The sequence below is a fragment of the Pinus tabuliformis genome, chromosome 2_1, assembly GCF_031772625.1.
Source record: "Pinus tabuliformis cultivar Carrire ecotype Pingquan chromosome 2_1, CPIR1, whole genome shotgun sequence".
In the NCBI taxonomy this organism is placed as follows: Eukaryota; Viridiplantae; Streptophyta; class Pinopsida; order Pinales; family Pinaceae; genus Pinus; species Pinus tabuliformis.
Genome location: NC_142299.1, coordinates 624,123,967 through 624,196,055, shown reverse-complemented (window position 1 = coordinate 624,196,055; position 72,089 = coordinate 624,123,967).

Sequence of the window (72,089 nt, the reverse complement as noted above, 5' to 3'; positions counted from 1 at the left end):
TTGGATCAAAAAGAAAAGAGAACAATACAGTTGTGTTTCTCAGATTCAATATTGTATGTATCATGGGAAGATACGATGAATGCTTCGTGGGATAAGTTAGGGACTTTGTACCAATCTAAGTCTCTAGTGAACAAATTGTTCCTACAGAAAAAATTGTATAACCTAAGGAAGAAGGATGGAGACTTGGTGACAAAGCATATGAACGCTTTTAATACTATGGTAAGCCATTTGTTGTCTATTGATATTAAAATTTTAGATGAAGATAGGTGCATCAGTTTGTTGTGTTCTCTACCAGATTCGTTGGATAGTCTGGTTGTTGCAATAGGTAGCAATACAACTACCTTGAAGTTTGATGAAATAGCCTCATCCTTGTTGTTGGAGTATATGAGAGGAAGAAATATGGAAGGCCAAAATGGAGATGCATTGTTTGTATGAGTACAGTCCTAGAAAAGAAACAAAAATAAGTCCTCAAGTGGAGATCTAAATCTAGAACGAGATCTAAATTTCCAAGAAAACCTATAAAGGTGTGTTGTAAATGTGGAAAGGAAGGGCACTTTAGAAAGGACTGTAGATCTAAATCTCCTGAGAAAGTAAAGGGATCTGATGATGCTCCTTATTCAGAGGCTAAAACCAACTCAGATGAAGGTCGGGATGTGTACTTGGCTTCTTATTCAAGTACACATGTAGATCATGAGGCATGGTTGATTAACTCAGGTGCATCCCTTCACTTCACTCCTCATAGGGAGTGGTTCTATGACTATGAGAAATATGATGGTGGTGATGTCTTCTTAGGAGATGACAATAAGGGTAGAATCATTAGATAGAGAAAATTCAAGCTAAAGTTGCAAGGTGGAAGGATTAGAACACTTCCGAGTGTTCTACATATTCTTACATTAGCCATAAATTTGATATATGTAAGCAAGATGGATGATGCAGGTGTAAAAATAGTGTTCGAGAAAGATACCTACAAGATGGTTCGGGGATCACTCGTATTGAGGAAGGGAGTTTAGATTGGAACATTGTACAAGATTCTTGGTAGAATTGTTATTGATGGGTGCAACAGTTCTTTGGTTCTTGAAAGTGGAGCGGAAAATCCAGTGGTCTCTGGAGAAAAGACCATGCTATGGCATCAAGGGCTTAGACATATTAGAGAGAAGGGCCTTCAAATACTTCATGGTAATTGTATGGTAGAAGATATGTCTATTTTCTTTTTGGATTTCAATTTCTGTGAAAATTTTGTATATGGGAAGCATAATCGGGTGAGTTTACCCTTTAGTGCTAAGAGGACAAAAAGGATATTAGAGATTTTGCGCAGTGATGTGTTTGTACATGTGTTGGTTGCATCACTGGGTAAGTCTATGTACTAAGTATCTTTTATATATGACTTTTCAAGGAATACATGGATATATTTCCTTAGGGATAAATCTGAAGTCTTTCATAGGTTTAAAGAATTTAAGGCTCTAGTGGAAAACTAGATAGAGAAGAAGATAAAGGTGATGACGACAAATAATGGTGGAGAGTTCTGCAAGAAGGAATTTGAAGAGTTCTGTAAGAAGTCTAGTATAGCATGGAAAAAGAGTACTCCATACACACCTAAGAAAAATGGAGTTATAGAGAGAATGAACAGGATGTTTATGGAAAATGTGAGAAGCATGTGCAGTGGTGTCAGGTTAGGACAAGAATTCTAGGCATAGGCGGTGGAGATTGCATGTTACCTAGTCAACAAATCTTCTTCATCAACGTTGGAGGATAAGACTCCACATGAGGTACGGACTAGGAAGAAAAATTCTCTTTCACATATGAGGGTATTTGGTTGCGATGCATATGTACATGTTCTAAAGGAGAAAATAACCAAGTTGGATATTAAATCTAAAAGTTTCATCTTTATTGGGTATAAGGATTGATGGGCACTAGTATTACAGCAAAGATGTTGCAGCTCCTCAGCTACCAGCTTTACTTATCAACCCGGGGTTCGTACAAACTTGGAGGTGACAGTGTTGTAAGCACAAGTAAAAGTGATGATCACGCCTGTTGTCATTGTTTAGTTGGAAAGAGACGACTAGGGTTCCAAGCCAGACTTCTATGGAGTTAGAAGAAGCTTGATTCTCTGATGGAAGAAAAGGAAATCTACTCTAAGAGAGTTACCCTACTACAGTAATGGCGAAGGTCAACATGTAATGCTAAACCACACCATACCCTAATTAACCATTTAAGAAGCTATGCTAAGAAGAAATGCTAAATCAACATAAGACAAATGCCACTATCTAAGCTGCAGAAGTAAGAAGCATCAAACATTACTAATGAGCAAGTAAAGAAACTAAACTAAATCTATTTTCACTTTTTTTTGGTCTTTTTATGCAAAATCAAGTATGCCAACTAATTGTTCTTGTGGATGTGATAGGTGGATTACGGGTGTTTGAGGATGGCTAGAAGGTTTATAAAGTGGTTGGATGGTGTGAAGGGTCCCTAGGAGGCGTTTTGTGACTTCCTAGAGGTTTTCCATCAATTCGGCCTCAAAACACGCCGTTTTGGAAAACCTACAGGATGTACTAGAAACCTACATGATGTTCCTGTAGGAATTACATGAAACCTACAGGATACAACTGAGAGCTAAATGTGAGGTGTTGGAGGTGATGGGAGGCTTAGGAAAGGTGTGTGATGGCTGGAATGGAGTGTTAGAAGGTCTAGGAGCACTCAGGAGTCAATATCCAAGATAAGAGATGGCTAGATTCGCTCAATGTGTTTGGGAGAATTTCAATGAAAATTTATGAGAGGGTGATGGTGAAAACAAGGGATGGCTAAGGTGGATGAATTGGAAGATGGCTGCTAGCTGTGAAGTCTTAGTCTCCTCCTGAAGCACTTGCCCTACATAAAACATGTGTGTCTTCCAAAAAACTATGCAACACAATACATTTTCATAAACTAGAAAAGCAGAACTAATGAATCAACTGCCTACATTGTAACTTAGTAATCGGAGAACCCACAGTAAAAACCATTTTTCGTCAACGTTTCAAATCCCAACAAGGATCCATCATCAGGACTATTTTGAATGTTGATAGAAGAAGAGTTCAATGTGAGATTTAAATAGTTACGAGGTGAGTTGTTTTGTTTTAAGTAAAAATGAAGGTCGACTGCTTAATAATTACTTTTATCCAAATATTTAGGTCTTTTGGTAAATTAATATTAATAATAAATAGTAAAGTTGAAATTTCTTTATAGTAATAAATAATATTTCATAATAATTAATAATTTTAATTTTAATAATTTTTTTTTAAATAATTTATAATAATGATAATTATTTTATGATAGTTTATAAAAATAATAAAAATACTAGTAATAACTAATAAGTATTATAATAAATATTTACTACTATATTATTAATATTTATAGTTATAAAGAATAAAAATATTAGTAATAATTAATGTTATAATACATATTATTATTATAATAATAGTAAACCGTGTTTATTAAATTGATTATTAATGAGATTATTTATTAATTTGAATATCAATGGGATTAATTAGATTTATTTTTAAGAATTAATAATAGTACTAATAGTTTTATAATAATTTAAGATAATATTGATTAGTGATAGTTTATAATAATTTTTATAGTAATAATAAATAATAAGTCATAGTTATAATAATTAATAATTAATGATAAATAAATATTATAAATAATATAATATTTACTAATTCTTATTAATAGTTAGTTATAAATAAAATTGTTGAAGGGAATGAAAGCATGAGTGAGATATACTGCAGAAATGGAGATGGAAAATATGACAATGAAATCTACCTTGCAACATTAACCAAATACTAAATTAAAGACAACAAACTCCAAAGTTCATAAAATAACTAGAAATTTGTGTTTTGGGGGCTGCTTAAGGGTCCCTTCCTCAAGTCATGGTCCCAAAGGGAGGAAGTGAGGCCGAGACACCTGCTAACAACCTTGTGGTTATCCTTTGTCTCCTTTCTAACCTGCTACTCGAAATAAGGCACAAAGGGAAGCAAACTATCACAAAACCAATCTAATCTACTCTACTTGTAATGGAAATGCATCTAATAAGAAAATTAACAGTTAAGCTATGAATCTACACTAAACATACATGTACAATCAAGAGGAGCCTTGGCTGCTAGGGTTGGGCCCTAACCCAAGAGATTCGACCCTCTGAGTTAACTCAGTGTTGGCTCAAAACAAAACTCATTCTTATTACCAAAACAACAAATTACATCAAAAAAATTGTCACAAGTCTTGCAGCTTGAAAATAAAGTAGAGTTTTACAATAAAAAAAATTGAATCCTACTGAGGTCCAACCCTCTCCACTCATTCATCTGAAATACCCAATGACATCTTTAAAATTAGGGAGGCTCGCCTCCCAAACTTGAGATAAACTAGTGCTTTGTCTCTCACTTGCTCAGCTGCCTTCTAGTCCCCATGATTTGGTTGTTTGCACGTCGAGCTGATGGAGGAATATTCAAATGGAGGGATAGTAAATGAGGAGGATTTACCTCCTATAATCCCTCTCCCTTGTCCGATTTGAGTTTTGACCTTGGTCTTCGCCAAAATTACTTGATTTTCTCCTTTAATCCTACATTAACTGCATATTAGACCACAAAGCATACTATCCGACTCTAACTCACCTCATAAACAAAATATAATAAAAAACATGTAATAAGTTATGAGAAAAGTTGGTTTGACTAAGCTAGGAGGTGAATTAAGTCCCATATAATTACCCAATTATGAGGCTCATCATCAACCCCCTACTGAAAGTGTTACTCGTCCTTTGAGCAACTTAGTCAATATCCATATCCTTCATGGCTCTCGTGGCCTCTCTGACATCCCCTGCCTATGTTGTGGTCTCCTCTTCTTGTTCATAGAAGCCTGCTTTCTTTTCTACCTCTTCCCACTGCCTCTTTTCTTCTTCTTTTCTCCCTTCTAGCATCCCTAAGAGTATTGGTGGACTAAGTTTTAGGCCTGTCCAATTGACCTTCAACCTTCGCATACATTGCTTATACATAGGTGTCCTGTTGAGTGTCTCTCTCAACCTTTCAGGAGAGTGATATTCAATTATCTTTAAGCTGTATGGCAAGGTGTTCCATCTCCTCAGGAAAGCATGTATACTATCATCTCCTAGCAACCTGAACATGTCCTCAAACTGTGAAATTTCTTTCTCTTGGGCAGCAAGATATCTAGGTGCCAGCTGAAGATTATTTGCAATAAAAATATGGGTACTGATGAGGACCATGGGATTTGATTGTTTAGCTCTGATCAAAAGAGGTTCATTTTTCTCTCTTGCCAATATCCTTTTCATCTCTGCATCTCTTGACTCCTCATGGTTCATCCATGATGCAAAAGCCATTAATTGTAGATCCCCTAGCTTGGCATTAGGGTGCCATACATTCTTGTCTATGAGGACCATGTTGTGCAAATAAAACTCAGCCATTTTGGCCCTATCCTCTCGTGTACTTTGATCACAAAGATCAATAAACTACTTGTATTCCTGAAATGGCATGGTTCCTGTCTGTGCTAGGGTCTTAATATGAAACTGCAACAATTGTTCTTTGAGGTAGAGAGAATAGGATTTAGCTAGCATCCTACACTGGATTTCTTCCAAAGAAAGACTGGCCATACATGCCAATTGATTCTCTCTTTCCTGTAGTTATCCCCTCAACCATGCATTTTCTATCTCTAGTTCATTTCTCATTATAGCTTCTCTGTCCATCAAGCCACTTAGCTCTTTGCCCATTTCCTTGAGTTTCTTTTCCACGTATCCAATGTCTTCCACCCCCTTTGATTTGGTGATCTGCATTCATCAGTGAGTTTTTGCCCTCTCCTTCTCAAGTTCGAAGAACAGTGGGATGGAAAACTTTTGAGGTATGACCCTGCTTCCTTCAATAAACCAGTAATAGGAGTCGAATTTAGGTTGGGGGCTGGGTTCTTTAGTTTTTGTGTCCTCCTCTTTAGTTTCCTACTGCTCCCCTATCTTCCTTTCCAATTTCAGTGCCTCTTGTAGATTCAACAAAGTATCTTATAGGATTGTTTGTGCTTCCTATAGATTTTGTTGTGTGTCCTATAGGATTGCCTTTCCCTTGGAGGAAGTTGATCTAGTAGCAGGCCTCCTCACATAGGTGATAGGGGACTTAGGGGAAGGCATTTTGTCTTTTTGTGAAGGGGATTCTTCAATCAAAATAGGAATTTTGGTTGATGTTTGGGGCTTCCCCTGTCTTATTCTTGTGCTCTTTCTTGTCCTGAAATATAATGGGGTCTGCCTCAGCCTCTTTCCTTTTTTTTTGATTGGGGTGCTGGGAGTAGTGAGGGCAGATGCTACCTCTCTCTCAGTGGCTTCTGGAGACCCCCTCGGTTACTCCTCCTTGTTTCCCATTCCCTCGGTTCCATTGCCTTCTTCCTCTATGTCCTTCCTATCTTCTTCTTCTTGTAGATCTTCTTCATCTCTATCAGTTTCCTCATCAATTTCCTCCTATATTTCTTCATCATCCTCCCTCTCTTCTCCCTCTTCTTCTTCATCTTCATAATGTTCCGCTATGTCATCTCCTTCTTCATCTGTCTCATCCTTTTCTTATTATGCATCTTCCTCTTCCTGTTTTACTTCCTCTTCACTGACAATAGGATTGACATCATAAGTGAGAGATTTGATGTCATCCTCTGCTGGCATGTCTCTGAAAATTAATCATGTTATAAGAGTTATGAGGTTTTGGAGGGAATCCTCTATGAGGATCCTAATCAACCCATGATGAGTTAACTGTTGGGAATTTCCCTCCTTCACTTTGATGCTTGAGTCTATGAGAGATTGGAGCAGGAAGTATGGTATGTTGAGCCTTTGGTGAGGGGGTGATTTTGCTCCAAATATTAATTCTTCAAGGATCCTGAAATGATAGCCATAGACAACCCTATACCTACCCTCACATGAGATGAATTTGATCAGTTGGTAGCCTATGTCATTCCATGGATATGGTAGACTTTCCCTCCTTACTCCATTTTTTTCCTCAGTGTGTTCCTCACCTTATAAAAAGAATTTTCTTTTGGCAACCTGACTATCTCCTTTTTCCTTTTTCCTCCATGGTATTCCTAGGAGGAGTGTGGTGACTCTTCTGATGAGCTCAGGGGTGATATTTATAGTGAGGCCCCTTATTACCACAGTGGCATGGATTCTGGTGAGTGGAGTGAGGGAGAGAGAAAATTCTTGAGCCACCTCATCATCATACCCTCAAATTTTTTTGAAAACCCCATCCAATATTGTCTTATGAAGATTTCAAGCACTTGGGGGTGTTGTTGGATTCTCATAGTGTTGGTGGGATCTCTCATATTAAACCAACCTGTCATCTTGCTGGTGAAGTTTGAGGAGAAAAATGAGAGGGTTGAAATAGTTGTTCAATTGTAGAACCAAAATAGAGATGACTGTGTATGTAATTCCCTTTACACAGTTCCTAAATTCATTCAAATTTAGAGGATTCTTGGTTCATTTAATTACAAAGAAGGATGTAATTACATAGCCTACTCTTTAGATTGTTTACAATGGCCAACTCCCATGATATCCCTCATGAGCTCTTCTATGCCAATCCTGTAGACAGTCTCTGTGTATCATGTAGGAATTCATGTGCATGCTCCTGTAGGAATTCCTGTGTTGTCCTATAGGAATTCCTGTGCAGTGAAATGATGGAGTATTTCTTATGGTGGGTTTCCTGGGTATGAGAGAGACTTGAGTGAGGGAGTTTCGAGGAGGTGAAATGCATGAATGCATGGGAACAATTTTTTATTTCCTCTTATGGTGATTCAAGGTGAGGTGGTGTGATGGCAGAAAAGGGTACATTTCCATTTTTGGACTGTTGGTCCCACTACCACCTCATCATTTCCCACTCCTCGTAATCAGCTCCCGCCTTATGGATCCATAGTTTTAACCACTTTTTGTCCTACTCCTTCTCTTTCTTTCATTTGATTGCAGCCACGTGTAAGAGGACACCCGATTGTGCATGTGTGACTAAATGAAGGTGGCTAAGTTAACTGGCCACTTTTTCACTTATAAACAAACTATCTCATAACCCTTACATTTTTTTTTACTACATGATTCATCTGAGAGAGCGAGATGGATACTCACTTGTGGTTCCAATGCTATACTACAGTTGTCGAAGACCAGAGGTGCTGCTCTGTATATTTACTACATGCCATCCTTCTTCCTTCTCTTGTTGTATGCTAATGGCTTCTTTGTTTTTATAGGTACCTATGGTTGAAGATATGATGTTGCTACTTTGGAGCTCCTGGATCATCATGGTGAAGACTTGTTACTGGTGTGATTAATATTTTGTGGGATAGGCTACTACAAGACTTCCTACATGATGTCCTATAACTGCTTCTCCCTCAGAACTATTTAATCATTTTTCTTGCTGGGGATGTGAGGATGGTGACATGGATGGAAAGGAGTGAGAGTGTGGAGAGAAAAGAATATTTAGGTGATGCTCTTTATTCCTCTCAATTTCCTTTTTTCGAAGACTGGAAAAAATCTCTTGAAACTTTTTTTTTTTGAATGGTGAGTGTAGGGATGATGATGGTGGATGAGGTGTGGTGATAGATCATGAAGAGGGTGAATTTTACGGCCCTAACAAGTCCATCATTTTCCTTTGGATTGCTTCCTATTGGATTGCTGGGTCACTGTAATTCCTATAGGATCATCTTGTAGGTTTTCAGGGGATCCTATAGGAATACAGGGGATCCTGTAGACAGACAATCTTCTCATAAAATGAAGCAATGGGGTGAAAAATCAATAGAAATGATGGAGGGATGCATGGTAATGGGTGAAAAAATAAATATGTGAGCGGCAGTGGTCTCCTTGGCATCCTCTTTCTCTCCTTGACCGCCCTTGTTGCCCATTTGCAAATGGAAATTTCATGATTAATATATATATATATATATATATATATATATATTGAAAAATAACTAGGCTGCCTCTAAGAGGTTTTCACCCAGGGATCTTCTTATTCTCTTTTTCTTTTTTTTCTTTTTTGGTCACCACTAAGCCGTCTCAAGAGGTTTTCAACCCAATGATGGGACTCAAGCGCCTCATGGAGGTTTTCACCCGAGTCCTTATTCTTTTTTTATTTTTCTTAGTGATTTGATGAGGGAGGAGCTGGAACTTGCTCCATTATCATCATTGTTTTACTAATATCATCAATGAACTCTAGTTTTGATAAAGGTCTCTTGTAAATTTTCAGTTGTTGTCCATTAACAAGCAAAGGAATGGCTTCTTCATCTCTGGTTCAGATTTGCACTAAACCATTATCATGGCATCTTTCCACAACATAAGGTCCGAGCCATCTTTGTTGAAAATGGCAACAAGAAATGCTAAAAATAGAAGTGCTAACAATAGCACTGCTATAAATAGCAGTTCAGGTACCAGTGTTGGACATAGTATCAAGGAATGAAAAATGGAAGTGCTATAAATAACATTGCTAAAAATAGCAGTTCGGGATAGATTCCTATTTTAGTCAGTCCCTAAACTAAAATAGAGAAGTAAAATTCGAATTTGATCTTAGCAGTTGTTTGTAAAATAATTAATTAATTCATCTTGAGTTCATTAGTTAAGGAAAATCAAACATGAAGTCTATATGGGGACATGTAAGAGTTTCTCCATTAATTGAGGAATTTATCCATCAGTTAAAGAGATAAGGATGAGTTGTAATATTGAGTTGTAATTAGTTGACTTAGTTAACTGAGTCAAGTCCAGTTAGATTAATTCAAACAATTTGTTGAATTAATTGTGAATTGAGTTAGTTAATGTTTGCATGCATGTAACTGATGCACTTCAGATAACAGAATATTCTCTCATAAATAACTCACGCATGTCAGTTCATACAGAGACCTAGTTGAGATCGGAGGAGGGGAAATGTACTATCAGTTGGATGGATTTTTCCTATAAAGGAAACTCATCTATGCAGAAGGATTTATCTCCTTCAGGATAGCGCAGTTAGTATTGGGCGAAGTGAGCAATGTGAGGTGGGAATTCACATGTGTAGAAGCACCGACCTCAAGAAAAACTGCCCAAGGAAATAGGAGGATTAGAGGGAATAGGAGAAGGTTTGTGAGAGGCCTTTGACTGTCTATAAGCAGCAAAGGGATTATATTGAGATATGGTTGGCTTCCAAGCTAAGGCTTTGTGTAATTTTGTGACCACTTGTATAATAATACAGAGTTGGGGTTTTAGGCTGAGGCTTTCCCCGGGTTATTTCTTCTGTGTTTTCTTGATATTGCTCAATTTGATTAAGCATCTGCAAAGTGTTGTAGAAGTAGATCTTGTATTGTGTTTTAGTATATTGCATAATCTGTTGATCTACAGTGGGAATTTCTATAATGTTGTCCTTAACTTTCCCGTGAAGTCTTTATACCTAGAATCATATAACAACGCCCAATCACCTTCCTAAAATTGCTTCTCCTTGATATTTTTATCATGCCAGATCTTCCTCTGAAGTTGAACTACCTCTGTATGTAGGAGGGTGTAAATTTTGAATTCATCCAAACCATTTAATTAGAACAATCTATCTTTCTGTGCACTGCTGAGATCTAGATCTAGTTGGGCTGCCATCCTTAATGTGTTATATTCAAATTCAATGGACAACAAGGCCTTTTTCCCATAGACTAGCTCATAGGGTGTGAATCTAGTGGTGGTCTTCCATGTGGTATTATAGACCCAGGTGGCCTCAACTAGTCTTTCTACCCAATCATTCCTGTTGTTGCTCACCACTTTGGTCAAGATGCCCTGCAATGCTCTGTTGGTCACCTCCACTTGTCCGTTAACTTGTGGATAGTAGGGAGTGGAGGTTCTATGCTTGATCTTGTGATGGCTGAGCAAGTCTTCAATCATGTTGGAGGTAAACTAGCTGCCTTGGTCTGTGACCAGCTCTCTAGGTTACCCAAATTTGTAGAATACATTCTCCCTTAGCAAGTTGGCCACCTTCTCTTCTGTTGATGCCTTAATTACCTTGGTTTCAGCCCACTTAGTCAAATAATCAGTGCACACAATAATGTACTTTTTTTTTCTTTGAAGGAAGGTCAATAGGTCCAATCAACTCCATGCCCCACTTTTCAAATGGCTCGAAAGTCACTTGAGGCTGTAGAGGCATTTCATCTCTTGGAGTAGGCCTTCCCATCCTCTGGCACCAATCACACTGACTAGTGTATATTTTCACATCGTGATGAAGAGTGGGCCAATAATATCTTGCTTGTAACACTTGGAATGTTGTCCTCTTTGCTGCAAAGTGACCTGCACAAGGCCCATCATGACAAGTCAGAAGGATGTCAAAGACTTCCTCCTCCCTGACACACCTTCTCAAGATTTGATCTAGGCCAAGTGAAGGGGGTGCTTTTCCTAACTATCTTGCTCTTTTCTTTGGAAGACAAGATTGTTGAGAACTATGTTGATACCAAATAGTTTTCTATATCAGCAAACTGTAGACAGAGAACTGAAATAGAAAATAAATGCTCATCTAGTAATTGGTCATCCACCATTCCTTCTTCACCTGCAGAGAGGTTTACTCTAGACAAAAAGTCTGCAACAACATTTTCCTTACCAGGCTTATCAACAATGGTTAGATCAAACTATTGTAATAAAAGTAACCATATTATAATTCGAGCATTCATGTCTAGTTTGTTCATTAAATACTTAATTGCAGCATGGTCAGTATGCACACATGTTTGATAGCCTCTAATATAATTCCTGAATTTGTTTAATGAATGCACAATAGCTAGGAGTTCCTTTTCGGTCACTATATAATTTAGTTCAGCCTTTGATAAATTCTTACTGATAAAATAGATGGCATAAGGCATTTTTTCATCTATATGGCCTAAGTTTCTCCTATGGATTTGTGTGAGGAATCAACATAAATATGAAAGAGGAGGACCCAATTTGGGCCTCAAATAATCAGTGTAGTGGTTAACTTATCCTTTAGGATGTCTAAGGCCTCTTGACAGCTTTTTGACCATACAAATTCAGAGCCTTTGGCCAACAAACCAAATAAAGGAGAGGTAAACTTGTTGAATTCCTTTATGAACCTTCGATAGTACCAAGCTAACCCTAGGAAACTTCTGACATCTCTATGATTTTGAGGAGGTGGGACCCTTTGGATGATAGCTATTTTGTTTGGGTCCACTTGCAGTCCTTGCTGAGATATTGAATGACCTAGCACAGTCACTGCAATCATTAAGAATTCACATTTTTTAGGACTGAGAGACAGGTTAATTTCAATGAATTTGTGCAGTACTTTGCCTAGGTTAAACATTGCTTCTTGAAAATCAAAGCCATAAGGTGTAAAATCATCCATATAAATGTCCATCGCATCATGGACTAATTCGACGAAAATACTCAAGACTACTCTCTGGAAAGTGGTAGGATCATTGCATAGGCAAAAAGGAAGGACCATATAGGAAAAAATACCCCAAGGACACATGAATGTGGTCTTATACTGGTCTTCTAGGCAGATCTAAATTTGGTTGTACCCACTAAATCCATCTAGAAAAGATAAAAACCTTTTCCTTGCCAGGCCATCTAGCACTTGGTCAATGAAGGGTAGAGGAAAATGATCCTTCTTTGTGGCTTTATTCAACTCCCTATAATCAACAAAAATTCTCCACTTACCATTTTTCTTGGGAACTAACACCAAAGAAGAGACCCACTCAGTGTCGGAGATAGGGTAAATGAATCATGCATCTAGCAGTTTTTGCAGTTCTTCTTTGACTATATCTTTAAGAGATTGATTCATCCTCCTTTGTGGTTGACAGATTGACTTATAGCCTTCTTTGATGTATATGTGGTGAGTACACATTGAGGGGTGTACTCCCTTCATTTCCTTGTAACTCCAAGCAAAGGCTTCTAGAATTTCCGTTAACATGTTGCATAACTTCTTTTCTTCAAGATTAGAAAGAGATGGATTGATTTTCAACGTTCTCTCTGGGCTGAATTCTATGGTTTTGACATGGAGTGAGTTGGAATCGGCCAAGCATAAGTCAATTGGGAGATTGTTCTGGGTTTCCTTTACTGCTTCTTCTAAGGGTAATGAACCGGGAGTTGGATTTTGCAGTAGGTGTTCAATCAAGTCATCCTCATCCTGTTGTCCTCCTCCCATGGTTGCTTCTAAAGCATAAAGTTGGGCGGAATAAACTTCATCTTCTTCCTCCTCCTCCAACCATAGAGGTAAGTCATGCTCTAGAGAAGGTTGAGCAAGAGGGTATAGGACTAACTGCTTAGACATATGGCCATTCTTGATGTTCATATTCCCAGCTTTGAAGCTGATGTAAGCATCGATAGTGGCCAACCATGGCTTCCCAAGGATGAGAGGGTAACCAGTAAGTTTAGCCTTATACTGGAGAAGTAGGAAATCTGTAGGGTGCTCCCACGAGTCAATGGAGACCATCACATCCTCCACTGTTCCCTCGGGGGTTACTGTGAAATGGTATGCAAATTGCAGAACTATTGTGGTCTTTCTCAATGAAACTTGGAGGTTGAGCTTGAGCATGGTTTCCTTGTTCATCACATTAATGGTAGCCCCAAGATCAATCAGAGTGTGTGGGACAATGGTTCCATTGATGTGCACATCTATTACAGGGCTTCCAGGGTCCAAATATTTTGGACAGATTACCTGCCCTACCATTAAGTTGGACAACTGCCCAATGACATTAATGGTAGGGGCATCCCTTTGTCGCCTCCCTGGATGCTTGAAGTGCTTCTCCTCAATCAACTAATTGTAAATGTGAACATCTTTTATTGCCTCAAGAAGTGGGATATTTACACATAGAATTTTCAATTCGCCTAGAAGCTCAGTCTCTTCTGGGGTAGGCTGGCGTGGTTGGGCTAATCTCTCAGGAAAGGGTGGATTTACTTTAAGATTGCTTTCCTCTATTTCTTCCTCAACCTCCCTAAGTGGAGGTGGTGGTTGGTTGTCCAGGATAACTCTCTCAGATCTCACGTTAATCTCCTGGACTTCCACAACATAAGGTGGATATGATGTCTCTCCATTTTATACTTGTTGAGCCTGCCTGTTGTTCAGGTTCGAATTTGTCTGGGTAGGAATCTAGGGTTGCTTGGGTAGAGCAGAGTGTAGGAGTTGTGGTTGTGCAGGTGGTGGAGGAAATAGAGCTAGAGCCTTGTTGTATTAGGGCCTCCACCCCTGGAGTGGTGTATTCCACTGAGGTTATGGTGGAGCATAAGGTTGAAATTACTAGCTGGCTAGCTGCGAGTGATACTGAGATGCATAGTACCAAGGAGGGGGCATAGACCAGGAAGGATGAGCAAGGGGTCCCCAGGAAGGTATGGTTGTGGTTTGGTTGGGGTTTTAATATGCATGGGACAACCCTTGCATGCCCTGCGGGTATGGTCTAGCCCCACGAGGTCTCCTTTGGTTAATGTAGAGAAGCTGTTTAGTGACCCCTTTAGCTCCTTGATATACAGCTTTGAGTCTAGGTAAATAAGGGAACTTGTCTGTGGAGTGGTTTTCTTAACAGATCGAGCAAATTTCAATATATTTCAATGGATATTCATTTCTAGGATGCCTCCTGGTGCATCTAGGATAAAACATGGCCAAGGCTCTCTCTACTTCCTCCTACTTTCTATTAATGTTCATGGTGTCCATTTGCAAGTCAAGGGTTTATAGCATCTCGCTTTTGAAATCTTCTAGCATGCTTCCAATTTCACCCTTGATGGATGAGTTGGAAGATGATGTACTGGCCATAGGTTGACTACCCCTACCCTTTTTCCTGGCTGCCCTAGAATGGTTTCTAAAGACAATCTTGATATCCTTGTAGGGTAATTGATAGATATCTCCTCCTGCTAACAAATGTAAGGTATCTAGAAGATCTTCTCTTACTCCCCTAAGCAGGACCAACTTAAGAAACTCAAGGTCAAGTGTGCACCTAGCCCTTTTGTAACTAAGCTGGAATATTTCTCTGTAATCCTCTAGAGATTCATCATTGCCTATGTTCATCCTGAAAATTTCTTCTTTAGTATCCTTTGACCGACAGTAGTCCTGATATTTGTTGTTAAAGGTCTGTTGCATTTGAGCCCTAGTTGTGATGCTATCTCTAGGTAAACACATGAACCAACACAATGTTACATCCTTGAGGGTGTATGGAAATAGTTTTAACTTTTGCTCATCATATGTATAGTCATAGGTTTGTCATATAACAAAAAACTCAAATAGGAAAGTGTTGGGGTCCTCTATGGTCAGACCATGGAAATGAGGTAGGGTAGAGGGGCTTATATTTTTCATCTTAGTGTCCCCATTGGTTTCCCTGATGGGGAAGACACCCTCAACTCTCTCTCTTTATTCCCTCTATCATTTCAGTTTTCAACCATTGGTTCAGTGGGAATGGGATCCTCTTCTTCTTCTTCCCCTGTAGGTTCTTCAAATATGTCAAGTTTCTCACCTAAGGGTTCGTCTAGCTCATAGCCACCGAAGAGAGAAGGTTGGTTGCTGGATGTGGTGGGGGTATTTGGCAAAAATTTCCCTAAGTTGTCCCTATTCCTACGAGGTATGACAGGAAATATTTTTGGTTTGGTTTTATATTTTTTCTAAACTTGGAAAGTACTTGCAGAAATATAATTGTTGATTGAATGAAAATTACTGACATAATGAAAAAGCTACTTGCTCAATTGAAATCTTGTTTGAAAAATGGAAAGGAAAGCAGACAATGTAAAATGAAACAAAAGAAAACAACTAGATTACTTTTACAGAAATAAACTAATGACAGAATATTCAAGACAAGAAATAGAAGAAAAGAAATTAGCAATCACATTCTACTCAGACGCCTCTCTAGAAACGATGCCAAAAAGTGATGAGCACCAGTATTGTAGCAAGGATGATGCAACTCCTGGGCTACCAACTTTACTTATCAACCTAGGGTTCGTACAAACTTGGAGGTGATAGTGTTGTATGCGTAAGTAAAAGTGATGGTCCTGCCTATTGTCACTGTTCAGCTGGAGAGAGACCACTAGGTCACAAGCTAGAATTCTATGGAGTCAGAGGAAGATTGATTCTCTGATGGAAGAAAGGGAAATCTACTCTAAGAGAGTTACTCTAATGCAGTAATGGAGAAGGTCAACATGTAATGCTAAACCACACCATACCCTAATTAACCATTTAATAAGCTATGCTAAGCGGAAATGATAAATCAATATAAGAAAAATGCCGCTATCTGAGTAGTAGAAGTAAGAAGCATCAAACACTACTAAGGATCAAGTAAACGAACTAAACTAAATCTATTTTCACTCTTTTTTGGTCTTTTTATGCAAAATCAAGTATGCAAACTAATTGTTCTTGTGGATGTGACAGGTGGATTAAGGGTGTTTGAGGATGGTAGAAGGTTTATGAAGTGGTTGGATGGTGTGGAGGGTCCCTAGGAGGCGTTTTGTGTCTTACTATAGGTTTTCCATCAATTTGGCCTCAAAACAGGTCGTTTCAGGAAAGCCTATAGGATGTACTAGAAACCTACAGGATGATCCTGTAGGAATTACAAGAAACCTACAGGATACAATATAGAACTAAATGTGAGGTGTTGGAGGTGATGGGATGCTTAGGAAAGGTGTGTGATGGGTGGAATGGAGTGTTAGAAGGTCTAAGAGCACTCAGGAGTCAATATCCAAGATAAGAGATGGCTAGATTCGATCAATGTGTTTGGGAGAATTTCAATGAAAAATGATGAAAAACTAGTGAGGGTGATGGTGAAAAAAATGGATGGCTAAGGTTGATGAAATGGAAGGTGGATGCTGGCTATGAAGTATTAGTCTCCTCCTAAAGCACCTGCTCTGTACAAAACATGTGTGTCCTCCAAAAAACTATGCAACAAGAAACATTTTCATATACTAGAAAAGCATAACTAATGAATCAACTACCTATATTATGCATGAAGAAACTTGTTGAAGGGAGTGAAAGAATGACTGAGATCTATTGCAAAAATGGAGATGGAAAATATGAAAATTAAATCTACCTTGCAACATTAACCAAATACTAAATTAAAGACAATGAACTCCAAAGCTCACAAAAGAACTAGAAATCTGTGTTTTTGGGGCTGCTTAAGGGTCCCTTCCTCAAGTCATGGTCCCGGAGTGAGGAAGTGAGGCCGAGACACCTAATAACAACCTTGTGGTGATCCTTTTCTCCTTGCTAACCTGCTACTTGAAAGAAGGCAAAATGGAAGTAAACTATCACACAACCAATCTAATCTACTCTACTTGTAATGGAAATGCATCTAATAAGAAAATTAACAATTAAGCTATGAATATACACTAAACATACATGTACAATCAAGAGGAGCCTTGGCTTCTAGGGTTGAGCCCTAACCCAAGAGCTTCAACCGTCTGAGTTAACTCAATGGTGGCTCAAAAAAAAACTCATTCTTATTACCAAAACAACAAATTACATCAAAAGAACTGTCACAAGTCTTGCAGCTCGAAAATAGGGTAGAGTTTTACAATAAAAAAATCTGAATCCTACTGAGGTCCTTACCCTCTCTACTTATACATATGAAGTCCCCAATGAATTCCTTAAAATTAGGGGGCTTGGCTCCCAAACTCGAGATAAACTAGTGCCTTGTCTCTCACTTGCTCGGCTACCTTCCAGTCCTCATGATTTGGTTGTTTGCACTCCGAGCTGATGGAGTAATGTTTGAATGGAGGGGTAGTAAATGAGGAGAATTTACCTCCTATAATCCCTCTCCCTTGTCCCATTCGAGTTTTGACCTTGGTCTTTGCCAAAATTCCTTGATTTTCTCCTTTAATCATGCATTAAATGCATATTAGACCACAAAGCATACTATCAAACTCTAGCTCACCTCATAAGCAAAATAGAGTAAAAAACATGTAATAAGTTATGAGAAAAGTTGGTATGACTAAGCTAGGAGGTGAATTAAGGCCCATATAATTACCCAATGATGAGGCTCATCAAGGATGGTTTAAAAGGTTATAATATTTGGAACCCAGAAATAAGGAAGGTTGTGTACAGATGAGATGTGGTGTTTAGAAAGGTAAAATATGTTATTAAACATGAATTCCTAGCAAAGTAACCTGAGAAGATAGAATTTGAGCTAGAGGAAGAATCAGACTCTACAGCAGAAGAGAAATCAGAAGATGAAGAGACACAAACTCCAACTGTGAGAAGATTAGTTTGAGATAGACGGCAACCATAAAGGTATAGTTCATCTTCTTTATGTTCAAATTTTGCTTTATCTATTACTGATGATGATTCCATAACTGTCTGGGAGGCAATAGATTTAGAGGATGGTAAACTCTAGAACAGGCCATGGTTGATGAAATGGCATCTTTGGACAAAAGTGAGGCTTGGGAAATGGTGGATTTGTCGACTGGAAGGAAACCCGTTGGAAGCAAATGGGTGTTTAAGAAGAAGATGAATGTATAAGGAAAGGTGGATGAATACAAAATTTGGTTGGTAGCAAAAGGTTATTCCCAAGTGTCAGAAATTGATTTTGGTGATATTTTTTCTCTTGTTACGAAGGTAACTTCTATTAGATTAATTTTATCTATTGTTGTTGCTTTTGATTTTAAGGTAGAACAGATGGATGTGAAGACAACATTTCTTCACGGGGATCTAGAAGAAGAGATCTACATGAAGCAACATGAAGGCTTTGTGATGAAGGGAAAGGAAGAACTAGTATGCAACTTAAAAAAGTCTTTGTATGGGTTAAAATAGTCACCAAGGATGTGGTATCAGAAATTTGATACATTTATATGGGGACTTGGCTTCACTAGAAGAAACGTGGATCACTGTGTGTATTTTAAATTAATTGGTGACCATGTTATTTATCTAGCCTTGTATGTGGATGATATGTTGCTGATTGGAAATGACAAATAAACTATCCAGGATTTGAAGACCCAATTGTCCTCCAAATTTCATGTGAAGGTAGTTGGTGCTGCAAACTATATTTTGGGCATGGAATTAAAATGAGATTAGGAAAAGAGGAAGCTCGGGTTAAACCAGAGGAGGTATGTCGAAACGATACTGCAGAGGATTAATATCCAGGATAGAAAATTGATGAAGGTTCCTATAAGTTATCTGCTGAACAGTGTCCCAAGACACAAGAAGATGAAGAGGACATGTGCCATGTTCCATGCGCAAGTGCAGTTGGTAGCTTGATGTATGAAATGGTCTGTACTAGACTAGACATTACACGTGCAGTGGGAGTATTGAGTAGGTTTATGTCAAAACGAAGGAAGGAGCATTAGAAAACAGTGAAGCGGGATTTTAGGTATTTGCGTAGCAGTGGTGATTATGGTTTGTGCTACCAAGGAAGACCAGGATTAGATGGAGTTTCGGACATCCATGGATTTTTTTATGTAGACTGGGCTGGAGATCTCGGTCATAAAAGATCTACAAGTGGGTATGTGTTTAACCTATTTAGAGGTACAGTCAGTTGGATGAGTAAGAGATAGTCTATAATGGCAGTTTCAACTACCGAGGCAGAAAACAAGGCAACCACTCATGCAAGAAAGGAAGCAGTTTGGTTGTAGATATTGTGCTCAAGTATGGGGTTAGTAAAACAAGCTATAAGAATAGAATGTGACAGCCAAAGTGCAATTTCCTTGGAAAAGAACCCTGCTTATCATTCAAAGACAAAGCTCATTAATGTTCAGTATCACTTTGTGAGGGATATGGTAAAGGAAAAAAAGGTGTTGCTGGTAAAGGTGGACACTTTGAAGAATGTTGCCAATGCATTGACAAAGTTTGTGACCATTGAGAATTTTCTTGGCGTAGAGAAAAAATGGACATTGCAGGGTTGGACCAATCACTAAGCTCTCTTGTGACCCCCTATGTGGAAAGAAAACAACAAGTGGGAGACTGTTAGGTGTGTGCTATATTATTTCCATGATTAGCCACATGTGCAAATACGGGGGTTAGACGGGGGGCGACATGCCCCCCCCCCCCCCCATCATTGCATCGTGCGCAATGAGGGGTTTTAGGGGGAGATAGGCCCCATTTACGGGTTACAAGGCAACGCCCTGGGAAATTTCTTTTTGGACCCCATATTAGGTGGGTGGACCTACCTATCGGTTTGTCCATGGCTTTTGCACATGGTTTTGGGCATGATGGTTTTCTTCCCATGGTATCTTATAGATCTTGTCGAGGGAATTATGGTTATGTTCTAATCCAAGGTTATTGGATTAGGGTTTATGAATGCTTCAACATGTACATACATACATACATACATACATACATACATACATACATATATATATATATATATATATCTGTGTGTGTGTGTGTGTGTGTTGTAAAATTGAAAGGATTATAATGAAAATTCAATCTGGTAGTCCCAATTTTGGGATCCAAGGGAAAATCTCTAAGTATTTGTTTTATGCTTCTCGCCATTGTATATTTTATGTTTTTAGGAATTCGTTTGAAGTTAATTTATGTATAGGGTTAAAACCTATATTTTCTTGGAGAACTCTTGGAGGAGTGTCACATACTTGGAGTTTTGGAGCAAGAAGTAAAAGAAAGAGCAGGAAATCACAACAGAACATCGAGATCAAAAACTATAGCGGGTTTTTCTTGTAGCTACCGAGTTGCATATATGATTTCCTCGCTAGTTTTGGCATGCATGCAATATGCATGTGGTTTCTTGGCCATGATTTGTCACTGACAAGGAGGATGCCTGGATTGACGGTGGATTTCTTAGCCTTGCCATTTCCTAGATAGCCATGGTGTTGTGGGTTTCTTTCCTTTTTTTTCTAGTTAGTTATCATGTTCCTTTGGTTGTGGGTTGAGTTACTAGTTCCTATAAGCCTTGGTTGGACAAACGCTCTAGAAGCCCTATAGAAACTTGGGTTGAGTTACTAGTCCTGGAAGCCTTGGTTGGACAAATGCTCTAGAAGCCCTTGGTGGGTTGAGTTGCTAGTGATGGAATCCATTGCTGGAAAAATTCTCTGGAAACCCGATAACATATGTGGGTTGAGTTACTAGTCCTAGAAGCCTTAGTTGGAACAAATGCTCTGGAGCTCTAGATAACTTAGATAGAGATCAATCTGGTGATTATTAGTGATGTCTGACCATGAGGTGGAATCACTAGTTAAGGGTTGAGGTGGTTTGGCTTCTGGAATCCCTGATCCGGTTTTTTTGGATGTGTTCTATGAAATCCCACATTCATGCTTGGAATATGGTTGGGGGGTGACTAACTAAAAGGGAGATTTGGTTCAGTGTATTCTATGGTTAGGTGGTGCGTGGAAGTCCCAAACCTAGTTTCATTTTGCATATGTTAATAAGGACTTATTTTTCTCTTATATTTGATGGGTAAATAAATTTGTTTATATGTGGTTTTTATGGTTGTTATATCCTTGCTATTTATGTTAATTATATGCTCGTTATGAGCATGTTCTATGACAGTGATGATGTATGGATATCATCATGAATTGATTTGTAAATGAATGAACAATGAATATATGACCTAATAGATAATAATGCAGCTAATGTGATAAGGCATCAATGTTTCTTAGTGATTTTCAGATAAGTATGAGACCCCTATGCTTAGATATATTGTTATGATCTGTAGAATGCATATTTGTAACATGTTTGATGAAATGCCTATCATGGCTAGTAGGGGTCTAGTCTAGTCCTTGTTTAAGTATTTTCATTTGTATCATTTTTTTGATGTTACTTTAATTTATGGAAGTTCCATGAAGTTCTGGCTAGTGGCTGGAGACCTGACCCTGAAAAAGTGGCACAGACTTGGGGGTTATTGGCTTTGAACTATGTGAAACATACCTTAGTCACTTGCATGCCCTTGCTGTGAGAGTGACTGGAGGGCCCCAATTATATGCATGCTTATTTCATGGGAGCGACTCAGGCTCTAGGATAGTGAAGTGTCAAGTTGTCTCAAGGGTTGACCACCTAGAAGGATTGGTTGGATCGTGTAGCCTCTATGACATGTGCAGAAGGTCAGATTGGTTGTGTTATGTCAGTTCCACTTCCTTAACTGTACATGGGGAGTTGAATCAGATTATAGTAGCATCTTGTCACATGTTTACCCCAGTGGACTGGTTAAATTGGGTAAATGTGGGAAGAGCATGTTACAGAGTGGTATCTGAGCATGGTTCACCCCTTGGACTGGATGGGTGGTGTGTTGGTCATGCATTCATGTCAGTTGCATATATGTGTTCCTTATGCTTGTGGTTTATGTGCTCATTGCATATGAATGGAGGTGGTCATAGTTGTATTGATGTCACCATGTGGAAAATTGATGGTTTTGTTGTTGTATGTGGTGATCATGAGTGTATGTCGGTTATGCATTGGTTATGTATGTCAGTGCTTATATATTGTTATGCATACATTGATATGGTTGTAGTTGTCATGCATGAGGTCATGGTATGTGGTTGGTATGGTCATGCATTGATAATGGATAACGATTGAAGTGATGATTAAATGTTGATATGATTATGTTTATATATATATTGTACTAATTTGGTTGGTATTGCGACGATATATCCTTCTGTGAACTACACTTAGGTACGTTGGCTTGTTTATGATTTGGTTTAGCTGACATGATATACCTTATAGGAAGAGAAGATCAAATATGACTAGAAAGATGGAAGAATACAGTTCATGAGACTCTCCCTATGGGTCATATGAGAAACATGTTGTTGGGTACTCTTCTGACATAGAAAAATCATTGAGAAGTTTAAAGGCATAAATAAGAAGTTGCAAGGAAGATAATGACAGAATCATTCAGGCACATGAGAAACAAGAAGAGGTTAATGTAGTGATTCTTCATAGTTTTTTAGAATTAGAGAAACAAGGATCGCTTAGAGTCAGTAATGGATAGGAGTATATGATTAATGGAGCATATGGTAGCAGGTCACATGGTGGGCACATGTTGGATAGAGATGACATAGCCAGAGATGGAAAATTCTTGGTTACACCTGATAGACAAGGCAGTGGACATGGTCTTTACTCTAGTTTTGGTTCAAATAGGTATCATGGTCATCATCGATATCATCCTTACATGGGGGAACATGGGGGATATTTTCTAGATGAGTCCAAGAAATAAAAGCCACCTACATTCGATAGGGAAATGAAGAAGTAACAGGATGCATAAGCATGGTTGCTTGGTATGAATAAGTTCTTTAGGTTGCATGATTACTTAGAAAACATGATGGCGAAAATAACGACATTCAATATTAAAGGTAAACCAGATATCTGGTGGGAAGATGTAAAGAATTTCAGAGGTATTTATGAAGAGGATTTGACTTAGAGTGAGTTCGAGAGACTATTCAAGAATAAGTGTCTATCAAAAAGATACTATGATGATAGGGAAAAATACTTTTATGAGCTGAAAATGGGATCTATGACTGATGCATAGTACACTGGAAGATTCTTGGAGTTTTTGAGGTATGTGCCTTACCTTGAGGAGGAGAAGGCCACAATTCATTCATCAATAGGTTTCCATTAGAATTCAAAGATACGATTGAGTTTCATGAGCTTAGATCATTGGAGGATTCCATCTGAAAGCTAAAGCATTGTTTTGAGCAATTAAAGCTCATATATTGGACTAAGGAGGAATGGAAAGGTAATGATAAGTAAAGGAAAATGGGACAAGAAGTGATCGAGACCTCAGAACACAAGTAGAAAAGAGAATGCAACCCCACATAAGAAGTTCAATGCATCTGATAGAGGACATCGATTTCAATCTGAGGAACAAAACAAGTGTCACGATTGGAATCCCTTGCGGTGTTGGGTTTGTGGAGGAGAACATCACAAGAGAGATTGTCCATAACATCAGGGTGGTAAGCCTCAGATTTATATTGCACAGGACATGCAAATATTTGGGGATGTTGGGCAAAGCATTCCATAGATCTATGCAGCATTGGAGAATAGGTAGGCAGATCACTGGGAATTTATTATTGAGATGGATGATAAACTTTGTGATGAATTTGTTTCTATTTCGATTGACCATAGATCTACTTATAGTTATGCTAATCCTAACCTAGTGGATAAGTGTGGTTTTAATAAATAAGTTCATGCAAAATCTTGGTTAGTGTAGTTGGCTACAAGTACAATGAAAAGAGTTCATTACTGGGTAAGAGCTTGTGCATTTGAGTTGAATGGTATGCCTACATCATCACATTTGAATGTACTTCCATTGGGATCATATAGTATGTTGTTGGGCATGGACTGGTTGTATCTTCATAGAACTAAAGTGGATTGTTATGAAAACGTCGTTGAGTGCTTGGATGACAATGGAAAACAAAGAGTCTTACAAGGTAAGAAGAAGGTAACATAAGTCAAAATGGTTACAGCTATGTAGGCAAAGCACAGTTGTAGGAAAGGGTGTGTGTTATTCGCAGTGCATATTTCCAGTGATAAAGGTAAGGAAGTTGAGGATGCAAAGGTATTGAGAAGGTACCCGATCTTACAACAGTTTCAGGATGTATTTCCCGTGGATATTTCAATATTTCTGCCTCATAGGGAAGTAGACTTTTCTATCGAATTGGTACCAGGGGCAACATCAACATCAAAGGAACCTTACAAGATGAGTACACTAGAGTTGGTGGAGTTGAAGTTGCAATTGAAGGAAATTCTTGACAAGAGATACATTAGGCCAAGTGTGTCACCTTGGGGTGCACCAATGCTGTTTTTGAAGAAGAAGGATGGTACTCTCATGTTATGCATTTATTACAGTTAGTTGAACAAAGTGAACATCAAGAACATGTGTTTATTGTTGAGGATTAATGACTTGTTTTATCAATTGAAGGGAGTAGCATTTTTCTCGAAGATGGTTCTGAGACCAGGATATCATCAGGCACACATTAAAGAAGAGGACATGTACACGACTACTTTCCTAAATGGGTATGTGCATTATGAGTTTGTTGTAGTTCCATTTGGTTTTACTAATGCTTCAACTAATTTTATGTGCTTGATGTATAGTGTGTTGCATCCTTATCTAGACAAGTTTGCTATTGTGTTCATTGATGATATATCGGTATACTCTAAAAATGAGGAAGAACATGTTGAACATTTAGTAGCAGTATTGAGATCATTAAGAGAGCATCGATTATATGCTAAGAATAGTAAATGTATGTTCTTTCAGAAAAAATTACATTACTTGGGGCACGTGGTCTTCAAAGAAGGAATAACAGTGGATCCAAAGAAGATAAGGGCTATCATGGAATGGGCATCTCCTAGGAATGTGGATGAGGTAAAATCATTCATGGGGTTAGAAACTTACTACAGGAGGTTCATCAAGATATTCTCTCTCATTTCTTGTCCTATTACATCATTTCAAATTAAAAGTAAGAAATTGGAATGGACAGAGGAATGTGCGGCAAGTTTTGAGCAGTTGAAGTAGTTGTTAACAAATTTTCCAATGTTAAAGATTGAAGATCCAGACAAAGAGTTTGTGATATGTACAGACGCTTGCAAGAGAGGACTTGGTGGATTCCTTATGTAGGAAGGACAGGTAGTATTATATGAATCAAGGAAATTGAATGAGCACGAGCATAATTATCTGACACATGATATTGAGTTGGCAACGATCATCCACGCTTTGAAGATGTGGAGGTACTATCTTCTTGGCAGATGATTCATCTTGATGAGTGATCACAGTGGATTAAGGTATTTATTTGACCAACAAAATTTGAATGTTAGGAAATATAGATGGTTGGGCATGATTAGTGAGTTCGACTTAGAGATCAAGTACATTAAAGGTAAAGAGAACAAGGGTTGCGGATGCTCTTAGTAGGCAGATACAGGTAAATCACATAGAATCTATGATTTTTTATGGGACAAATTTACAGGATCAGATCTTAAAGGTAGGTTGGTAGGATGAAAGGTACAAGGAGCTTATGCAACTGCTACAATAGAGTATAGGTACAATTACAAGTACAAGTGCATCTATCGGTATACAGGATGTAGATTATCATCTCAGAGTAGATGTCTTGGTCAGATTTAAGGATAGGACATATGTGTTAGACAACAGTGAGCTCAAGAAGCTTATATTGAGGGAATTTCATGCTAATCCATATTCAGGTCACCCAGGATATCAAAAGACATTGACAGTGGTGAAGAAGTTCTACTATTGGCTGAACTTGAAGAAACAGGTGGTAGAATTTATGGCTAGATGCTTGGATTGTCAATAGGTAAAAGAAGAGTGTAAGTATCCAAGTGGATTGCTTCAGCCTATTCTGATTCTAGAGTGGAAGTGGGAGATCATTTCCACGAACTTCATTACAGGTTTGCCGAGGAAATCTAGACAACATGATTCCATCATGGTTATTGTGGACAGGTTGACCAATGTAGCGCACTTCCTTCCAGTGAAGTCTACATATTCAGCTAATCATGTAACAAAGGTATTCATCAGAGATATAGTGAGTATGCATGGTGTAGAAAAGAAGATCATATCACATAGGGATGTCAAGTTCACTTCTAGGTTATGGAAAGAGTTATTTGTAGGTTTGGGTACAAAGTTGGCCTTTAGCACAACTTATCACCCATAGAAAAATAGATAGAAACAGAGGGTCAGCAAGATATTGGAGGACATGTTGAGGATTTGCTCGATGAATCAATAACAAAAGTGGAAGAATACCTTCCACTAGTTGATTTCACTTACAAGAAAGGGTATTAATAATATTTGAAGATGAGTTCGTTTGAAGCATTGTATGGGCATAGTTGTAATACTCCCATCGGTTGGAGTAAACTAGTTAACAATGTATTGATTGGACCAGACATTTTGGAAGAAATATATATATATATATATATATATATATATATATATATATATATATATATATATATATATATATATATATATATATATACATATATATATATATACATATATATATATATCTTGAAATACACACACACACATATGATATTTTTAAATTTATAATATAAACACCAAGATAAACAACTAATTCCAATATATATATATATATATATATATATATTTGTGTATATGTATATTTATATATAACTATAAGTCTGATAGAGCAAAGTTTGGTCCCAGTGAGTGTTAACCATCATCATCATCATATATATATTTTAATATATACATATATAAATAAACTTTATATTCCATAACATATTTTCCCAGTGGATATATATATATATATATATATATATATATATATATATATATATATATATATAGATATATATATCCACAACATATACATATATATATATATATATATATATATATATATATATATTCTAATTTATTCTAATTTTATAATGACAAGTAAATATATGTTTTATATATATAACTATGTTATGATGATGGTGGTGGTGGTTAACGTCCGCTGAGACCAAACATTGGTCTATCAGACCTAAAGAAACAAATTGTTTATTTTGATTTAATATTTTATTCCTATGCTCAAAAAGCTTGGAGAGAAGCCTCCCGAGCTCACTATAATTTTGACATTGTAAAAGGCTAGGAAGGTCAGTATTGTAACAAAGATTGTGAAACTAGGATCTAATGTGGTTGTATGCGGGGCACTCTAAGAGGAAGTGGTTTTCATCCTCGATGTTCTTATTCTCACATATATGGTAGATCCTTTCCATCCATGGTGTTTTAGGCACTTCCCAACGACCTGTTTCACTATAGAGCTCATGATAATTCATTTTAATCTTTGCTATATTAATTTTCTTCTTCGAGCTAGTTAAAGTAGATAGATACTTTTGATCTTCTGGGGTGGGGTTGATGACATTCTTATAATAACTTAATTTTATTTTAGCCGCTAAATCTTTCTCACACCACATTTTTTCATTGAACTTAGAAGTAACAATATCTTTAATGTTATTTATGTTTTTCAATGCATCATTCTCATTGATTTCCCAATAGTTTAACCAGGCCCTTATGTCTTTATGCCACCCTCGATTGAGTCTTAGGTGGTTTTGGCTGGAATTTAAAGCTAGCTTAGGAAGTCTATGATTGTCTATGTTATTGAGTTTGTTATTTAAGTATATATATAGTTATTATATATATATATATTTTGGAATTAGTTGTTTACCTTGGTGTTTATATTATATATATATATATATATATATATATATAGGCTTATAGCAATATATATATTTATAGTTATATATATATATATATATATATATATATATATATATATATATATATATATATATATATAACAATAAGTCTGATAGAACAAAGTTTGGTCTTATTGGATGTTAACCATCATCATCATCATATATATTTTAATATATATATATATATATATTGATAGATAAACTTTATATTCCATAACATATTCTCCCTATATATATATATATATATATATATATATATATATATATATATATATACATAATATATTTAGTTATATATATATGTATAGTTATATATTTATAAATATAATTTATTTTGATTTTATAATGACATATATATATATATCATAATATATTTAGTTATATATATATATATATATATATATTATAGTTATATAACTATAAATATATATATATATTGCTATAAGCCTATTTATATGTATACATAATATATATAATTATATATATATGGATATAAATATTTATATTTATATATAATTATAGGTTCGATAGACCAAAGTTTGGTCTCAGTGGATGTTAACCACCATCATCATCATCATACATATATATAGATAGTTAGATAAACTTTATATTCCATAACATATTCTCCCAAAGGATAGTTATATATATGTATGTATGTATATGTATATATATATATATATATATATATATATATATATCAATGGTTGATCTTTTTGCATGTAATTGTGTGTCGCATGTTATGATTAGGCATGAAGCCAATGTTATTTATATATATTTTGGAATTAATTATTTATCTTGCTGTTTATATTATAAATTTGAAAATTTTATATATATATCTTATTTTTTATATATATATATATATATATATATATATTCCATAACATATATTTAATATATAACTATATATTTATATTTATATGTGTACATATATATATATATTTAACTTGATCTATATATATATATACATATATATATATAAACTATATATATATATATATTTACACACACACATATATATATAAGAAAGTTAAATTCATATATATATATATATATATATATATATATATATATATGATGATGATGATGATGATGATTATGATGATGATGGATAACGTCTGCTGAGACCAAACATTGGTTTATCAGACCTAAAAAAACAAATTATTTATTTTGATTTAAGATTTTATTCCTATGCTCAAAAGGCTTGGAGAGAAGCCTCCCGAGTTCACTATAATTTTGACATTGTAAAAAGCTAGGAAGGTCAGTGTTGTAATAAAGATTGTGAAACTGAGATCTAATGTGGTTGTACGCGGGGCACTCTAAGAGGAAGTGGTTTTCGTCCTCAATGTTCCTATTCTCATATATATGGCAGATCCTTTCCATCCATGAGAATTCGTTCTAATATTTGCTATTCGCTATATTAATTTTCTTCTTTGAGCTAGTTATTAAAATAGAGAGATACTTTTGATCTTCTAGGGTGGGGTTGATGACCTTCTTATAATAGACTTAAATACTTTTTAGAACAAATATTATCTTCAGAAGAGCAACAAAAATGGGTAACAAAGATGTCAGGTTATGACTTTGAAATCATATACAAAAAAAGGGAAGAAAAATGTTGTTGTAGATGCACTCTCAAGAAAGGATGAGGATGTGGAAGCATTGTTTTGTGCCATTTCTATTATCTACCCAGATTGGATAAATGAAGCAAGTGATGAATAATAGAATGATGAAGAATTGTGGGTACTCATTCAAAAGTTGCAGCAAGATCCCATTACATCCAACACATTTAGTTGGAAAAATGATTCGTTATGTTACAAAGAGAGCTTATATCTCTATAATAATTCCCAACTCAAACAAAAGATTCTTCTCTAATTGCACACCTCTCTGTTAGGAGGGAAATTAAGATTTTTAATAACTTACCAAAGGGTTAAGAAGGATTTTTTTGGGATGGCCTTAAATCTTATATTCAAAATTTTATGGTGAAATGTTTGGTTTTCTAACAAAATAAAGCTGAAACAATTAAGACCTCGGGTCTGTTACAACCTTTATCCATTCCAAGTCAACGTTGGGAGGAGGTTTCAATGGATTTTATCACATGTCTACCCAAGTCTAAAGGAAAGGGTGTCATCATGGTGGTAATTGATAGACTTACCAAGTATGTACACTTTTGTGCATTATCTCATCCATTTAAAGCCAATGCAGTTACTATTGCATTTATGGAAACAATACAAAAGATACATGGAACCCCAAAGATTATTGTAAGCGACAGAGATCCCATTTTCACTGGAAATTTTTGGACGGAATTATTTTCTTTTTTGGGTACTCAATTAGCTCATAGCTCATCTTATCATCCTTAATCTGATGGGAAAAATGAGATAGTGAACAAATTTTTGGAAGGATATCTTTGTTTCTTTGTAACTGATAAATAGACACAATGGGTTAAGTGGTTTTCTCTAGATGAATGGTGGTGAAACACTTCATTCCATACTGTAGCAAAAATGACCCCATATATGGAACTTTATGGATATCATCCATCGTCCATCACATCATCTTTAAGAGAAAATTCTAATGTTCAAGTAGTTGAAGATCACATCACACATGAACAAAAATTTCTTCAACTCTTAAAGGATAACCTCACTTTGGCGCAAAATAGAATGAAAAATAGGTAGATCAACATTGCAGCAAAAGAAGTTTTGATGTAGGTGACTGGGTATTCTACGACTACAACCATACAAATAAATGTCCCTCAAGCAAGCTAAGAAGGATAATAAATTATCACCAAAGTATTATGGTTCGTACAAGGTGTTGTAAAAGATTGGTACTATGGCATACAAATTGGAGCTTCCTGCATCTTCCTGAGTGCACCCAGTTTTCCATGTTTCATGCTTCAAGAAGGTTATAGGTGACAAGCTCCCAGTTCAAAAATATTGCCAAAACTTGATGAGGAAGGAAAAATCATATTGGAACCTAAAGCAGTCACAGAAACAAGAACTTGAAAGCTACGAAATCGATCAATTTAAGAGTATCTCATCAAGTGGAAGAAATTACCCACTGAATATTCCACATGGGAGGATGAGAATTTTAGACAGAAGCATCCAAAACTACTCAAGCCTTGAGGACAATACTTTTTTGAAGGAGAGGGGCATGATAGGTCCCTATAATACTAGTGTGTTCCCCCATTATTATTGTCATTTTATCCCTTATTGTTACTATTGTGCCCATGTTGTCCCCATATTGTTATTATTGTGACCCCTTAGATTATCATATATAGAAAGTAGGTTTTTCCATTTGAATCATCCAAGAATTGTTCATTTTCTTAATGTAAAGGAGGTTGCCCCCTCAAAGAGGCTGATTTTGAAGTCATTGATCTATCTTTTATATATTTTTGTCAGTTGGTTGCATAACAAGTTCAATTATTCCATTGGCTAATGAAGTAAGATGACTAGGAATAAACCTCAACAAGCCTAGTCAAGAACAATGAACTAGGGAAAATAAATTAACAAGATCATTAAAGTCAAGTAAATGAGAAGAAAATTCAACAGTTAAGTGGATAAGATGATGATCAAGTTGAGAGTAGTTACCTTAGTCAAATTCAATGAGAGGCCAAGAAACTAACAAAAATCAATAATTGATAGGAGCAGTTGAAGGGATCGTAGATCATCACACCCACATTGTTAACTATTGCTCAAAGGAAAAATCGATTATAGTCAAAACTAGTAAGAAAAATATTAGGAATCCTGAGATTCTAGGATCTTGGCCATTGATCTTCAACCACTTATATAAATTCAAGAGGTACAAATAAGGTTTTATGTTCCTATAAATAAATCATAATGTAAAGACGATGAGATGATGAATAATCATGATAAATAGAGATGTATGCGTGCATTTATCTTAAGTGTGCACCAAAGATGATGTTCATCATAATATGGATTTGATGTTCGGTCAAGAGAATAGGAGTAGTGAAGATCAAAGGTTGGTTGGTTTTCCTAGTCAAGGGTTTACAAGGTAAAATCTCTATGTGATATGCAAATCTTTATGGTGTACCAATGTTTATTTTCTATTCTTTAAGATCTCTCATGTGCATTTAGAATTTAAAGGTGTAGAAATTATGGTGTATATTTGCAACTGCTCATGAAGTTTTAATCAAAATCACAAGATACAAACCTACTCTACTGCTCTGCAGAAGTTAATTCACAATCTAGAACAAATATTTGAGACATGCAATAAGAAATAACACATACACATAATAGTTTTCCCGTGGAAGGAAATTTTCTAAAAACTGTTATAGACATTTTTGGGCACTGCAACCCCAAGCATAAAATGTCCATAAACCAAGGGCTCTTAAGTCCCTAAAAGTGTTGTTCTACCCATAAAGGAACAAGGTCAACTGATTACAGCTTCTCCCAGAAGTTATCCATGAAAAACTGCTCAGAATTGGTCAAAACAGGATCATTTCACCTGCTCCATAGGCAAAGTGCGTTGCATCTCACCTAAGTACACTATGTGGGTGCATTGCATTTCAAAAAGCCCTTCTATGGGGTGCGATGGGCGAGAAGTGACAAATGGCAGTGTCAATCCGCGAGGTGGAGATGCATGGAATCTTCCAGAAACTTCTCCTGTGACACTTGCCTCTCTGAATTTGACCAAGGATGAGTAAGAGATCATCAATCTCCAAGTGGAAGCAAGAACTATCAGAGGGAAGACACTAATCAAATCACAAACTGACTCATCTCCCTTACAGATATCTATATATGGATCCCTCATCCCATAGATCTAGAGGCTGGAATTTTGCATCTTGTAAGGAATTGATGTTAGTTTCTTGAGGCAACATCATAGTGTTGGGTGATCTAAGCTTTGTATGAGGTGAAGAAGGGCTTACTTGCTGAGAGGATGATGCTGGGTCAAAACAACTGGTTGTAACTCCCTAAGCTCTTTCTTGATTATCAATAAAATCTATTCAAGTTTTCCTCCATACTCTTCTGTCGTTTATGTTTTATGCATTTGTATGGTCAATTTACATCTGATCCTAGATTGTTTATGACAATATATCTATGTTCTTGTATAGTGTTATGCTACTTTGATTCTACAGGTACTCTATGAAGCTGGGTGTACAAGGAAGCGAGTGGCAAAGGACTATCAGAAGAGAGAGGAATCGAACTAGGAGCCAAGCACAAGACAGAGGTTGGTCTCCTCTATTCTTCTCTCATCTATCTTTCATAAAGGAAAAACGAAAGTAGCTTTACTTTGTTTGTTTCTAAGGTAGCTACCACACCTTAGTGGGATAAGCAGTTCTGTATAGACACTTTTCCCTGTAACAAAATGGCGACCATACTGGGGAGCGACTAGGTTGTTTGTTTATCTACCTTGTTGTTTACTTTATAAACTTACAGATGGAGCCTGAAGTCGAGCCAAGTAGCTTTCGAACTACATTTTATATGCAAATGCAAAGTAGATAAATGCCGCTTCAGTCAATCTCTGGGTTTTGTTTATGAATTAAACAACTGATTTACAAACTCCCTAATTTCCCTTGTGGTGGCTCTAGTAACCTCCTTAGATCTACCCCTGTTGTTGATTTTACTGATTACCACTTGCTCGGCCAAAATCCCTGAACTGAACCGCAAACTGTGACCCGGAACCCAAACAAAGTCTCGTCCCTAGCCCAGCACAGTCTCTGTTCTGTGAATCTGAACTTCAACGCACTTCCCGAGTGTAGTAGGTGCGCTGCATTTCAAATTCACTGTGTTACAGGTGCGCTGATCAGACTAGACATTGTTCCTGAATGCTAGTTTCTGTTCATTTTGTTCAGTTCTATTCATGAGTTTTGCTGCCTGTAATCAGTATACCTCTGTTTGAAACCCCTTTCCTTGCTGATATTCCGCCTCCATTGTGCAAAGAACTGTAAATGTTTTTGTGTATTTGTTGAGTCATTTTCAGTTCTCATTTGCAAAAAAGTAATGTAATTGTACTGTCGTTTCTTGATTTGAAAGTGTCGCAAGTGTCGTTTTCAGTCATAGGAGAGAGTTTGGTTGCTCTTGATAGTCGATTACCCTGTTACTATTGTATTTGGTCTAAATTTGTAGTTTTTCTAGTGTCGAAATCAAGTATTCATTTCCAAATCACAAAGTGTTGTGATTGTCTTCATTTTTTATTTTGAAAAGGAACTTGTTAGTAATTTTCGCTTGAAAAGTAATTCAGATTTGCGCATTAGCTTTCTTTTTATCATCCACATATTAAGAAGGTTGAAAAAAAATACATGCATGTGCATTTACATTTAGACTGTTTGATTGGTTTGATTTAGGACAGTGCATATAGTGTTTGCTCTTTGCTCTTTGTTGAAAGAATTCTGTCTTTCTTTCCTTAGTAGCTAGGATTTTCATCTTGGATTGCATTTTAGGAATTGTACATCTACATCACGCGGTGAACCTGAAAGGAAAAATTCTTAAGCAAGATCAACTATAAAATAAACTTAATGAATCTAACAACGCTTTGGAACCTAACGCACAACATCTAGAAGTCTAGGCTAGAGACGTATTCCGATGTCGTAAAGCCTGGTAACTGTTGTTCTCACTGATGGTTGGGTGATTCCTCCACTTTGAGACAATAAGTGCCAGTACAGACTTGTGCTCCCACGTACCGTCGAGTATATTTTGGGAGACCACAATAGGCTTAATCCTTTATCCATAGGAAGCTGTGTCTGCCGCCCTATCGATCGCAATGCACTGAACACAGCATTCGGGAAGATTGACTGTCGTACCGAAAAAAGTATTCTGCAGTTTTGTGATTGGTTTGGTAATCCCTCTACCTAGATTTCCAGAGCAGTCCCTTTCATTCCTTTTCAGACTCCTTAACAGAAAAGGTCCATCTGAGCACTTGTCACTTCAGGCTCATTAAAAATCGAAGGCGACTAGAGTCATCTTTTGTTTTTTCTCGACTCTTTAAAATTGAGAAAACAAGTTGTGTCAAAGCGTCTAAAATTTATTTTAAACGGAATAATCATCACCCTTTCCTACGTTGATCTTAGGTTGAGAAAATGGAATCCACCAACCAAGGAATTCCCCTCGGAGGAAATCCTAGTCCCTTCTCCTCTTGGGAGATGTTGGTGCACCCCATATGGCCACATTGTCGCTTCAAAGATTGACAATTGGCTTGCCCGTATGGGTCTTCTCAACCTCTGTTGTTCATAACACCGCAATTCCTGAACAATCGAGTCAGTAACTAGACGAATCCAAAGTTACCCCCCAACCCTCTACTTCCTCAAATTCTTGCTCTCCTCCTTCCTCTTTTCTTGATGGGGCTGGTAAAGCCAAAAATCAAGTACCTGAGAAGAAGAACGAAAAGAAGAAGAAAGAGAAGAAGAAGAAGGAGCCAAAAGCGAAAGGGGGCAACCAAGCATCGTCTAGCGAAAATCCACACACTGCACCGACCAGGCCTAAATCGCCATGTGTAATTTGCAAAGGAGACCACTATCATAGAGATTGTCCTGCATCCCTCAGATCTTAAGGGACTGGTCTCCTCGTTTGCACAACCCGGTGTCACCAACCTCTGATAATCATGTTGAAAACACACCGTTGACTAGTGAAAGTGAAGCCCCAAGACAAAAAGGAAAATATAGATTTCCTTGTAAACTGTGTGAAGGCGATCATGCCATCCACCGTTGTCCCTTCTTAGATGAGGCTAAAAGAGTTTTGGACGATCGTCCGGTTTCACCGTTACGACTTCCTCCTGGATATAAAAAACTCTTGCCGAGTCCGTCACTAGTTGAAAATCTGGTTGACCCGCCCAAGTGGTCGGCCGAAGCATCTATCATTGAAGACGAACCATCTGAACCCATAACAGACGAAAGTCAAAAGGTTGAGGTGGCAGTTGACCCCGTCTTGCCTTCATAAGTTCCATCTTCAGATGATACAGTCACCGAAGAGAACAAGGATGACACCGTCCAAATTCTTTTCGTAATCACAAACTCCGATGAAAATGGGGGAAATTTACCCATTCCTTTACTGCAGGAAGAAATTTCGTCAGAGTCGTACCTGGCCATCTATTCGGTCCCACCTCCAAGAAACCTAGTTGTTTCCTGCGACTGGAATCAACTAGGCAGACCCCGTTTACCGGCTAGTGTACCATTATGAATTATTGCTAAAATATATAGAATGGTTATGGCTGGTACCATCATAGATGAAGTGGCTTCTGTGAGTATCCTTTCCTCAACTGCTTGGAAAGTGCTTGGTTCACCATCGCTTTTGCCTGAGATGAGAAATCTAATAGGCTTTGATAAAGGAATCAGTCGACCGTTAGGGATCCTTCCCAATGTGCCCATAACATTGAGAGCGAAAACTGTTCATATGAATGTAATGGTAGTCCAAGGACCCCTGGATTATAATCTACTCCTTGGACGAGACTATATTTATTGCATGGGAGCCATTGTCTCATCACTCTTTAGAGTAATGTGTTTTCCGCACGAAGGAAGAGTGGTCAAGCTCGTAGACCAGCTTTCATTTCCCAGATCACGCATATCAAATAGTCATATACCATCCCTGAATGGTATTTTCACATAAGGAATGTCTCATCAATCTCCAGTCTGTCCACCTGATGAACGCAAGTGATTCGGGGGACATGACTGAAACCCAGGGGGCATGCACCCTGGTCTGCTTCGGCAAGAAAACTTCAGGTATAGGGTAGGTTTCCGTGAGAGATATATGACTAGTCTGTACTCCCATCCATGATTGGAAAAGGGGGTTAGACTGGAATAAGATTCCCTCGTCAAAGTTATGTGAGTGGATTGTCTCACCTTTGTCTATTTCGGTAGACATCGCCGAAAAAGTGTTTTGTTTACAGTGTGAATAGAACAATCTTTGGTAACCTGAAAGAGGTAGACCTTTCCTGATAAAAAAAATGTTTTGTCGGTAGAATGAAAGGTGACATTGAAGCTTTATTTTATACCTGGGGGCATGCAAACCTTTTGGCGTGCAAGCGAAGAGCGACTATTTCTTTTTTAAATTTGTAGCTCCTATAACCCTTTAAACTTGTAGGATTGGTCGTTTCCTAACTTGCATAAAGAAAGGATGTGGGGAAAAACTCAAAAAATTGCCTTTTTCATATATGAGACATTCTTATTATATGACTGGATTAATCGAGCAGTTTTAGCACATAGTTCAAGCTCGTTAAAAAATAAACATAAGCCATGAGCAAATGTTTCTCCTCGCATTTAAGCTCATTAAAAAAATGAACTATTTTCCAGTAAATAACCATCGTGAATGTAGTACTTCAGCCTTTAAAGCCTTGGTCGTGTTCTCATCATCACCTCCACTCTATATTGGTCGATCATTCACCTCCATTTGATTGTTTACCCTTTTTTTGAGGAATAGCTACGAAGAGTGATCTCACTAGCCATCCTTGTAACACTGCCGTGATTGGAAAATTCCAAACCTTACCTGGAATCAGCTGCTACCCAATTTTATCACTCGTTCCTCAAAAGACGAGTCTCCTTTAAGCTCTTTTCAACTGACTCATAAAATATGAAAAGATTGACGAGCCATTGGCCTCTCTAGCTCGTTAAAGGAACCAGAAGTGCTATCCCTCCTTTAGATTTTAATCTTTTTGGACCTGAGGGATTATTAGACAAAAAGATCGAGCACTTGTTTTGTTTGGCTCATTAAAAGTATCGAAAATTCATCCCTTCTGTATTGTTTTATACTTTTTTGGACTTAAGGGATTAAATGACGAAAAAGGAATTTTGGAGTTTCCTTTACGTCCCTTTTCAGACCCTCTAAAATTGAAAAGGGCCGAGTTATCTTTTTCGTTAAACTTGTTAAAACCTAATAGCGAAAAACTTGTCCATAACAGACAAGAACGAGTTTCACTATCGCTAGGCTCGTTAAAACATAGCGATGGGTTTGCCTGAAGGGAAAATTATAGAACAAGAATATGTTATCCTCCTCAAGCTTGACAAAAATAAAGAGGTACTGGTCAGCAATGACTGGGGAAAAATTGGGAAGAAAACTTGAAGAAACTTTGTTGGTAGCAAGTCACTCTTGAACATGACACTTTCACTCCGCATCCAAGTCGGGTTGGGTTGTTTCATTCACCGGTCACATCACCATGGTCCCATCACACCATCCACATTTGGGGTTAATGCTACCAATCCATCACGTCAGTGTCGCCGATATGTTCAAGAGAAGTCATTCAGAGAATTCACCTGTGTCTCAACCGCTGCAATACATTTACGCTCCATTCTTTCATGACTGCCACCCTGAACCTTATATCGCCAGATCGTTTTCACCTCCATTAAAATCATTTGCTCCGTTCTGTGTCATTGATGTGGGATTCATTAAGGCCCTCGTATGACAGATCGCTTCTTGTCAACATCAGCTCATTATCCAAGAAGTCAATCTAGGAACACCCCGTTCAGTACTTTGAAGCTTGCATGCCTCAATGGCAAGTTTCTCACTTCCGACGACAGGTTTACATCAATGGCCTTCGACCGAAAGATTTTGCATGGTGTTCGATGCCAAGTCCTTTATTCACACCACGTGAATTGTATTGTAGTACCTTGAGGGTCATTATCATTATCGGTGATTCCTCTCGCGCCTGTTAACAGCTTACATCATTGGCTGGTAATCAGGCGATGTCTTTCCATGTTCGACTCCAGAACATCTCTCACATGGATAGACTTGTACTTCGAGTGAAGATCGAACGAGATTGAAGACCCCGGATCTAGTTTCATCCATCCGGGCTACGATATATTCAGGTAAATAAAGTCATCAAATGTACATCATTGCTGCACAGATAATCATCCAATCAAAGGGATGATGACTCTACCAGAATCATCAGTCTACACTCAGACGATTGTTTGTCCTATGTACATGAGAATGAATTTATAAAGCTGAGCATGGGAATGCCTGCCTCAACTAGATCATGAAAAAATTATGAAGATAATGTATTGTATTGTATCTTATTACAGGTCTCCTCCCAGCTTGAAAGAACTTCAGATCCTCATGATAAAGCATTTCACCCGACATCAAAAAGATTAACGAACTCATGCTTTAGGGGGCAACTGTTATAGACATTTTTGGGCACTGCAACCCCAAGCATAAAATGTCCATAAACCAAGGGCTCCTAAGTCCCTAAAAGTGTTTTTCTAACCCCTAAAGGAACAAGGTCAACCGATTACAGCTTCTCCTAGAAGTTCTCCATGAAAAACTGCTCAGAACTGGTCAAAACAGGATCATTTCACCTGCTCCATAGGCAAAGTGCGTTGCATCTCACCTAAGTACACTCTGTGGGTGTGTTTCATTTCAAAAAGCCCTTCTATGCGGTGCGATGGGCGAGAAGTGACAAATGGCAGTGTCAATCCACGAGGTGGAGAGGCATGGAATCTTCCATAAACTTCTCCTGTGACACTTGCCTCTCTGAATTCGACCAAGCATGAGTAAGAGATCATCAATCTCCAAGTGGAAGCAAGAACTATGAGAGGGAAGACACTAATCAAATCACAAGCTGACTCATCTCCCTTACAGATATCTATATATGGATCCCTCATCCCAGAGATCCAGAGGCTGGAATTTTGCATCTTGTAAGGAATTGCTGTTAGTTTCTTGAGGCAACATCATAGTTTTAGGTGATCTAAGCTTTGTATGAGGTGAATAAGGGCTTACCTGCTGAGAGGATGATGTTGGGTCAGAACAACTGGTTGTAACTCCCTTGGCTCTTTCTTGATTATCAATAAAAGCTATTCAAGTTTTCCTCCATACTCTTGTGTCGTTTATGTTTTATGCATTTGTATGGTCAATTTACATCTGATCCTAGATTGTTTATGATAATAGATCTATGTTCTTGTATAGTGTTATGCTACTTTGATTCTACAGGTACTCTGTGAAGCTGGGTGTACAAGGAAGCGAGTGGCAAAGGACTATCAGAAGAGAGAGGAATTGAACTAGGATCCAAGCGCAAGACAGAGGTTGGTATCCTCTATTCTTCTCTCATCTATCTTTCATAAAGGAAAAACAAAAGTAGCTTTAATTTGTTTGTTTCTAAGGTAGCTACCACACCTTAGTGGGATAGGTAGTTCTGTATAGACACTTTCCCCTGTAACAAAAACCCCAATGCCTGCTTGTGTTAATCTGATGAATAGAGATATATTACAATTTCTAACTTAATCTTAGCTTAACCTACAAGTGAATAACATATCTCTCTGCTCACTAAGAAGCTCTGACCCAGACTTAGTCAATTTCTTCCTTTGCTTGAGCCCCTATTTCCTTGCACAATTTCTGAGGAAATAGGCCCCTATTATTTAGGAATTTCCTACAAACTTCTTGTGTAACTCCTTAGGGTTGATCATGTGACAAATACAATAAATTATACACTGAAGCTAGTATATAATTAATTGTAGACTTCCTTGAAATATCTACCACATCTATGGAAATCAAATTCTCTGAATGGATGAGTTAATTTAGTTTCATGCATCAGTTAACTGGATGATCTCTAAGTTAGATTTTTGTCCCACTACTCAACTGACCATTTACTAGTTCTATTGACTGTTGGAACTACTTTAACTGAGTACAACTGAAACTAACTGAACCAGTTTGCTATAAATTGGAAATCAACACATGAAAAATGAACTCCAACTCATTAAATTGAATTTACTGAGTAAACTAGGTGACACAAGCCATGTCATAGACGTTAACTGCATCCAAGTTGTTTGTTGACGTGGAAATTCAGTTTTTTCTCAATTTAGTAAAAGAAAAATCAAATTGAGATTTTCTTGCTACATTTTTCAACACTCCCTTTGAGCAATAAATAGATTATCAACCACCCCTATCATGTACCTATGGAATGTAATGCATGCAACACCTCTCATTGTTGTTTCTGCTGCAACAATGACAACTGAGAAACATAAAAAAAATCAATCAACTGTGTTTGCAACTATCTACTAAGAAAATTGTGTTGTTGTTGACTCGGTTACTTAGCCTCCTACTGTAGTGTCAAAACTCCTAGGCAGTCCTTAGTATCTAATTGACACCAATACTCCGGCTACTGAATTCTATGGGCCCCTCTATCAAGGCAATGATCCATGAGGAGGATACCTTGATGTAACCTACCCCAAATTTCTACACTCCAGGGACTAGGGCTCTACATTGCCCCACCTTCATTTTCTACCTCTTCCCACTTATATTGAACTATTCTCTTACTAGAGGTCTCTGGCTAGTCCTCTTCATCATCATCCTCCTGGTCAACCCAACTACTAATTGGTTGAGGCTCCATCTTGAGAGCTAAATGATGCTCCCTCTCAAGCACACCATATCTAATCCTTGCCTTGCTCCTCAAGGTTGTGCCTGCATCTTCCTCTAAAGTTTAGAGGCCCTCAATACTGACACCAAATTGCTTGATTTGACATGAACTAATATAATTGAGGTAGTCCTTCCCGTCTATGAAGACTACCTCATACACTTTGTCTTCAATCCTCAATGTTTTCATCATATCAAGTTTCATGGCTTCATTGCTATTTATGAATAGATCATTGAGGATCTTCCACATAGCAAAGGGAGTCTCTTTTCCATGTAATTTCGAGTCTATGTGATCTCTTACACCCTCCAGGATGATCCTCCTCGATCTAGCTACATCTTTCTTCCACTGAGCAACGTTTTGGGCATTAATTGATCCTAGTTTGGCAATGTTTGTCTTGACATATCCTAGGAATTTGTTGTCATCTAGCATTGCCTCCATGTGATCCTTCCATGCAATGAAATTAGAGCTTCCTTCTAAGGCATACTCTATCCTTAACGTATTTAAGGCCATCTCTAACCTTTGTATAGATCTTTCTACACTGAACTACAAATTTGAACCTCTTAAGAAACAACTTTGAAAGTTTTGTTTTAGTGTGAATCCTTCTCTGATATCATGCAGAAATTATGGTTTATATTTTCAACTTCTCATGAAGTTTTAATCAAAATGACAAGACACAAACCTTCTCTACCACTATTCGAATGTTGATTCACAATCTAGAACAAAAATTTTAGACATGCAATAAGAAATAACACACATGCACATCGTATTTTTCTTGGGAACGCAATATGCTAAAAACCCCAATCCCTAATCGCATTAGTCTGATGAATAAAGATGTATTATAATTTTGTAGCTCAATATGATCTCAACCTACTAGTGAATAACATATCTCTCTTCTCACTGAGAATATCTAACCCAAACTTAGTTAATTTCTGCATTTTCTTGAGCCCATATTTCCTTCTGAAATTCCTAAGGAAATAGGCCCTTATTATTTACAAATTTCCTCCAAAATGCTTGTGCAATTCCTTACGATTGATCACCTTAGCAATACAATAAGCTATACACTCAATATAGTATATAATTAATTGTACGCTGCCTTGGAATATCCATCACAATTGGGGAACTTGAATTATCTGCATGCATGAGCTAATTTCGGTGCATGCATTAGTTAATTGGATGATCTTTGAGTTAGATTGTTGTCCCACTACTCAACTGACTATGCACTAGTTCTATTGACCGTTGGAACTAGTTTAACTGAGTACAACTGAAACTAATTGAAATGGATTGCTATGAAGTAGAAATCAACACATGAAAACTAAACTCCAACTCATTAACTCGAATTTTTTGAGTAAATTAGGTGACATAAGTCATGTCACATAAGTTAAATACATCCAAGTTTTATGTTGATGTTGAAATTCAAATTTTCTCAATTTAATCAAGGCAAAATCAAATTGAGATTTTTTTATTGCTTTTTTTAACAAAAGGTTTTTGTTTATTGAGATTCTAGTCTGGTTTATATGTATAACCAACTTTATATTTGGAATTTGGTATTTGAAGTGTAAATCAAGTACCTTAACCCAAAAATTTGGTTTCCTATATCATTTTTTCTTTAGAGGTATGTCTCCATTGTCAAAGGTTGTGAATATTGAACCTAGATGTGTTCATGAAAGGCTTTCTTGATTAGATATGGGATAAGCCTATTCAAGTGGGGGCATTAAGGTAGAACCTTGATTAAAGAAGGATGGTTAGTAATATTATAATTGGGATAGAGAATTTTAATGGCCAAAATTATGAAATTTGGAAGCTTGAAATGGAGGATCCATTTTTATACCAAGAACAATGGATCAATGATGTGCATCCCGAAACACCTCCAGTTGGAATGTAGACAGAGGATTGGGAGAAACTTGAAAGAAAAGTATGGAGTATGATTTAAATTTTTGTTATAGATTCATTTTTGTTGAATTTCTTAGGGGAAGACACTACCGAGAAAATTTAGGATAATTTGGGAAACTTATACTAGTCAAAATCACTAGTCAATAAGTTGTTTCTTTGAAAGAAACTCTATTTTTTAAGGAAAAGAGAGTGTTATTTGGTCATATAATACCTACATGCATTCAATATTGTGATTAGTTATGTATTTAGTGAGGATATATTTATTACAAGAGAGAAAAGTGTATTGGTATGTTGTGTTCTTTGCCAAACTCATGGGATAATATAGTCATGGCTATTAGGAGTGATATGACCATACTGACTCTTAATGATGTGGTGGAATATCTATATGTCGAATATTATTGAGAAAAGAAAGGGATATTATGAGAAGTTTACTGAAGGGAGAACTTATTTGGGTAGAGGGGATGTGTATTTAGCTTCAACAAGTATGCATTCAGATCATGAGGCATTGTTGATTGACTCAGGAACATGATATCATATGACACCCTATAGGGAATGATTATGCAAATATGAAGAATATAATGGAGATTATGTCTATATTTTTTGAGACTTACCAATTAATATAGTTAATTAAGGTTGAGTTCAACTAGTACGGAAGGAGAGTTGGAGTAGAAAATTTCCAGGTGTACTATATATTCTAGGTTTAGCGAAAAACCGAATATAAGTCAGTCAAATGTGGGATGTGGGTGTGTATACTATATTTGATAAGCACTCATGTATGATTGTTTACTGTGTGATGGCATTGATGATAGGTGTTTAGATTGGGACATTCTACAAGATTTTGTGACATGTTGGCCCAAGGGGATGCAATAGTACAATCATTCCTAAACTTGATGAGTCAGCCTCTTGTCTCTAAGTTGAAAAAATTGTGTTGTGGCATCAAATGATGGGACACATTGGAGAGAAAGGACTATGATCCATGCAAAGAAAAGTTATGATTGAAGTCTTACTTCGTAACTACCTCGAAATTGATTTTCATGGACATTGTATTTATGGGAAACAAAATCATGTTAGATTCTCAACTAAGACTACACTCGGAAAAGGGAATTTTGGAGATAGTTCATAGTGATGTATTTGGGCTAGTACTAGTGTATTTTCTAGGTGAATATATATATTATGTTTCCTTCATTGATGATTTATTGAGGATTACGCGTTGTATTTCCTAAGAAAGAAGTATGAGGCTTTCCAAATAAGAAGGAAAGGATGTTAATAATTGATAATGATGGTGAATTTTGTGGTAAAGGGTTTGAGAAATCTACAAACAACGTGGGATAGTACACCAAATGACTACTCCATATGCTCCTCAATAAAATGGATTCGTTGAGAGAAGGAATAAAATGATGATGGAAAATGAAAGGAGCATGCTTAGTAGTGTGGGAATAGAACAAGAATTCTAGTTAGAGGAAGTCAACATTGCATGTTGTTTGGTAAATAGGTCTCCATAATTACTACTCGTCAACAAAAATCCATATCAAGTATGGTTTTTTAAAAATCCATCATTGGCACATCCTAGAGTTTTTGGTTTTTAGGCATTTTCCCATGTTCCATAATAAAAGAGGAAAAATACAAATAGCAAGGCAGACAAGTGTAGTTTTATTGGCTATAAGGATGGAATGAAATGATATAATATTTTTGAAGAATTTGCTTTCGGAGTTTTATCCACAGTGATTATTTTAAATGGATGTTTCGAGTCCAGCCCAGGACCCATCTTTAGGATGTAAATTGTTGAGAGAAGAAAGAGAGGGGAAAATGAAAAAATAAATAATGAAAAGGAAATAATAAATAAAGTAAGCAAAATGAGGTAAACCCTAAAATCTAAAGACAAAATTGAGAGGGGAAAATATAATAAATGAAAGAAAATAATTAATTAATAATAATGTACTATAATTAAAGACATGATAATATATTAAAATAATTATAAAGTAAATAAGAAGTATTAGTATCAATTATATTAAAATTAATAATATATTAGAATAAAAGTATAGATAGAATATAAATGAAGGTACAATTAATAAATTTATTAATATATTAATATTAAGATAATGATAATGTAGATGTAATGAAATAATATATTATTAATATATTATAGATAACATATAACTTTAGAGAAATGGATTAATGTTTTGTTTATTATTAATGAATTACTACAAAAGTATTAATACATTAATAATAATTCAGTACTTTGATCCATTAGGAAATATGTCAATCTTTTTCTTCTTCTTCTTCTTCTTCTTTTTTATTATTTTTTTTTAATCTGAAGAAAAAATTGTAATTTTATTCAACTTGAAAAACCAAAGAACAAAATTACATTTTACAGATGCCAAAAAACATTCCATAGGATCATTGTTTTATATATTATATACTAATAGATTTATTTATTATTATGCTAATAAATTAATATACTAGTCTTAATAAATATGTTACTAGACTATTGTTTTATATATAATATCCTAATAGATTCATTTATTATTATTTTAAATTAATATAATAGATTTAATGTATCATGTTAATAAATTAGTTTTATATATTAATGTAAAGTGATAAAGACTCAAGGATATAAGCAATGGGATCTGGTGACAAGGAAGATATTTTATAGTCTAGATGTGATCTTAAGGGAAGTTAAAGTTAATGTACTTCCATAACTAAAGATACTCTAGAAAAGAAAAAAGGAAAACAAAATTGTGTAATCTACTTGAATTTAGAGGAAAGTGGCTAAGATGAGTTAACTATGTTAGTCGAAGAGGTGGAACAAAATACCAGTTTTGAGGAGGGATGGTCAAGTAAGGAAAGACCCTGAAAGGTATATCCCACCTAATTTTTTATCTATGTTTGTGCTAACTACCAATGATATTGAACCCAAGTCAATCTAGGAGGTAGTTGACTCAATAAAGGGTAAACACTTGTAAAAAAACATGAATGAAGAAATGGATTCTTTTGCATAAGAATGAGACATGTGATTCGATTAATTACTTAATGGAAGGAATATTTTTAGTTGCAAGTGGGAATTCAAGAAAAAATTGAACACAAAAACTCAAGTCAAGAAGTAAAAGGCTTGATTGGTGGTGAAAGGCTCTTCCTAAGTCAAAGGAGTCAAATTTGGTGATATCTTTTCCTTGTTGCGAAATTAACCTCCATTATAATACTAGTATTTGGATTTAATGTTTGATCTAGAGATTAACGAATTGGATGTAAAGGAAACATTTGTGCATGGTGACCTAGAGAAGAAAACTACATGAAACAACCTAAAGGTTTTGTGGTAATAGACAAGGAAAAGTTGGTTTACAAGTTAAGAAATTCCATTTATGGTATGAATCAATCATCCAAGTTGTGGTATAAGAAGTTTGACATGTACATTGAGGGATTGGGATTTATAAGAGGATGAGTTGATCATTGTGCATATGTCAAGTTGAAGGGCGGGTAATTCATATATGTAGTGTTATTTTTTGAGGACATGGTGCTGGCTGGAAATAACACGAGGACAGTTAGGGAGGTGAAAATTTAGCTATACTCCAAATTTGACTTGAAGAATCTTGGTGCTGCACATTTCATTCTTCGAATAGAGATCAATATAGATTGTGTAATTAGGAAACTTCAAGTAAATCGGATGTATTTTAAGACAATCCTTAAGAATTTCAACATGTAGAATTGTAAACCAATTAAGGTATTAATTCATGATGGGGGAATACTAACTACTAAACAATGTCCAAAGACATAGGAAGGAAGAGAGAACTTGTCTTGTGATTTATATGCAAGCATTATAGGTTGTTTGATGTATGCAATGGTTTACACTTGACTGGATATTGCTCATGTACTAGGAGTATTGAGAAGATACATTATGTTATCTAGTAAAGAGCACTGGTCTGTTGTCAAAAGAGTATTCGAGTATTTGCATGGAACAACTAATCATGCAATATGCTACCATGGAATACTTGAGGATGACAATCAAATAATTGTACAAAGATTTTTGAATTCCGAAAGGGATGGAAATTTGGATAAGGTTGAGTACTAGATATGTATTCAAGTTGTTTGGCAGAGCTATTAACTAGATGCATAAGCAATGGTTAGGCATGACACTATCGATGATGGGAGATAAATACATAGCAGCCACTCATGCAAGCAAGGAGGTATTATAGTTGCGACAATTATGTTTACAGATCAAGTTTTCTGAACAAGTAGTAGGGATAGGTTATGACAGTCAAAGTGTAACATTCTTGGCAAAGAAGCCAAAACTCATTGATGTACAATACCATTTCATTAAATTCATGGTGGAAATTGAGAAGGTATTGATGATAAAATTAGACATAATGAAGAATGTTATGGATTGTCTAACAAAGTTGATGAGTGTTAGTAAATTCTCTTGGTCTAGAAAGAAATTGGGCATGGGGGGCATGGTTCACTAAAATCATGACATTAAAAATCCATGAAAAGAATACAACAAGTGGGAGAACATGGAGGAATTGTACTCTTTGCAGGTAATATTGGTCAACTAGAGTTCAGTTAATTAATAAATTGATCAAGTAAGAGTGACTGGGAATGAACCTCAACAAGTCTAGTTAGGAATAATCAAATAGGGGCAACAAGTTAAAGGGATGGTTGAAGTAAATTTAGTGAGAAGACAAGTCGAAAATCAAGTCAATAGGACAAAAGGCAAGTCAAGATAAGTTACCTTAGTCAAAGTCTATGGGTGGTCTAGTAATTAACAAAAGTCGATAATAGACTAAAACAATTAAAGGGATCATAGTTAAGAACACATGCATAGTCGACTAAGACTGATGGTCGATTATTGGTTGATGGAAATAAACTATAGTTAAAACTAGTTGGAAAACAATTAGGAATCCTTATATTCTTGATATCTTGTCCAATGGTCTTCAACAACCTATACTAATTTGAGAAGATACAAATTAGGGTTATGTGTTCCTATGTATAAAGCATGATGTAAGGCTGGCGAGATATGATGAGATGATGAATAATTGTGATTAATAGAGATTAAGTGAGCTATGAATGCACTAGTGTTATATGTGGACCAAGGTCAAAGTACATTTTAATATGGCTTTGATATTTAATTGAGAAGATAAGAGTGATAAATCTCAAAAGTTGGCAAATTTTCTTGGTTAAGGATTTCAAGAGAAAACTTTTTGTGTGTGGTGTTAATATTTATAGTGAGACATTGTTTAATTTTTATTCTTTCATATCTCTCATATGCATTCAAAAGTTTATGTTTATTAAGCTTCTAGTATGGTTTATATGTTTATATGTTTGAATCCTTTTACTTTTATTTTTTATTATGTAGTCTTTCAATTGACATTGAAATCAAGATAAAGACACTTCTCTTAATCTATTATGTGTTTCATGTCTACTCTATGTGACTTAGTATATGAGATCTCTTTGTTTATAGGATAAAGAACCTACTTTCACATAACGATTTGATTGCTAAAATTTATAAAAATATACATACTTTTCAGAACCACTCTCTATTTAAATTTATGACCTCTTAAAAAACACAATTAAACCAACTCAGATTGCAATAAATTTTTACAATATTTATATATATGGGATAGAAAAAACAAACGCAAACTAACTTAACCTTTTGGAAAAAAAATGAAATACTATATTTAACTCTGTATATTTTCAATTTCACACTTTTAAAAGGTATATTCAAAATAATTTTTTATTTTAAAAATACAGAGGAGACTGTTTAAAGATTTATAAATATTTAACATTTTCACAAAGTTTTAAAAATATATTCAAATGTATTCGGTAGATTGTTTTAAAAATATAAATATCGATCATATTTAATTTAATGAACAAAATTGTCCTAAAACCAAATTTTGTGAATCAAATATTTTGACTACATTTTTGTTTGAATACGTTTTGAAGAACAATTTGAATAAAGTTGGGCTCTTCATCCAACAACCCTATCAATAGCATGACGCTATTGATATAAAATAATATATACATTTAATTAATTATTTCATGAATATGTTTTTAAAAATGAGTTTTTTTTATATGAAATTGATCAGAAGTTTAAATAAATAAAAATTATTTTTTTTATAAATGGTATAAAATAATGAAGTGATAAATTATTGAGTTAAAAGGAGGTATTTTATAGTTTAATATGAAAGTTATGTATGATTTTTTCCATGCTCAACGTGAGGTTGACATATATTTTTTAAAAATAAAAATAAAATAAAATGAATATACATATTTGGTTCAATTTAATTAAAATAATTGTAAAACATCAATAATTGATATTACAACTTATTATGAAAAAGGCTAGATAAATATATTTAAGTCTCGCTCAACTATAAATAAAATATTTTGATGTCTAAGTTCAGCACATAATTTTATTTTGGTAGAAGAAACAATTAAAAAAAGATAAATGAAAAATCTTATATTTTTATTTTCAAATATATAAAAGATGAATAATTCATATATTTTTTTTTAACAATTTAATATAGTTTTAAATAAATTATTTGAATGTATATATTAACTAATATATTTGAATATCAATTTATATAGAATTAGTAATTTAGTGTTAATTATAGTAAACAATTCTAACTAAAAGTAAAAAATATTAATAATAATAAAATATGTACTATAAATCATAACAAAATATTTCAATATATTGATATGTATTTAAATATATATTGATAATTAAAAAACACTTTAATATGTATATTATGGTTTATAAATAAAATATTTTAATGCTCTTTCAAATAAAATATATAGTAAAAACAAAAGATTATATATATTATAATTGAAAAAAATAATTTCTTCTAGTTAAAATATTTCTAGTTTCACTATATTATATTTTATCTATTTTTCTTTTATTAGTATTATTACATTAAATCTAGCAAAGATGTGCTGGAATTGTAAGTTTTAACTATGTATTCTACATAATGTAAGTGTCTAAAGGGGTTGAATCCATATATATTTGTGTGAGTGTGGGGAATTAGTATAAATCTATCTTAATCACACAACTATTAAGCCTCTAGAGGGATCAAATATCTTCATGCTCAAACATGTCTCTTCATTTGAAAACATGTTTTAGAGTGCAAAACTTTGATAAATGTTTACACCTCAAGATATTTGATCCCTATCGGTGCTTAAGAGATCTGTATTTAAGATGGATTTACATTGGTGTATATAGATTGCCTCCATCAGTTGAAAATATAATATAAATATATAATGTTTGGAAATATATCAAATTTTGTACTATTATAATATTTTAAAAGCCCACGGGGACTGTTAAGGCACTCCTTGCGATAGGTCATTGGTTCAAATCCCCGTGGGTGCTTATGTACCAAAAATAAAAGAAAATTAATAAAATATTTGAAATTTGTATAATATTTACATTTAAATTTAAATTAGAAATAAAATAGATTATTAATTCTTTTTACAAAAATTAGGATTTTATGTTAATTTTGTCCTCGGTCTCAACAAAAAAGATAGGGGAATTATACATTTTGTTCATAAATACAAGATCTTCAAAAAGAGTTATGAGAGGAAAATATAGGATTACATCAAGACTTTTTCTTTGGTCATACATAGAGAAAAATAAAAACTATTACTGTTGTAGACTCACTAGAACTTGTTGCATAACAATATACATTTACATTAAGTAAACATATTTTATTGACGAGGATCAATGGACATATTGTCCAAGGAGCCACCAAGGGCACTATTGGTCATGCTTCTGTTGTTATCTAATTTTCTTTGATCCTATTTGTCTACAAGTTAGTGGAAAATCGAATCCACCTCATATTCCAACTGGTTAATTATAACATGTTAACTTTGTACTTCCTTTATCATGTAAAGAATTTGTTGGCTTATTAGCTGATGGATGTCACTAATTCCCTCATGCCTATCCACTGGGGGGTGCATACAAAGGTCACAGGGAGTGAAGCTACCAGAAGAAGCAATGGAGGAGGGAGAAAATTATTTTTCCATGGTGTACTTATATTCAAGGCTTTGAAGAGGTATAAGAATGTATGGAGGAGGACTTAAAAAATTCAAGAGGGCAGATCTTCAAACCAAAATTCCCGATGAGACACAACACCGAAAAGTGAAAGAGAAGGAGCATATTAAGATACCTCTAGGGAAAAATCCCAATTATGGATTTAGTGAAAAAGACCAAAGGGCCATGACAATATCCCTTCCTATTCACTAAAGTTGCTTCACTAAGTGCGTAGGATGGTAGAGAACATTTGAAAACTGAATTGGAAACATTTGCAATTGCTATTGAAAGTTCACAATATTTTTGTAACAACACTAGTGAAAATTCCATGTAATAAAGTTAATAAAGGAAAAATAATCACCATGGTCATGGGACACATATTACAGATTCAATGTTGGGAAACAAAATAGTGATGGGGATCACTTGTGATTAATTAATGGATATGGAAATTGGAAAAGGAAATGGAAAAGGATTTGGAAAGGCATGAAGCATTAATTGGCATTTTATTTATGAAAATAATGGGAAATAGGAGAAAAGGAAGGTGAAAGGTGAGAGGTTTCATGTGAGGAGGCAAAATGAAGGAAAATAATGGAAAATCAAGAAAACAAGGCCCTCACTAATAAAAAGGTTTTTAAGGATCAATTTGTAACCTTTTGTTAATTCATTTTTGTATCTCTCTCTCTATTCTCTCTCTCATTGTTATGAAACCAGCTCAAGAAAAGATAGAAAAGATAGATCAACGCCTTAGAATTCAGCCTCTTCGAGGGGGCAACCTCCTTTACATTACATAAATGAACAATTCTTTGATGATACAATTGACAAAACCTCCTTTCTATATATAGGAGTCTAAGGAGTCACAATATAATCCAGCCGACCTAACAATAATAATATAAAGCCACAAAAATAACAATAGAGGGATTCTATGGGGCACAGAAATAACAACATGGGGGTAATAGGGGCACAAAAATATAAATAAGGGGTATAACTACAATAGTAATGGGGTAATCACTAGTATTATAGGGACCCAACATGCCCCTCTCCTTCCAAAAAGTGTTGTCCTCAACGCTTGAGTAGTTCTGGATACTTCTGCATAAAATTCTCATCCTCCCATGTGGAATCTTCAGCGGGTAAGTTCTTCCACTTGATAAGATACTCTGAAATTGATCGATTTCGTAGCTGTCGAGTTCTTGTTTCTGTGACTGCTTCCGGTTCCAATATAATTTTTCCTTCCTCATCAAGTTCTGGCAATATTGTTTGCACTGGGAGCTTGTCGCCTATAACCTTCTTTAAACATGAAACATGGAAAACTGGGTGCAATCGAGAAGTTGCAGGAAGCTCCAATTTGTATTCCATAGTACCAATCTTTTGCAATACCTTGTACGGACCATAATACTTTGGTGATAATTTATTATCCTTCTTAGCTTGCTTTAGGGACATTTGCTTATATGGTTGTAGCCGTAGGAATACCCAATCACCTACATCAAAACTTCTTTCACTGCGATGTTGATTTTCCTGTTGTTTCATTCTATTTTGTGCCAACACGAGGTTATCCTTTAAGAGTTGGAGGACTTGTTGTTGATGTTCGATGTGATGTTCCATTGCTTGAACCTTAGAATTTTCTCTTAAATATGATGTGATGGATGGTGGTTGATACCCATAAAGTGCCATAAATGGGGTCATTTTTGTTGCTGTATGGAAGGAAGTGTTATACCACCATTCAGCCAGAGGCAACCATTTGACCCATTGTGTCTGTTTATCAGATACAAAGCAACGAAGATATCCTTCCAAACATTTGTTTACTATCTCAGTTTGCCCATCAGATTGAGGATGATAAGATGAGCTATGAGCTAACTGAGTACCAAGATAAGAAAATAATTCTGTCCAAAAATTTCCAGTGAAAATGGGATCTCTGTCACTTACAATAATCTTTGGGTTTCCATGTAGCTTTTGAATTGTTTCCATAAATGCAATAGAAACTGTACTGGCTTTAAATGGATGTGATAATGCACAAAAATGTGCATACTTGGTAAGTCTATCAACTACCACCATGATGACACTCTTTCCCTCAGACTTGGGTAAACCTGTGATAAAATCCATTGAAACCTCCTCCCAACGTTGGCTTGGAATTGATAAAGGTTGTAATAGACACGGTGTCTTAATTGTTTCAACTTTACTTTGTTGGCAAACCAAACATTCCGCCACAAACTTTTGAATATCTGATTTAAGGCCATCCCAAAAAAATTCCTTCTTAACCCTGTGGTAAGTTTTTAAAAATCCCGAGTGCCCTCCTAAGGTAGAAGTGTGCAATTCCATAAGAATATTTTGTTTTAGCTGGGAATTCTTACAGAGGTATAAGCGATCTTTGTACCATAATGAATCATTTTTCCAGCTAAATGTATCAGACGTACTGGAATCTTGTTGTAGCTTCCGGATAAGTGCCCACACTTCTTCATCATTCTTCCATTCCTCCCTTGCTTCGTTTATCCAATCTGGTTGGATAACAGAAATGGCACACAACAATGCTTCCACATCCTCATCCTTCCTTGAGAGTGCATCTGCCACCACATTCTACTTCCCTTTTTTGTAGATGATTTCAAAGTCATAACCCAACATCTTTGTGACCCACTTTTGTTGCTCTTCAAAGGATAATCTTTGTTCTAAAAAGTATTTAAGGCTATCATGATCCGTTTTTACCTTGAAGTGTCTTCCAATTAGGTAGGGTCGCCATTTCTTAAGTGCATGGAGTATTGCCAACATTTCCTTCTCATAAATAGCTTTGCTTAAAAACTTTCCCTTGATTGGACGACTTTCAAAAGCAATGGGTCTTTCATCTTAAATTACAACAGCACCAATTCCATTTCCTGAAGCATCACATTCCACAATAAAGGTTTTTGTGAAGTCCGGTGTAGCTAAGACCGGTGCTTGGCACATTGCCTCTTTAAGATGTTCAAAGGCCTTTGTTGCTTCCGGAGTCCATGAAAATGCATCTTTCTTCAATAATGTTGTTAGAGGTGCTGTTATTCTCCCATAATTCTTAACAAACTTGCAATAATACCCTGTCAACCCAAGAAATCCTCGCAGATGCTTTATGGATGTGGGGATTTTCCATTCCTTAATGGCTTTAATTTTCTAGGGTCTACCTTAACTCCTTCATGAGATACAATATGACCCAAATATTCCACCTCCTGGACTCCAAAGAAACATTTGGATCTTTTTGCATATAATTGTTTCTCCTCCAATAGTTGTAGCACCCTGTCAACATGTTCAACATGATCCTTCCAGTACTTGCTCTAGATTAGTATATCATCAAAAAATACTAACACAAATTTTATAAGGAATGGTTTGAAAATTGAATTCAAAAAACCTTGAAATGTTGAAGGTGCATTAGTAAGGCCAAAAGGCATGACCAACCCTCATGAGTTCTAAATGCCGTCTTCGTAATGTATTCAATCTTCATTCTGATTTGATGATATCTCGAACGAAGATCCAACTTGGTGAAGTAAATTGATCCATGCAATTCATCCAGTATTTCATCAATGATAGGAATGGGGAACTTATCTTTAATAGTGAGCTTGTTGAGCTCCCTATAATCCGGACACATGCGCCATGATCCATCATTCTTGTGCACCAATACTGCTAGAGCAGAGAAAGAACTTTGACTTGGTTGAATTATACCAGCCTCTAGCATTTCTGCAACCATACGTTCAATTTCACTTTTTTGGACATAGGGATATCTGTACGGCCTGATGTTTGGAGGAACACTTCCTGGAATCAGATGAATAGCATGATCATGATCACGCATAGGTGGGAGACCTTTGGGAGTCTCAAATACCTTGGAATGATTGTCCAGGAATTTTTGGAGATCTGGAGAAATAGATGATTCTGATGTGGAAACATCTAGCGAACATAATTGTGCAATTACACCTCTTTGCTCCTTTTTTAGAAGCTTTGTCATACCATTAGAGCTGATTATCTTTCCTGGTTTCCCTACAATACCCATTAATTCAACTTCCTTTCCTTCCGTAGAAAATTTGATGAAAAGTTCTTGAAAATTAAAAGCTATTGTACCCAAGGATTGTAGCCATTGGACTCCTAGTACAACATCAACACCTCCCATTGGAATGAAAAGCATTGGGCTAGTCAATACATATTCTCCCATGGATAGCTTGATATTATGGCACCTTCCAGAGCAATTTATTGTTCCTCCATTTGCAATCATCACTTGACACTCTAGTGCTGGATATAGGAAGCAATTCAATTCTTTTGCTACCCTACAATGAATAAAATTGTGGGTGCTTCCTGAATCAATCAACACTATTACCTTTTTCTTCTTGATTTGTCCTTCTATCTTGATGGTTTGAGGAGTGGTAATTCCCGCCAATGCATTACAAGATATGGTCGGATTTATTTGTTCTTCATCTAGGCTTTGTTCCTGGAGTATATCTTCTTCTTTTGACCTTTCTTTCTCCTTTTCTTCTTCCTCTTCACAATCTATGTAGAATAATTTCTTCTCAACACACTTATGACCTTTAGTGTATTTGTTATCACAACTGTAACAAAGCCCTTTTGCTCTTTTTTCTTCCAATTGTTGTGGTGTCAACCTTATAGGTTGTGGAAGACTGGGGGCAACAAGACTTCCGTCTTTATAGTTGTGAGTGGTATGCTTCCTGGTTGCCATAATTTTGCTTTCCATTTTTCTTGCTAACCTGAATGCCTTCTCTAATGAATCACGTTCCCAAAGGCGAACATCATGTTGGATATTATCCTTTAAAGACCCTATGAACACATCAATCCTGTGCTCCTCTGGAATATCTTTTACCCTTATGTTCAATTTTTGGAACTCCTCAATGTGCTCCATTACTGAACCCTTTTGTTTGAGACTTATCAATTGGCTAAAAAAAGTGTTGCTTTTTCTATCTTCATAATGTGCTATCAATTCTTCTGTAAAAATTTCCCAAGTGATAAATTTTTTACAAGAGAAAAGCCATTGATACCATACCATAGAAAATGTTAGGGGCGAATGTTCGCCCTTTGGCGAAATTAAGGGGTTTTAAATTTTTAGTGGGCGAATATTTTGTATCATAGTACATTTTTACAAATCACCTCAAATAGCCCACCTTATTTTAAGGAAGAGGGTAAAAAAGGTAAATTTAGCCCTTGAAATTAGGGGTTACAACCTTCCGTTCACCCATCTTCAAGAATAGGTTTTATTTAAGTGAATCCCATGGGCCAAAGGCCCAAATACCATATTTATAAAAGAGGTATGGTAAATTAATAAAAGTATAAATAAATGAGAGGTATGGTAAATAAATAAAACATTTTTTATATTTACTCCATAAGCCACCTTATATACATGCAAGGGTGTAAACAAATAAAAATATAAGTAAAGTGGAGGTATGGTAAATAAATAAAACCTCTTTTTATATTTAGTACATAACCCTCATTCTATTTATGAAGGCTCAAGAAAGAGGTTTTATTTAAGTGAATCCTATGGGCCAAATACCATATTTGTAAAAGAGTTATGGTAAATTAATAAAAATACAAATAAACGAGAGGTATGGTAAACAAATAAAACATTTTTTTATATTTACTCCATAAGTCACCTTATATTTACGAACACTAAAAAAATGCGTTATATTTTGGTGAAACCTATGGGCAAAATACTATGGGACAAATACAATAGACTGGATTGTTATTAATACCATGCAAAAAAACATTATTAGCCCTAATATTAGTATTAATAAAAATAAAAATGGCACATGGTATTGAACCATGGTATTCACCAAAATGGCACATGGTATTGACCCATGGTATTCACCTGGAATGTAGTCTATTTAAATGGGGGAATTAAACCAGCATAGATCCATCTTTACTCTAGATCTACTAACCGTTGAGAGGTATCAAATATCGTGATATGCAAACTAGCATAGAGTGAAAAAATATTTGATCCGATCAAGAGTAAAAATGGATGTTGTATGTTAAACATTTTAGCTTGGTTAAAATAAAAAATAAAATAAAAATCAACTATTAATTTTATTAAATTTTATAAATTACTAATAGTAATTTTTAAGCTCCAGGTTTATGATAACCCATGGTATTGACCCACGGTAATACCATGGTAGTCATGTGAGCATAGACTATTTAAAGGGGAAATTCTATCATCTTAGATCCCTCTTAATTCTGGGTCTACCAACTGCTCAGAGGGATAAATAGATTTCATCCCCTTACGAGTGGTAGATGTGGAGTTAAGATGGATATAGGTTGGTTTTTATGATAATGAAGATATTGAATAGACTTAGGAAATTATATTGTAAAAACATCTTAAGTTGAATGGTTAAAGCATAGACATTGGACAAGTATATTTATATACTTCTGTTTTAAATTGAAACAAATCCAGGGCTAAAAAGAATGGATTGATTGCACTAGTAACAGATTGTAATTTGGGTAATTTTTCTAATTGCAAACAGGAACATACTTGTGTATTGGCAGGGTGGTTACGAGGTCCCTAGAAGTGATGAATTTGAATTTTTCTTGGTTTTATATATAGTATTAGGTTTTTTCTCATGCTTTCTGTGAATGGCACGGGTGAATTTTATCCTACACCCACTAGGTTATCGATATGTAATTTTGGTAATTTTGATTTCAAAAGATATTTTAAAGAAATGCAATGATTTCATTTGTGTATTCAATAAACACAAGATTTTATAATTGAGTAAAATATTCGCCATGCCTGGTGAGAGATTCGCCAAAAAGTTATATATACATATCATATTATTGATAAGATCGCCTTCCATTTTTCCTATATACCATGGAGATTCGCCCATTTATTATACATGTAAATTTATGGGGGGTTCTTAAAATTTTCCCTATACCATACAAACTAATTTGGTTCCAAATATACAGTTTCCATACGTACCTTTTGTGTGTTTTGCACATTATTGAGATTGAAGAACTGCTCCATCTGTAATATCCATGTGGCGGGATCCTTGCCATCAAACTTCCTCATATCGATTTTTGGAATATGGTGGGTCTTCGATCCAACATTAGCATCTATGGAATCATGATTAACATTACTTTTGTTCACATCATGAGTTTCCTTTACAACCTTTTCACCATTAGTAAGTATTTCTTGTAGAAAATTTTTCAAATCTGTCTTCAAGTCTGCCATGTCTGTCTTCAAATCTGTCTTCAAATCTGCCATGTCTCTCTTCAAATCTATCTTCGAATCATCCATCTTAGCTTCCATGCCCTTTATCTTAGATTCCACACCATTTATCTTAGATTCCACGCCATTTATCTTAGATTCCACGTCACTTATCTTAGCTTATGTTAGCTTTTGTGAGCGTGACATTTGTTGCACTTGTTCTTGTAATTTTGATATATCATGTAGCATTTCTTCCTCTTCTTCATGAGTCATGCTAGAGCTTTCAGGTTCCTTACTAGGTGTTTGCATTTTCTTTCCTCGGGGCATCAGTTACCAATAATAATGCTTTACTATGCCCTTTGAATTCCGTTAAACCAAGCTTACACAAAAATTTAAAAAAAAAACTACACACCTTTTTTCACTTTATAGAAGCCTGATATTGAATCTGATGTATCTCTGTAATTTCGGATCATCTAGTTCTAAAATTATGACCTTTATTATCCTTCTGCGTCCTCTTTCCAATGCCACAAGTTTGACCCAAATTGGATTCTCCAAGGAAGAGTTATGTGAAATCTCCCACATTGACTTTCTTTTAGACTAGTTCAGTAGAGCGAACTTACGACGTGCCACAAGTCACTGTTCCAACCTCTGAATCTGAAACATGCATACAAGCAACTGCAGTTCGTCCTCTTTCTGTACCTTCTTATGAAATTTCAATCCGATCCTCAGAGAGAAAGTTATGACAATTTTCCCCAGGTCACCTGTTTTTAATGTAATTCAGGAGTCTGCAAAAATACCAACTTCCTCAGATCATATCTCCACAAATATAGCGAGAAAAGCTCTGAAATTTGGACCCAAGGTTTAGCGCGAATTTTTATCAAATGGGTTTTTTTTGGGACTTCTGAAATGTCACAGAAAATAAGTTATAGTGAAAATGCCACTATGACCTGTTTGGAGCAGCGAAACCCTAGAATCCAAAGCTCTGATACCAAATGTTATGAAACCAGCTCAAGAAAAGATAGAAAAGATAGATCAACGCCTTATAATTCAGCCTCTTAGAGGGGGCAACCTCCTTTACATTACATAAATGAACAATTCTTTGATGATACAATTGACAAAACCTCCTTTCTATATATAGGAGTCTAAGGAGTCACAATATAATCCAGCCGACCTAACAATAATAATATAAAGCCACAAAAATAACAATAGAGGGATTCTATGGGGCACAAAAATAACAACATGGGGGTAATAGGGGCACAACAATATAAATAAGGGGTATAACTACAATAGTAATGGGGTAATCACTCGTATTATAGGGACCCAACACTCATACTCTTGGACACTTTGATTTTTTTGTCGAGTTTGGGTTATATTCTTTCCATGACTCTTTGCTCGCGAGAAGCAAGGGGTTGGGGCGGTGGAATCTCCCCCTTCATTGCACCAGGTGTAGCACAGGGGCCACCGTTGTCCCCCCTGTCAGTCGGTTTCAGGGGCGCGGTAGCCCCACTGTATGAGGTCTAGGGCAGTGACCTGGTAATTTTTTTTTTGAACCCTATATTAGGTAGGAAACCTACTTATAGTTTTGTGCATGGGTTTTGCACATGGTTTTGAGCATGATGGTTTTCTACCCATGGTATCTTGTAGATCTGGTTAAGGGAACTATGATTATGTTCTAATCTAGGGATAATGGATTGGGATTTATGAATGATTCAACATGTGTATATATGTGTTGTAACATTGAAAGGAATATAATGAAAAATCAATCTAGTAGTATCGGTTTTGGGATCAAGGAGAAAATATCTCTGTATTTGTTTCATGTTTGTCGCCATTGTATATTTTATGTTTTCAAGAATTCGTTTGCAGGTAATTTATGTATAGGATTAAAAACTACATTTTGTATTAGAGTTGTTTCAGATTCAAGGGGACGTCTTAGTTACTAAGGGGTTTTTCTCAGGCCTGTGGTTGACCCTGTTCAGTGGGAGATCTGTGGATTGATTCTTGCGGTGAAATATGATTGTGAGCAATGGAAAGATAGAGATCGAGAAATTTAATGGTTATAGTTTTGAGTTATGGAAACTCAAGATAGAGGATCTATTGGTGGATAAATATCAGTGAATCATTGTAGATCTGGGTACTAAACCAATGACAACGTTAGATCAAGACTGGACGAATTTGGATCAAAAAGAAAAGAGAACAATACGATTGTGTATCTCAGATTCAACATTGTTTGTATCAGGGGAAGCTACGATGAAGGCTTCATGGGATACGTTAGGGACTTTGTACCAATCTAAGTCTCTCGTGAACAAACTGTTCCTACAGAAAAAATTGTATAACCTAAGGAAGAAGGATGGAGACTTGGTGACAAAGCATATGAACACTTTTAATACTATGGTAAGCCATTTGTTATCTCTTGATATTAAAATTTTAGATGAAGATAGGTGCATCAGTTTGGTGTGTTCTCTACCAGATTCGTTGGATAGTCTGGTTGTTGCAATAGGTAGCAATACAACTACCTTGAAGTTTGATGAAATAGCCTCATCCTTGTTGTTGGAGTATATGAGACGAAAAAATATGGATCGCCAAAATGGAGATGCATTGTCTGTATGAGTACAGTCCGAGAAAAGAAACAAAAATAACTCCTCAAGTGGATATCTAACTCTAGAGGGAGATCTAAATTTCCAAGAAAACCTCTAAAGGTGTGCTGTAAATGTGGAAAGGAAGGGCACTTGAAAAAGGACTGTAGATCTAAACCTCCTGAGAAAGTAAAGGGATCTAATGATGCTCTTTCTGTAGAGGTGAAAACCAACTCAGATGAAGTTCAAGATGTGTACTTCGCTTCTTCTTCAAGTACACATGTAGATCATGAGGCATGGTTGATTGACTCAGGTGGATCCTTTCACTTCACTCCTCATAGGGAATGGTTCTGCGAGTATGAGAAATATGGTGGTGGTGATGTCTTCTTAGGAGATGACAAGAAGGGTAGAATCATCAGATGCAGAAAATTCAAGCTAAAGTTGCAAGGTTGAAGGATTAGAACACTTCTGAGTGTTCTACATATTCTTACATTAGCCATAAATTTGATATATGTAAGGAAGATGGATGATGCAGGTGTAAAAATAGTGTTCGAGAAAGATACTTGTAAGATGGTTTGGAGAGCACTCGTATTGAGGAAGGGAGTTTAGATTGGAACATTGTACAAGCTTCTTGGTAGAATTGTTATTGATGGGTGCAATAGTTCTCTGGTTCCTGAAAGTGGAGCAGAAAATATAGTGGTCTCTAGAGAAAGACCATGCTATGGCATCAAGGGCTTGGACATATTGGAGAGAAGGGCCTTTGAATACTTCATGGTAATTGTATGGTAGAAGATATGTCTATTTTCTCTCTGGATTTCGATTTTTGTGAAAATTTTGTATGTGGGAAGCAGAATCGGGTGAGTTTTCCCTCTAGTGCTAAGAGGACGAAAAGGATATTAGAGCTTTTGCACAGTGATGTGTTTGGGCATGTGTCAGTTCCATCACTGGGTAAGTCTATGTATTATGTATCCTTTATATATGACTTCTCAAGGAATACATGGATATATTTCCTTAGTAATAAATCTAAAGTCTTTGACAAGTTTAAAGAATTTAAGGCTCTAGTGGAAAACCAGATAGAGAATAAGATAAAGGTGATAAGGATGGATAATGGTTGAGAGTTCTACAAGAAGGAATTTGAAGAGTTCTGTAAGAAGTCTGGTATAGCATGGAAAAGAGTACTCCATACACACCTAAGAAAAATGGAGTTACAGAAGTAATGAACAGGATGTTTATGGAAAATGCGAGAAGCATGTGCAGTGGTGTCAGGTTAGGACAGGAATTCTGGGCAGAGGCAGTGGAGATTGCATGTTACCTAGTCAACAAATCTCCTTCATCAACGTTGGAGGATAAGACTCCACATGAGGTATGGACGAGTAAGAAAACTTCTCTTTCACATACGCGGATATTTGGTTGCGAGGCATTTGTACATGTTCTAATGGAGAAAATAACCAAGTTGGATATTAAATCTAAAAAAGTTTCATCTTTATTTGGTATAAGGATTGATAAGTGCCAGTATTGCAGCAAGGATATTGCAACTCCTTAGCTACCAGCTTTACTTATCAACTTAGGAGTCAATATCCAAGATAAGAAATGGCTAGATTTACTTAATGTGTTTGGGAGAATTTCAATGAAAATTTATGAAAAACTAGTGAGGGTGATGGTGAAAACAAGGGATGGCTAAGGTGGATGAAGTGGAAGGTGGTTGCTAGCTATGAAGTCTTAGTCTCCTCCTGAAGCACCTGCTCTACATAAAACATGTGTGTCTTCCAAAAAGCTATGCAACAAGATACATTTTCATAAACTAGAAAAGCAGAACTAATGAATCAACTGCCTATATTATGCATGAAGAAAATTGTTGAAGGGAATGAAAGCATGAGTGAGATATACTACAGAAATGGAGATGGAAAATATGACAATGAAATCTACCTTGCAACATTAACCAAATACTAAATTAAAGACAACAAACTCCAAAGCTCATAAAATAACTAGAAATCTGTGTTTTTGGGGTTGCTTAAGGGTCCCTTCCTCAAGTCATGGTCCTAGAGGGAGGAAGTGAGGCCGAGAGACCTACTAAAAACCTTGTGGTTATCCTTTTTCTCCTTTCTAACCTGCTACTCGAAATAAGGCACAAATGGAAGCAAACTATCACACAACTAATCTAATCTACTCTACTTGTAATGGAAATGCATCTAATAAGAAAATTAACAATTAAGCTATGAATCTACACTAAACATACATGTAAAATCAAGTGGAGTCTTGGCTGCTAGGGTTGGGCCCTAACTGAAGAGCTTCGGCCCTCTAAGTTAACTCAGTGCTGGCTCAAAACAAAACACATTCATATTACCAAAACAACAAATTACATCAAAAAAATTGTCACAAGTCTTGCAGCTCGAAAATAGAGTAGAGTTTTACAATAAAAAATTTTGAATCCTGCAGAGGTCCTAGCCCTCTCTACTCATTCATCTAAATTCCCTAATGACTACCTTAAAAGTAGGGAGGCTTGGCTCCCAAACTCGAGATAAACTTGTGCTTTGTCTCTCACTTGCTAAGCTACCTTCTTGTCCCCATGATTTGGTTCTTTGCATGCCGAGCTGATGGAGGAATATTTTAATGGAGGGGTAGTAAATGAGGATGATTTACCTACTATAATCCCACTCCCTTGTCCCATTCAAGTTTTGACCTTGGTCTTTGCCAAAATTCCTTGATTTTCTCCTTTAATCATGCATTACATGCATATTAGACAACAAAGCATACTATCTGACTCTAACTCACCTCATAAATAAAATATAATAAAAAAACATGTAATAAGTTATGAAAATAGTTGGTTTGACTAAGCTAGGAGGTGAATTAAGGCCCATATAATTACCCAATTATGAGGCTCATCATCACCCCCCGACTGAAAGTGTTACTCATCCTCTGAGAAACTTAGTCAATATCCATATCCTTCATGGCTTTTGTGGCCTCTCTGACATCCCCTGCCTCTATTGTGGTCTCCTCTTCTTGTTCATAGAAGCCTGCTTTCTTTTATACCTCTTCCCACTGCCTCTTTTATTCTTATTCTTTTCTCCCTTCTAGCATCCCTAAGAGTAGTGGTGGATTGAGTCTTAGGCCTATCTAATTGACCTTCAACCTTTGCATAGATTGCTTATACATAGGTGTCCTATTGAGTGTCTCTCTCAACCTTTGAGGAGAGTGATATTCAATTATCTTTAAGCTTTATGGAAAGGTGTTCCATCTCCTCAGGCAAGCATGTATTCTATCATATCCTAGCAACCTGAACATGTCCTAAAAATGTGAAATTGCTTGCTCTTGGGCAACAAGATATCTAGATGCCAACTAAGGATCATTTTCAATAAAATTATGGGTACTGATGAGGGCCATGGGATTTGATTGTTCAGCTCTGATCAGAAGAGGTTCAGTTTGCTCTCTTGCCAATATCCTTTTCATCTCTGCAGCTCTTGACTCCTCATGGTTCATCCATGAAGCACAATCCATTAATTTTAGATCTCTTAGCTTGGCATTAGGGTCCCATACATTCATGTCTATGAGGGCCATGTTGTGCAAATAAAACTCAGCCATTTTGGCCCTATCCTCTATTGTACTTTGATCACAAAGATCAATAAAGTACTTATAGTCCTAAAATGGCATGGTTCCTCTTTGTGCTAGGGTCTTAATCTGAAACTGCAACCATTGTTCTTTCAATTAGAGAGAATAGGATTTAGCTGGCATCCTACACTGGATTGCTTCCAAAGAAATATTGACCATACATGCTAATTGATTCTCTCTTTCCTACAGTTATCCCCTCAACCATGCATTTTCTATCTCTAGTTCATTTCTCGTTATAGCTTCTTTGTCCCTTAAGCCACTTAGCTCTCTGCCCATTTCCTTGAGTTTCTCTTCAATGTACCCAAAGTCTTCCACCCCCTTTGATTTGGCGATCTGTATCCATTGGTGAGTTTTGGCCCTCTCCTTCTCAAGTTTGAAGAACAATGGAATGGCAAATTTTTGAGGTATGGCCCTGCCTCCTTCAATAAACCGGTAATTTAGGAGTCCAACTTAGGTTGGGGGTTGGGTTCTTTTGTTTCTGGGTCCTCCTCTTTAGTTTCCTGCTTCTCCCCTATCTTCCTTTCCAATTTCTGTGCCTCCTATAGATTCAACAAAGTATCGTATAGGATTGTTTGTGGTTCCTGTAGATTTTGCTGTGTGTCCTATAGGATTGCCTTTCCCTTGGAGGAAGTTGATCTAGTAGTAGGCCTCCTCAAATAGGTGATAGGGGACATAGGGGAAGGAATTTTTTCTTTTAGTGAAGGGGAGTCTTCAATCACAATAGGAATTTTGGTTGATGTTTGTGGCTTCCCCTGTCTTATTCTTGTGTTGTTTCTTGTCCTAAAATATAATGCGGTCTGCCTCTACCTCCTTCCTTTTTTCTTGATTGGGGTGCTGAGAGCAGTGAGGGCAGATGTTATACCTCTCTCAGTGGCTTTTGGAGACCCCCTAGGTGACTCCTCCTTGTTTTCTGTTCCCTCGATTCCATTGCCTTCTTCCTCTATGTCCTTCCCATCTTCTTCTTCTTGTAGATCTTCATCATCTCTATCAGTTTCCTCGTTAATTTCCTCCTCTATTTCTTCATCATCCTCCCTCTCCTCTCCCTCTTCTTCTTCATCTTCATAATTTCCCTCTATGTCATCTCCTTAATCCATCTCATCCTTTTCTTCTTATGCATCTTCCTCTTCCTGTTTTATGTCCTCTTCACTGATAGTAGGACTGACATCATAAGTGAGAGCTTTGATGTCATCCTCTGCTGGCATGTCTCTGAAAACTAACCATGTTATAAGAGTTCTGAGGTTTTGGAGGGGATCCTCTATGAGGATCCTAATCAACCCATGATGAGCTAACTGTTGGGAATTTCCCTCCTTCACTTTGATGCTTGAGTCTATGAGTGATTGGAGCAGGAAGTATGGTATGTTGAGCCTTTGGTGAGGGGGGGATTTTGCTCCAAATCTTAATTCTTCAAGGATCCTGAAATGTTAGCCATAGACAACACTATACCTACCCTCACATGAGATCAATTTGATCAGTTGGTAACCTACCTCATTCCATGGATATGACAGACTTTCCCTCCTTACTCCATTTTTGTCCTCATTGGGTTCCTCACCTTATAAAAGAATTTTATTTTGGCAACTTGGCTATCTCATTTTTCCTTTTTCCTCCATGGTATTCCTAGGAGGAGTGTGGTGACTCTGCTGATAAGCTCAGGGGTGATATTTATAGTGAGGCCCCTTATTACCACAGTGGCATGGATTCTGGTGAGTGGAGTGAGGGAGAGAGAAAATTTTTGAGCCATCTCATCATCATACCCTCTGAATTTTTTGAAAACCCCATCCAATTATGTCTTGTGAAGATTTCAAGCACTTCGGGGTGTTGTTGGATTCTCATAATGTTGGTGGGATCTCTCATATTAAATCCTCCTGTCATCTTGCTGGTGAAGTTTGAGGAGAAAAATGAGAGGGTTGAAACAGTTTTTCAATTGCAGAACCAAAACAGAGATGAATGTGTATGTAATTCCCTTTACACAGTTCCTAAATTCATTCAAATTTAGAGGATTCTTGGTTCATTTACTGGAAAAAAGGGATGTAATTATAGAGCCTACCCTTTAGATTGTTTACAATGGCCAACTCCCATGATATCCCTCATAAGCTCTTCTATGCCAATCCTATAGACAGTCTTTGTGTATCTTGTAGGAATTCCTGTGCATGCTCCTGCAGGAATTCCTATGTAGTCCTATAGGAATTCCTGTGCAGTGAAATTATGGAGCATTGCTTTTGGTGGGTTTCCTGGGTATGAGAGAGACTTGAGTGAGGGAATTTCGAGGAGGTGAAATGCATGAATGCATGGGAACAATGTTTTATTTCCTCTTATGGTGATTTAGCGTGAGGTGGTGTGCTGGCAGCAAAGGGTACATTTCCATTTTTCGATTATTGGTCCCCACTACCACCTCATCATTTCCCACTCCTCGTAATCAGGTCCTGCCTTATGGATATGTATTTTAACTGCTTTTTGTCCTACTCCTTCTCTGTCTTTGAGTTGATTGCAGCCATGTGTGAGAGGACACCCGACTGTGCATGTGTGACTAAACAAAGGTGGCTAAGTTAACTGGCCACCTTTTCACTTATAAACCAACTATCTCGTAACCCTTACATTTTTTTTTACTACATAATTCATATGAGAGAGCGAGATGGATACTTACTTGTGGTTCCAATGCTATGCTGTAGTTGTCAAAGACCAGAGGTGCTGCTCTATATACTTACTGCATGCCATCCTTCTTCCTCCTCTTGTTGTATGCTAATGGCTTCTTTGTTTTTATAGGTACCTGTGGTTGAAGATATGATGTTGTTGCTTTGGAGCTCCTGGATCATCATGGTGAAGACTTGTTACCGGTGTGATTGGTATTCTGTGGGATAGGCTACTACAATACTTCCTACAGGATGTCCTATAGCTGCTTCTCCCTCAGAACTCTTTAATCATTTTTCTTGCTGGGGCTGTGAGGATGGTGACATGGATGGAAAGAAGGAGTGGGAGTGTGGAGAGAAAAGAATATTCAGGTGATGCTCTTTATTCCTCTCAATTTCCTTTTCTCAAAGACTGGAAAAAAATCTCTTGAAACTAAATTTTTTTTAATGGTGAGTGCAGGGATGATGATGGTGGATGAGGTGTGGTGATAGATCATGAAGAGGGTGAATTTTAGGGGCCTAACAAGTCCATCATTTTCCTTTGGATTGCTTCCTGTAGGATTTCTAGGTCACTGTAATTCCTACAGGATCATCTTGTAGGTTTTCAGGGGATCCTATAGAAAACACAATATTTTCATAAAATGAAGCAATGGGGTGAAAAATCAATAGAAATGACGGAGGGATGCATGGTAATGGGTGAAAAAATAAATATGTGAGTGGTAGGGGTCTCCTTGGCATCCTTGTTTTCTCCTTGACTGCCCTTCTTGCCCACCTGCAAATGGAAATTTCATGATTAAAATATATATATATATTGAAAAACAACTAGGCTGCCTCTAAGAGGTTTTAACCCTAGCTATTTTCCCTAGGCGCCTCAAGAAAGGTTTTCACCCAGATATCTTCTTATTCTCTTTTTTTTTTCCTTTTTTTTCAACACTAAGCCACCTCAAGAGGTTTTCAACCCAATGATGGGACTTAAGCGCCTCATGGAGGTTTTCACCCGAGTCCTTATTATTTTTTTATTTTTCTCAGTGATTTGATGAGGGAGGAGTTGGAACTTGCTCCACTATCATCACTATTTTATTGATATCATCAATGAACTCTTGTTTTGATAAAGGTCTCTTGTAAATTTTCAGTCGGTGTCCATTAATAAGAAAAGGAATGGCTTCTTCATCTATGTTTCTAATTTGCACTGAACCATTATCATGGCATATTTCCACAACATAAGGTCCGAGCCATCTTTGTTGAAAATGGCAACAAGAAATGCTAAAAATAGAAGTGCTAAAAATAGCAGTTCAGGTACCAGTGTTGGATATAGCAGCAAGGAATGAAAAATGGAAGTGCTATAAATAGCATTTCTAAAAATAGCAGTTCGGGATAGATTCTTATTTTAGTTAGTCCCTAAACTAAAATAGAGAAGTAAAATTCGAATTTGATCTTAGCAGCTGTTTGTAAAATAATTAATTAATTCATCTTGAGTTAATTAGTTAAGGAAAATCAAACATGAAGTCTATGTGGGGACATGCAACAATTTCACCATTAATTGAGGAATTTATCCATCAGTTAAAGGGATAAGGATGAGTTGTAATATTGAGTTATAATCAGTTGACTTAGTTAACTGAGTCAAGTCCAGTTAGATTAATTCAAACAATTTGTTGAATTAATTGTGAGTTTAGTTAGTTAATGCTTGCATGCATGTAACTGATGAACTTCAGATAACTGAATATTCTCTCATAAATAACTCATGCATGTCAATTCAGACAGAGACCTTGTTGAGATCAGAGGAGGGACAATGTACTATCAGTTGGATGGATTTTTCCTATAAAGGAAACTCATCTATGCAGAAGGATTTATCTCCTTCAAGATTGCGCAGTTACTACTAAGCCAAGTGAGCAATGTGAGGTGGGAATTCACATGTGTGGAAGCACTGGACTCCAAGAAAAACTACGCAAGGAAATAGGAGGATTGGAGGGCATAGGAGAAGGTTTGTGAGAGGCCTTTGACTGTCTATAAGCAACTGAGGGATTATATTGAGAGATGGTTGGCTTCCAAGCTAAGGCTTTGTGTAATTCTGTGACTATTTCCCACTTGTATAATAATACAGAGTTGGAGTTTTAGGCTGAGGCTTTCCCTGGGTTATTTATTTTGTGTTATGTGTGATTGATTTCTCATTCTTAGTTATATGTGTTCTCTTGATATTTCTCAATTCGATTAAGCTTACGCAAAGTGTTTTAGAAGTAGATCTTGTATTTTGTTTTAGTATATTGCATAATCTGTTGATATACAGTGGGAATTTCTATAATCTTGTCCTTAACTTGCCCGTGAAGTCTTTATACCTAGAATCATATAACAACGCCCAATCACCTTCCTAAAATTGCTTCTCCTTGATATTTTTGTCATCCCAAATCTTACTTTGAAGTTGAACTACCATTGTATGTAGGAGGGTCTAAATTCTGAATTCATTCAAACCATTTAATTGGAACAATCTCTCTTTTTGTGCACTGCTGAGATCCAGATCTAGTTGGGCTTCCATCCTTAATGTGTTATATTCAAATTCAATGGAAAACTAGGCCTTTTTCCCATAGACCAGCTCATAGGGTGTGAATCTAGTGGTGGTCTTCCATGTGGTATTATAGACCCAGGTGGCCTCAACTAGTCTTTCTGCCCAATCCTTCCTGTTGTTGCTCACCACTTTGGTCAAGATGCCCTGCAATGATCTGTTGGTCACCTCCACTTACCCATTAACTTGTGGATGATAGGGAGTGGAGGTTCTATGCTTGATCTTGTGATGGCTGAGAAAGTCTTCAATCATGTTGGAGATAAACTGGCTGCCTTGGTCTATGACCAGCTCTCTAGGGTACCCAAATTTGTAGAATATATTCTCCCTTAGGAACTCGGCCACCTTCTCTTCTGTTGCTGCCTTAATTGCCTTGGCTTCAGCCCACTTAGTCAAATAATCAATGCACACAACAATGTATTGTTTTTGCTTTGAAGGAGGGTCAATAGGTCCTATGAACTCCATGCCCACTTGTCAAATGGCTTGAAAGTCACTTGAGGCTACAGAGGCATTTCATCTCTTGAAGTAGGCCTTCCCATCCTCTGGCACCGATCACACTGACTAGTGTATTTTTCCACATCTTAATGAAGAGTGGGCCAATAATAGCATGCTTGTAACACTTTGAATGTTGTCCTCTTTGCTGCAAAGTGACCTCCACAAGGCCCATCATGACAGGTCAGAAGGATGTCAAAAATTTCCTCCTCCCTAACACACCTTCTCAAGATTTGATCTCGGCCAAGTTTGAAAATATTGCCTCTGATCCAAGTGAAGGGGGCGCTTTTCTTGACTATCTTTCTCTTTTCTTTGGAAGACAATATTGGTGGGAACTGTGTTGATACCATATAGTTTTCTATATTAGCAAACCATAGAGAGAGAACTGAAATAGAAAATAAGTGCTCATATGGTAACTGGCCATCCACCATTCCTTCTTTACCTGCAGACAGGTTTACTCTAGACAAAATTCTGCAACAACATTTCCTTACTAGGCTTATCAACAATGGTTAGATCAAACTACTGTAATAAAAGTAACCATATTATAATTTGAGCATTCACATCTAGTTTGTTCATTAAATACTTGATTTTAGCATGGTCAGTATGCACAAGTGTTTGATAGCTTGTAATATAATGCCTGAATTTGTTTAATGAATGCACAATAGCCAAGAGTTCCTTTTCAGTCATTGTATAATTTAGTTTAGCCTTTGATAAATTCTTACTGATAAAATAGATAGCATAAGGCATTTTTTCATCTATCTATCCTAGGTTTCTCCTATGGCTTTGTGTGAGGAATCAACATAAATATGAAAGAGGAGGGCCCAATTTGGGCCTCAGAGAATCAGTGCAGTGGTTAACTTATCCTTTAGGATGTCTAAGGCCTCTTGACAGTTTTTTGACCATACAAACTCAGAACCTTTGGCCAACAAACCAAATAAAGGAGAGGTCAACTTATTTAAGTCCTTTATGAACCTTCGGTAGTACCAAGCTAACCCTAGGAAACTTCTAACATCTCTATGATTTTGAGGAGGTGGGACCCTTTGGATGATAGATAATTTGTTTGGATCCACCTACAGTCCTTGCCGAGATATTGAATGACCTAGCATGGTCGTTGCACTCATTAATAATTCATAATTTCAAGGGCTGGGAGATAGGTTCATTTCAATGCATTTGTGTAGTACATTGCCTGGGTTAGACATTACTTCTTGAAAATCAAAGCCATAAGGTGTAAAATCATCCATATAAATCTCCACCGCATCATGGACTAATTCGATGAAAATACTCAAGACTACTCTCTGGAAAGTGGCAGGAGCATTACATAGGCCAAAAGGAAGGACCCTATAGGCAAAAGTACTCGAATGACAAGTGAATGTGGTCTTATACTGGTCTTCTGGGTAGATCTAGATTTGGTTGTACCCACTAAATCTATCTAGGAAAGATAAAAACCTTTTCCCTGCCAAGCCATATAGCACTTGGTCAATGAAGGGTAGAGGAAAATGAACCTTCTTTGTGGCTTTATTCAACTCCCTATAATCGACACAAATTCTCCACTTACCATTTTTCTTGGGAACTAACAACAAAGAAGAGACCCACTGAGTGTCGGAGATAGGGTAAATGAATCCTGCATCTAGCATTTTTGTAGTTATTCATTGACTATATCTTTAAGAGCTTGATTCATCCTCCTTTGTGGTTGAGAGACCGACTTACATCCTTTTTTGATGTATATGTGGTGAGTACACACTAAGGGGTGTACTCCCTTCATTTCCTTGTAACTCCAAGCGAAGGCTTCTAGAATTTCCTTTAACATGTTGCATAACTTCTTTTCTTCAAGAGCATAAAGAGATGGATTGATTTTCAAGGTTCTCTCT